Source organism: Beta vulgaris, chromosome 1 (genome assembly GCF_026745355.1).
Source record: "Beta vulgaris subsp. vulgaris cultivar EL10 chromosome 1, EL10.2, whole genome shotgun sequence".
NCBI classification, from domain to species: domain Eukaryota; kingdom Viridiplantae; phylum Streptophyta; class Magnoliopsida; order Caryophyllales; family Amaranthaceae; genus Beta; species Beta vulgaris.
In genome coordinates this window covers 5784220-5856308 of record NC_079202.1, presented here as the reverse complement: position 1 = coordinate 5856308, position 72089 = coordinate 5784220, and the positions used below count along the sequence as shown (strand labels likewise).

At 37.6% G+C, this 72089-nt stretch overlaps 4 protein-coding genes across 6 annotated transcripts; all 4 read left to right on the top strand.

Annotated features, from left to right (window-relative positions):
• Nucleotides 1-36749: 36749 nt before the first annotated feature.
• Nucleotides 36750-42912, top strand: LOC104905096 (uncharacterized). Its single transcript, XM_019252113.3, is given in 14 exon segments — nucleotides 36750-36971; nucleotides 37865-38059; nucleotides 39136-39205; nucleotides 39645-39740; nucleotides 39742-39842; nucleotides 39969-40044; nucleotides 40155-40238; nucleotides 40318-40397; nucleotides 40697-40823; nucleotides 40979-41038; nucleotides 41122-41172; nucleotides 41253-41411; nucleotides 42130-42265; nucleotides 42456-42912. Coding segments are annotated over 13 exon segments (1368 nt in total). The 5' UTR covers nucleotides 36750-36971; nucleotides 37865-37901; the 3' UTR covers nucleotides 42626-42912.
• A 12048-nt stretch (nucleotides 42913-54960) lies between these two features.
• LOC125491538 (uncharacterized) lies at nucleotides 54961-61287 on the top strand. Of its 3 annotated transcripts, XM_048647096.2 has the most exons (13): nucleotides 54961-55548; nucleotides 56444-56638; nucleotides 57715-57784; nucleotides 58223-58419; nucleotides 58546-58621; nucleotides 58732-58815; nucleotides 58895-58974; nucleotides 59275-59401; nucleotides 59557-59616; nucleotides 59700-59750; nucleotides 59831-59989; nucleotides 60707-60842; nucleotides 61033-61287. In XM_048647096.2, the coding sequence occupies exons 2-13, from the start codon at nucleotides 56481-56483 to the stop codon at nucleotides 61200-61202; spliced, it is 1368 nt and encodes a 455-aa protein (XP_048503053.1). In that variant the 5' UTR covers nucleotides 54961-55548; nucleotides 56444-56480; the 3' UTR covers nucleotides 61203-61287. The 3 variants fall into 3 exon arrangements, with proteins under 3 accessions (XP_048503053.1, XP_048503055.1, XP_048503059.1); XM_048647098.2 differs by lacking the exon at nucleotides 54961-55548 and having other exon boundaries at nucleotides 55571-56638; XM_048647102.2 differs by lacking the exon at nucleotides 54961-55548 and having other exon boundaries at nucleotides 56566-56638; nucleotides 58227-58419; nucleotides 61033-61286.
• A 1014-nt stretch (nucleotides 61288-62301) lies between these two features.
• On the top strand, nucleotides 62302-63000 carry LOC130589555 (uncharacterized). The gene has a single exon (XM_057390844.1). The coding sequence runs from the start codon at nucleotides 62302-62304 to the stop codon at nucleotides 62998-63000; it is 699 nt and encodes a 232-aa protein (XP_057246827.1).
• A 1373-nt stretch (nucleotides 63001-64373) lies between these two features.
• Nucleotides 64374-65849, top strand: LOC125494424 (uncharacterized). Its single transcript, XM_057390840.1, has 2 exons — nucleotides 64374-64943; nucleotides 65181-65849. Exons 1-2 carry the CDS (start codon nucleotides 64374-64376, stop codon nucleotides 65847-65849), a joined length of 1239 nt encoding a protein of 412 aa, XP_057246823.1.
• Nucleotides 65850-72089: the final 6240 nt, after the last annotated feature.

Genomic DNA, 72089 nt, shown 5'->3' with positions numbered 1-72089 from the left:
ATGTTATGGAGGGGTTTGTGCGTCGAATTTGGGGTAAATTGGGAGTAGATGAAGTTGCTCTAGCTGGGAAGGGTATTTTTTTTATTCGACTTGCTGCATTTGAATTTGAACTGAAGGTGTTGAATGGTGGTCTTGTGTTTTTTTATTCAAAACCTGTTATAATGAAGCCATGGGATGAAAATGTGAGCATGACTAAGGATCTTGTTAGGAAAATTCCTATTTGGGTGAAATTGATGGGATTGGATGTGAAGTATTAGGGGGGGGGGATCCTACCTAAGACAGTAGTCAATTGAGAACTTTTATTAAAGTTGATCAGGCTACAAATATTAGGGATAAACTATTCTATGCAAGGGTCATGATTGAAGTAAACTTGGACCAAGCTTTTCCTTATTGTATCTGATTTCTCAATGAAAAGGGAGAAATGGTGAATCATGTTGCTGAATTTGATTGGCTACCCATTACATGCTCCATCTGTAAAGCATTGGCCATAGCAGTTAGAAGTGTGTGAAAAAAGCTCCCCCTAGGAAGTAGGTTTGGAAACCCAAAGTTCCCCCCTATCAAGCCTGTTCCTTCACCAGTTGTACCAGCTACTCAGGTGATAACACATACTGAAGAGGCTTATGTTAAGGAGGTTTTTATTCAAGTGTCTAAATTCAGTAAAGATCATGGGCAGCAACTGAAGGCTATATTTACCACAAACAGATTTCAGACCTTAATAAAGGAGGTTGGTGAAGGTAGCACTCTGAACCATGATGGAGTTCCACAGGAAGGTGTCTCATTGGATCAGGAGGTAGCCAAACCTCCTGAGCCCAATGGATAAAGTCCTTTGTTGGAATGTAAGGGGGCTAAACAGGGTGTCCAAGCAAAAAGTGATGAGTCGATTTATACAAACTCACCACATAAGCTGTTTGACCTCCTTGAAACTAAGATGAAAGCTGCTAATATAGGTGAACTTTACCTTAGATTATGCTCAGGGTGGAATTTTACCACTAATATCATTAGTTGTTGCAAGTCTGGAAGGATTATTCTTGCTTGGGATCCTGGTTCTTTCCTAGTGGATATCATTTTTATGAGTGATAAGATCATTCATTGCATGCTCACTGCTATGCTAGCTCCACTAAGTTTACTGCTCTTTTATCTACGGTTCTAATGAGAACAATGTTAGAACTAAGTAGTGGAAGGATCTTAGAGGCATCTCCAGCTCCATAAATGGAACTTGGATTATTATGGGGGACTTCAATGCTATTATGGACATTGAAGACAGGATTGCAGGTGCTCTTATGAGAATGTGTGACATTTAGGATATGAAGAATTGTATGCAAGATTGAAATTTTCTCACTCATAAGATGGTTGACAGACACTACACATGGAATAACAAGCAATAGGGGCAGGTTAAAGTCTTTTCAAGAATTGATAGGGTCTTGTCCAACTTAGCTTGGTAGGATGCTTTTCCTAACTTTGAGGCTAGCTTCCTTGAAGAACGGGACTTTGATCATTGTCCAATGATCTTGAGTTAGTATCATGATCAAATGTTAAGAAGGCCTTTTAGATTCTACAACGTGTGGACTAAGGCTGAAATTTTTTTATCTCTTGTGCAACATAATTGGGATAAGCCTGTGCAGGGTTGCATGATGTATAGAGTGGTGCAGAGATTGAAATGGTTACAAAGTAATACGAATATCCTTAATAAGAACGGCTTCAGTGTAGTGGAAGCTGACAACAAGAAATGTAGGGATGAGAACTCTAGGCTCTTTTCCTAACTTTGCACTAAGATCCTAGCAATTCAAATGCCGCTACTAGAGAGAAGGTAGCTGCAACGGCTTACACAAGTGCTCAGGAGAAGTACACCTATTTCCTTCAACAAACTACTAAGCTTGACTGGCTTAAGTGTAGGGATGAGAACTCTAGGCTCTTTCATCAAAGCATCAAGTAGAGAATAAGGTACAATACCATCCTGTCAATTCAAGACCAACAGGGAAAATGAATGCACACTAGAGATGAAATCAGCAGGCTTTCCTTCAGTTCTATGGCAATCTATTTGGTTCTATCAAACTGAATAGACTTTCTGTTGACTCCACTATTGTTGACAAGGGTGCTAGATTGACTGATGTACATAGGGAGTTGCTTAATTGCAATTTTTCTATAGAAGACATTAAACATGTGATGTAAAGTATTTCAAGAACCAAGGCTCGAGGTATGGATGGAGTCAACCGTCATTTTTTCAAAGCTACATGGCCTGTTGTACAAGCAAATGTGTATGCTGCTATAATGGATTTCTTTAACACCGACAAAGTTATTAAGTCAATGTCACTTCTAGTGCTATTGTGCCTAAGGTTCTTGTTCCTCCCCTAGTTGGAGACTTTAGACCAATTGCTTGTTGTTCAACCATTTACAAATGCATCTTTAAGTTACTCTATGACAGACTTAGTAAGGTTCTTCCTAATATCATCTCTCAAACCCAAGGTGCTTTATTTTGTCTCAGGGAGATCCATTTTGCACAATGTTTTGATCTGTCAAGATTTGATCAAATGTACAATCATGGCAAGAGTCCCCCTTGTTGCTTAATGGATTTGGATCTTAGTAAATACTATGATACTGTTGAGTGGGCATTCATTGAAAAAATTATAACTAAACTTGGCTTTCCTAGTAAGTTCACCCAGCTCATAATGACTTGTCTCTCTACCACCAGATACTCCATTTTGCTGAATGGCAGTCCTACTGATGGGTTGGAGACAGGGAGACCCTCTCTCCCCTCTCTTGTTTACTCTATGTATGGAGTACTTCTATAGGTGTATGGATGGTGTAAGGGACCACCCTCAATTTAAATACCATACCAGATGCAGATAGTTAAAGTTGAACCACTTATGTTTTGCATAAGATCTTCTAATGTTCTATAAACGAGACAAGCAGGTTATTTAAGCCATGATGGAGGGTTTTATGACTTTTTCCTACACAACTAGGCTCACAGTAAATGCAGATAAGTCTTCTATTTTTTACCCTAGCTTATATACTGCTACAAAAGAAGATATTAGAGTTGTCTCTCTGGCTTCAGTTTTGGTGACCTTCCCTTCAAGTACCTAGAGGTCACTATCAGCATTAGGAAAGTTAAAGCTGGTGAATGTGAGCAACTTGTTAATAAGATGATGGCAAGAATTAAAATTTGAAGCACAAAGCATGTGTCTTTTGCAGGCAAAATCCAGTTGGTCAACTCAATGCTCATGAGCATTAGTGTGTATTGGAATCAAAGTTTCATCATGCCTAAAAAAAATAATTAAACACATCTTGCAGAATTTACATTTAGTATGGTACTTACCATGATAATAGGCATGGTCCTATTTCTTAGGAAGGGATTTATTTTCACAAGACTCGGAGAGGGCTTGGCCTAAGGAATCTTGCTCTTTGGAATCAAGCAGTTGTGGCAAAACTTGCCTGGGCCATTGCTCAAAAGCAAGATAACCTATGGGTAAAGTGGGTCCATGCCATTTATATTAAAGAAAAAATTTGGTTGAATCTCCAATCCCCAACGAATGCCAGTTGGGCCATGAAGTATATATGTATAGCAAAAGCAGCCTGTTTCAATTCTTTCCACTCTACCTGCTGGTTAACAAGCAATTCTTTCTCCATCAGTGGCACTTACAAGAGGTTATGTATGGTCAAAGAAAAGGGCCATGGCACACCTATATGTCTGAAATAGGTACACTACTCCTAAATATAGAATCATCCTATGGCTTGCTCTGCAGGATAAACTGAAAACTATAGTTAGACTCCACAAGTTTTGGTTGGGTGATAATTCACTCTGTGATATTTGTGGTTATGCTGCTGAAAATATCCACCATCTTTTTTTTTAATGCTCCTATGGCATGTCTTGCTATAAGAATATGGTTCAATGGCTTGGTCTTAACATTAGGCACACCAGTTTGTTCCCTAGCTTCATCTAAGTCATGAGATACTGCAAGAACAATTTTAAGAGGAAGATTGCCTATGCTATGCTTACTAGCCTTATCTATCATGTTTGGCTTGCCAGGAATTCTGCTATTTAGAACCATGTGGTTCCTACTGTCGATCACACTATATGGATGGTCAAATATACTGTAAAAAATAGGATTACACATATTCTTAGTAATAAAATTCATACTAGAGATGTTGATTGGGTTCCTACTGTTGATCACACTATATAGATGGTCAAATATACTGTAAAAAATAGGATTACACAAATTCTTAGTAATAAAATTCATACTAGAGATGTTGGTTGGATTACTAGTTTGTAATTAGTGGGTCTGTTGGCTCTTGTGAGCTTGTTATTTTGTTTGCCTGGGGTTCCTTGGGGGGCCTTCCTAGAAGGTTCATCATTGGTTCTTTTCTGGCTTAGGTTGTATTTACCTTTTTGCAATATACACTCTCTTACTTGGCAAAAATAATGGCCAAAATTGGCCTGAAATGGCCTTCATTTACGCAAAAGAGGCCTCAATGCATATGAGTGAACTTTTAACTCTTATAGCTATATATGTATCTAATAGATCTATATATGACCTAACATGTGGCTAAATGCGGGAAACTAAGTAAATTGAGCTTCAAAGGCCAAAATAATCTTGAAATGGCCTTCATTTACCAGAAATGGGTATCAAAGCATATGCGTGATCTTTAATTGACTTTAATAGTTATATATGTACTTATCAGAACTACATATGACCTAATATGCGGCCCTAAGTGCAGAAAGAAACAAAAATTAAGTGAATTGAGCTTCAAAGGCCAAAATTGGCCCAAAACGACCTCCATTTACTCAAAATGGGTTTTAAATGATATGAGTGAACTTTAATTGACTCTAATAGTTATATATGTACTTATTAGAACTATATATGACCTAATATGTGGCTAAATACGGAAAGAAAAGGAAATTAAGTGAATTGAGCTTCAAAGGCCAAAAGCGGCCAGAAATGACCTTCATTTACCCAAAATTGGTTTCAAAGCATATGAGTGAACTTTAATTGACTCTAATACTTATATATATTTACCTATTAGATCTATAATTCTATATATGACCTAACATGTCTCTAAATGCGAAAAACTAAGTGAATTGAGTTTCAAAGGCCAAAAACAGCTCGAAATGGCCTTCATTTACCCAAGATGAGTTTCAAAACATATGAGAGAACTTTAATTGACTCTAATAGTTATATGTGTACTTATTGGAACTATATATGACCTATCATGTGGCTAAAAGCGGGAAGAAAAGGAAATTAAGTGAATTGAGCTTCAAAGGCCAAAATCGGCCCGAAAGGACCTTCATTTACCGAAAATGGGTTTCAAGGCATATGAGTGAACTTTAATTGACTCTAATAGTTATATATGTAACTATTAGAACTATAGATGACCTAATGACCCTAAATGCAGGAAATTAAAGCAATTTAGTTAAAAAAATAAACTTACACAAGTGTCTTCCCATAATAATTTCTTCATTTAATCGGGCACATCTTTCCATTTGACCAAAAGGCTGAGTGTGCACACACATAACCGATATGCTTCCCATACTTTAGATGTCATCGACCATAAGGTTGACCCATATCGTCATACTCGAGGGTCATATCGGTGTTTACATTCAATCCCTTGGTCGCACCCCTTCCTTTCCGCTTCTTTGTTTGTAACGAATTACCCATAAGGTGTTACATGAGATGGCAAATAGTGTTACCAATGATGTTACATGAGATAGCAAAAAGTGATACATAAAGTTTAATAAAGTGTTACTATAGGATCATTGTAACACTATAAGATGTTACTAAATATTAAAAAAAGTGTTACGGGTAACACTTGACAAGTGTAACAATAGGTAGTAAAAGTGTTACATAAACGAATATAAAGTAACATTTGTTTAAGTGTTACTATAAGCTTTCAAAAGTGTTATCTAATAGCATAGGTAACACGAGCAGATGTAACACTCAAATAAGTGTTACCTATTATTTATAGTAACAAATTAAGCACTTTAAGTAACACTTTTTGGGTGTTACCTAAGGTTAATTGTGTAGTAGTGTCTGATGATGTGCCATGAGTGATGTACTTTCAAGACATGGATGATGTGCTTTTAATAAAAGCTCAAGAGGGGACTTGTTGCCTTAATAAATTGTTGTCCAAGATATCCAACAAGACAAATTCATAAGCAACCACATTTATTAGGAGCCACTAATATTCTGCCATCGTAAAAGGAGAAAGAATACAAGTATTAAAATACTAATTTATGAGTTTAGAAGAACTCGACTAAATATACAAGTAATTTCACTCAGTAATGTCGCTAGTGAAAATGTTAGTCTCAATAATTTATTACCTTATTGTCTTATTGCAAGTCTTTTTATGAATATAGTTTATTGTACCATTAATGATCTACATTCGCAGGCTACAACTTTTCTAACCTTTTGGCATTAGGTGGTGATCCAAGAGCCGGAAAGATAATCAATTTTGACTTAAAGCTAATCAAAAAGTGTAGGATATTGGAGATCATATGAGCATATTGATATTGTTCATGGTGCTATTTTTGCGATGATGTACTCGGAAATGTTTATGGGAAAAGGAACTTCTTCATAGGATTTTAGCCTAAGAAAAGATCTTTAAGGATGACTTCGGATGATTAAAAAAATTATGTTTCAAGAATGCTAAGGTGATGGTGGGGGAGTGACTGGAACACCTTCATGTATTTAGGAGAAATTTGCCAAATCTTTTGTAAAGAAAGGGAAAACATGTAGACTTTTACAAGTTTAGAATCTCTAGATTATATATACTGAGAATTTCATGTATGTAGGGTGTTTCTTTGGAATTTAGTTGTGCATGAGATTCGAGATCAAATTTCCTTCTTGTAGTTGTATTTATCAAACTTTGTTGTTGCTATTGCTTCATGTGTTTCAGATTCTAGAACAAAAGATTTGTAATTGGTGATGTACTTTTAAGTCATTGGTGATGTACTTTTAAGCCATTGTGATCTACTCTAGGAAACATAATGAGTCATGTCTCTTATGGAGCGTGTGTGCAAGATTCGGAATTTTTACGATGTAGCACCTTTTTCGTATTCAGTTAATTGTTCTTCACCAAACATATAAGGGTATCTCGATCGACACTAGTTCTTGGTTTTCCACTATACATAGTATTATACGTAACCAAATAAATATCATATTTGTGGAGAGGAGGCTTATTCAAACTCTTAATTAGTATTGTTGGGACACTCGATTTGATCTTTAGAGGTTTAGATATATTGTAACAGAGCTCAAATTAGATAATGAAATCATACCCAACAATTTAAGAGAAATAGAGAGAAAATAAGGGAAGGGAGCAAACAAAAGAGAGAGAAAGAGAGAGAAAGGATTTTAATCTTGTCGTAGCTAATGGCTTCAAATAGTATGTTTAATAACTATCCTTCATTTCAAAAATAGTGCTAAGAAAATTTTAATTCATAGTTCTAGTTAGGAAGACAGAAGTCACCACAACTTTGGTCTCCAATGATGCTTTCAATATTGTCAATCCCTGCATAAACATATTATCATATAGTAAATCTACATTAAGATAAACCAAGCTAAAAAAAGATAAAAAAGAACAAAAGACTAACAATTTATTACCTCCTTAAAAAAAGATAACATGCTTTCTGAAATGTTATAATAATTCCTTATAATCTTATGCAGGGAACCCCGCTTCGAAGCTCAAATCTTAGGGGTTGTTTTACGCCAAATACGCCAGATCTTATGCAAAATCCAAACCCAAACTACAACCAAAAGAAAATCTTATTAAAGAATAGATTAAAGTCTCTCACTCTATTAGTCACTGAAGCACTATACATTTCCATCTCATAGTAGTAGACTATCTATAATGTCTTAGTTTCTCCATGTGACAAAGAAAGCAGAAATATATTGACGAGTACAGCTTTACAAGTCATAAGTTAGTGTATCTACACGTTGCACTTTGTGAAATCTTGAGACTATACCCTCTGATGTACATTGAAGCCATCAGTGATGTACATTGAAACCATCTCTGATGTACATTCAAGCCATCGATGATGCCATCAGCCGCTATATCTAAAACTAATTCTCATCTAGCCTTTCACTTCACTAACATGCCCACGATCTGATTTTGGAAACATAGAACCCATATTTATCTTATAAATCAAAATTTCTTGATATACATAACTCAACAGGGCATCTCTATTTCAAAAACATCTCTTGACATACAGCTTAATAGTTCCACAATCGAACATCGATATAACGAGCATACTAAACAATTTTTTTCATCTTTTGGAAGCGAAACTCAAAGATGACCTCTATTAGCATATCTCTCAGCATACATCTATAAAATTTTGCAATATCGCATATCATTATTTTTGAGCTACAATAAGCATGAGCTAAAATAATTACATAAACTAATCCACCAAACAAAATACAAATTTCATTGTTGGTAATATATCATAATAAAACCTCGAAATTGAATAACACATCAATAATCGACATACATTATACAAAAAGCAACATTCAATTCGTCATTTTGCTCAACTACAAGCACAAAAATTGAAAATTAACTAATAATTAGTTCAATTAAAGTGGACAAAATCAACAAGAATTTCAGCCTAGGAGAGAGAAAGAGAGTATCAGCACAAGACATATCAGAGATGGTAGCATAAGTGCCACGATTAGTCATGGCAGAATATTAAGAACAACAAATTTCATTGTTACTAATTAACATATCATAATAAAAATTTCTATCAAACAACTAATTTCGATCAAAATTGTTTAATTTGAGAATTTCGTACCTCATAATTGAAGAAACTAACAATTGAATAGCATCAAAAGTTGTATGAATGGATGATTTAGAGAAACAATTACTGGATGAATTTGGATGAGAGAAAAGCTTTGAATTTTTGGTTGCAATTGATCGATGGTGAGAAACATGAGTTTTCAGATTTTAGTGAGAGATGTGGGGTTTTGTTAAATTAACATTTAGACAAATCACAACCCTTCACTTTTTATGATCTAATGATTGTGATTTATTATTACATATATATCTATTCTCATATAACTTCTTATTCTCACCAGATTCCGACGCTATATATCTCATATATATATATATATACTAGCTTTATATGCACGCTATGCGTGCGAAGCAGTTTATGAAATTAAATTATTGCATACTTACATTTAGCTTTTTCTATATAAGTTTTGAGTTTTATGTATATGTGCGTAAAATCGTGATTGGAATTAAATTAGTTGCGTAATTACATCTAGTATTATTTATAAAAAAATATTTACAAAATTTACCTAAGAAAAAAATATTCATAATGTAACATTATAATAAGTGAAAGTATTGGGTCAGACCGTCTAACGTATTGTTTATTGTCAGAGGGGCTGAGCCCAATACATCTTCTCTCTGCTTCACTTTTTAGGTCACATTCTCTCTCCTCTTTCTTCTTCTTCTCTGAATTTTCATATAATCCACCCAGTTTCGATTCTTGAGCTGCAATAATTTCATAATCTCCTTTTATAATCCAAATTTGTCGTTTCTTTCTTCTTCTTTTTTCTCCTTCTTCAACTTCTATAAGCTTTTTTTTCTCTGTATTTGTGGAATTTATTTTGATCAATTGATATGAACATTGGTCCATCGTTGTGCTTATTATTATGAATTTCACGAGTGTCCGGAAGAACCCAACTCGAAATGTCGAATTGATCTTTAAACTCCAACACATGACCAAGACCAATCTCATTTTGTAATATAGAAACTTCTGATTTTTTTATCAGTGGACTTCACCTTGGGATTATTCTTCAAACCAAGATGATCAGATACATCTTTTATCTCTACTTCCATATGCTCAACTTTTGTCTTGCAAATATTATATTGACGCTTCAAGTCTTAAATCAGCTAAAAGGAATGAAGAAGAAGGAGAAAGTGAGAGAAAGCAGAGGTTAGTGTTTTGTTTTTCAGTTGGACTTTGTTTTGTTTCAGTTGGACTTTGTTTTGTTTCAATTGGACTTTGTTTTGTTTCAGTTGAACTTTGTTTTCTTTCAGTTGGACTTTGTTTTCTTTCAGTTGGACTTTGTTTCGTAAAATGTATACCAACTGAAACAAATAATGGACCAACTGAAACAAAAAATGGACCAACTGAAAGAAAATTAAGACTACCTGAAAAAAAAAATTAAGACTACATGAAAAAAATTGGAACCACCTGAATAATGGACTTTGTTTTCTTTCAGTTGGACTTTGTTTTCTTTCAGTTGGACTTTGTTTCGTAATATGTATACCAACTGAAACAAATAATGGACCAACTGAAACAAAAAATGGACCAACTGAAAGAAATAATGGGCCAACTGAAAGAAATAATGGACTAGCTGAAAAAAAATGAAGACTACCTGAAAAAAAATGAAGACTACCTGAAAAAAAATTAAGACTAACTGAAAAAAAATTGGAACCACCTGAAAGTCGTCCGACCAAAGATTATGGTCGGACGAGTCTGACACAATACGTTCTCTTATAATAATAGTAACTTTTAAAATAATTTCACACGCATAATATGTATATAAAGCTTTTATGAGTTTAAATGAACTTACCCAAAACTTGTTAAACCTTATTAGATCTCATTTAAAATTATTAGACTGGCGACAAAATGAGCGAGTTTATATTATTTTATAATACTGAATTATATTATTGATACATTAGATTTTTCAAATGAGTATAATAGAGATATAAGACCTTTTGACATAACTACTCTCGTATAACATCAGGCATCAATCCATCATACATTCATACCCACAGCCCACGCACATGACAATTCTCAATTCATACCCACAGCCCACTTCATACCCACAACCCACGCACATGACAATTCTCAATTCATACCCACAGCCCACTTCATACCCACAGCCCACTAACCCAATTACACTCATAAGAGTATCCAGTTTCCCAATCTCTCTCTATACCTCATCTCCATTCATACCCAATTTTCTAATCTCTCTCTAAATCTCATCTTATATTTCTATTGTAAATAATCATGAGTTGAATAGTTCTTAATTGATTTGAGATTCCAATAGCCTTATTTTGGTTACACTAGATGTTCTCTTTGAAGATCAAGAAATCACATTACTAATTAAGGGTGGAGGAAGAATTTCTGAAGTTATAATTTGATTTTCTTTTTGGCGGGAATCAAACAACTGATGTAATTGAAGGTGGAGGAACGAAGGAAAAATGGGAGAAGAAAATAAGAATTCTAATTGCAATTGAGGAGGTGAGTTTGAAATATCTTTACTTTCTTATTTGTATGCTAGTAAAATACAAAAAAATTCGTTCTTGCAATTTTTCAGTTTTATTTTCGTTTTTTTTCATATCTGTAAAAATAATTTTGGAAAATGAATGATTTTTTGTAATTTGAAAACCGGAAAAATGTATGCATTGCAAATTGTCAGTGTATGAGGTTTTTTTTACTAAAATAACACTGTAATTATTATATGGACAGATTGGTGTTTTTAGAATTATTAATACATTAGAATACGTAATTTATGTTTTGAGAAATTATAGTCTGCAAAAATAATCTTGGAAAAAAGAATGATTTTTTATAATTGGAAAACGCAAAAAAAACTTATGTATTGCAAATTGTTAGTGTTTTATTTAATTTAGTATGGAGTGATTTGTTTTATCCTATGGAAATATTGGTGTTTTTAGAATTATTAATCCATTAGAAGACTTAATTTATGTTTTGAGAAATTGTAGTGCGATATCATTAAATTTTTTTGATCGTATTTTTTTTTTTTTTTTTTGAAATCTTAGATAAAGTACTTAATTTTTTACATCGAAGAAGACTGGTTAATATTGCTAAGTAGCGATGGAAGATGATCTTTTTGAGTGAAGTAAAACTCTTGAATGGTCTTCTAATTCTTGTTCTTTTGGACGATCTAATATTGCTTAACTTTCACCAACTAACAATGTTGTTCTTGCTAGAATAAATTTTATTTAGAAAATAACATTTTGATTATTCATTACCCAATCGAATTGAAACACTAGGGGAAAAAAAAGGAAGGGCTGCGGAGGAAGGGTTGCGCTTTTGTAAAAAAGCGCAGCCCTTCACCAAAAGCGCAACCCTTCTTACTTCAGAAGGGATGCGCCTTTTCTAAAAGCGCAGTCCTACTAAGTGAATTTCTGCGCTTTTATAAAAGGCGCAGCCCTTCTGACTAAGTAGGGCTGCGCTTTTGAAGAAAAGCGCAGCCCTTCTTAAAAAAATTAGAAATTTCGAAATCGTAGGCTTTCAAATATTGAGCGGGGATTCAGATATATTATCCCTCATTCTCTCTCCTCTCTCACGTCCCTCATTATTCTTTCCTCCTTCTCTCATCCTCTCTTCTCTCTCAAAAACTCCCATAAACATTTGTGACAAAAACCCTGAAATGATTTGCACTAAACATGCCGACGGAGTCCGGTTGCCTATTGTGATACCTTTTCGGAAGCGGAACGGGCCAACGAGTCAAACTCACCGCTATGTTGTGATGTTTAGGCTTTTTAAGCCATTCGAGTTTGTTTAAGCCTCCAAATAGGCATTTTAAGTTTTTCCGAATTTTTTTTTCCCTTAAATTATGTATTAGGGTTTTGTTTTATGTATTTAAACATTAATAGGTTAATGTTGGGAGGTAGTTCTTGTATTTTCAGATCTATAATGTTCTTGTATACTTCTCTTTGTTTATTTTGATTAATGTTCTTGTATACTTCTCTTTGTTTTGATTAATGTTCTTGTATTTTCAGATCTATAATTTCTTCTCTTTGTTTATTTTGATTAATGTTTTTGTTCCTTTTTTTTCATTTTCGTTTCATTCTTTTTTCTGTTTTGGGTTTAGTATTTTCATTTTCATTTCGTTTCTCTTCTCTTCTGTTTAATTTCAGAAAATGTGAGATTATGAGTAAAAAAATATCAAAAAAAAAATATATATTTTTTTTTGGTAGGAAGGGCTGCGCTTTTCTAGCGCAGCCCTACTTAAAAAGTGAAGGGCTGCTACTGAAAGGGCTGCTGTCAAAAAGCGCAGCCCTACAAGCCTTTTTCAGCACAGCCTTCTTCATTTTCCACTAGTGAAAGACTTAAAAATTACCTTTTTTTGAGTGTTATTTTAGTTGAACTTGAGATCAATTGTCCTTTGCAGCTTGAATTTGAGACTGCTCTTGATGATCCTCTTTTGAATTATGTTGTTGGAGTACTTATGAAATCAAACCATAGAGATAATTGTATTAGTTATAAAATTTATATTCTATAAGAATTCTGAAGAACACACCAAATTTTATGAATTATGTAATGAATGTAATGATTTTGCGGGTAAAGGGATGGGAAATTATGAAGAATGGGAGGGAATAGAGAAAGAAGGGAGAAGCAATTGTCGGGAATTTTGGTAACTGTGTAGTGTTAAGGGAGTTGGGGTGGTTTTGTATTTGAGGGTGAATTACAGTTATTTGTGTGATGTGATTTTTTAATAAATATTTATTGTGACTTATTTTATTAGATGTAATTTGTTGTATTTAGTGAGGGTAAAATGAGATTTCCATTATTTTGGTGTCCCCCTGTCTTCTCATATAGAATAGAGATATATACGTATGTATATATATACACGTATGTATATATACGTATGTGTGTGTGTGTGTGTGTGTATATATATATATATATATATATATATACATATGTATACATATGTATACAAATATATACATGTGTATACATATATATCATATATATACATGTGTATACATATATATATACATATGTATGTATGTATACATACATATATATATACTAGAATTTTTTGCACATGATGCGTGCTTGAATTTTTTTCAAAACATAAACTCGATTTTCTTCGGCTTAAGAATCAAAATTTGAACATAAGACATACGAAGTAATGAAGTATAATTGTTTTACGTTGCAAAATTTGATTGATTTAGTTTCTGTCACTTGTCTCTCACCATTCTTTTTGTTTTTATTTTTTTTTTACTTTTCAAAGTTAAATTCTATGAACAAAATACATATTTTATTGAATTTATTTATGATTTCTAATATTATAATTTTTTAGTTGATTTTTGAATTAAGTAGAGGACTTCATAAAATTGTAAAGAAAGTTTACACTTTGATTTCAAGTTAACTTTTTCATAGGTTATAGTTTGTAAGTGAATTTTTTTAAGCTTTTGTAAAGCTTCCTCATTTCAGTGATTTGCATAACGCAATTTATGCAATTTTATGATTTTAGTTGACTTGTGAGTGATTGTTATAATTATCTTTTTTTGGTATTTTAAGCCCCTTTTAGTTTGATTTGTAAGTGAATTTGTAATTTAGAATGGGAAGGGCGTAACATAGTCACTTTATTTGGGGACACCATAGCTCCGCCTTCCCTTATATAATAGAGATATGTTGTACTTTAATTCTTGAATGATATTTTATATGAATCTTTTTACCTTGATAATGAATCTCTATTATATAATAGAAAAAGATAGGTCCAAATATATGTAAAAGTTTCATTATATATAGGAAACACTATAAAAAAAGTAAATAATGTTTTTTCTTGTCTAACTTCTAAATTCTGATTTCACTATAAATACACCTCTAATTTTTATCATGACCCACCATTATGTGAATGGTTCTTGAGAATAATAGTGGTTTGTAAGTAAAGTTTGTAAATGTTTTTGTATGTATTGACGTTCTAGGTTATTAGTTTTAGTTTGTATGTAAATTTTAAGTTTTAATAAAGTTTCCTAATTATTTGAGTGATTTGCGTGATTTTATAACGTAATTTTCTCAATTGTATGGATGATTTGTAAAGTTTCTTCTTTTAAGTGATTTGTGAGTGAGTGTTGTAAATTAATTTTCGGTAGTTTTCTTTGAGTGTCGATTTTGATTTTGACATTCCTTTTGTAATTTAGAAAGGGAAAGGGGGCAAAATAGGCATTTCAAAAGAGGACACCATTGCTCCCCCATTCCCTTATATAATAGAGATATATATACACACATGTACATATATACATATATATACATATTGATGGCTTAGTTCGCGGTTTGGATGCTTCCGTAATCATGAAGGTCAACTATTACATGCCAAAGCTTTCAATCTAGGCGACACTTATGTTCTATTGCGGAAGCCACAACTCTTCATCAAGGTATCAAGTTGGCCTTACTCGCTCCTAGGTATTAAAAACATCATTATTAAAGGTGACAACCTGTTGGTCATCAACGCCCTTAAGAATCTTTGGTCTACTCCATGGAAGGTTGCTAATATTCTTATTGATTGTAAGATCATGGTCACTCAATTTGCCTCTTACTAAATTCGTCATGTATTCAGAGAAGTCAATTGTGCTACTGATTGTTTAGCCAATGTAGGGCACCTAGTGTTTTCTAGTTTTTATGTGTCCCCTTGTAATAATTCTTCTCTTACTTCCATTCTTGTACCCGACACATTAGGTATATATTCCGCTCGAGAGGAGGGTAGTCGCCTAATGTTCTTTCCTTACCTTTATAAAAAAATAAATAAATAAATACACACACACACTCACACTCACACACACAGACACACACACACACACACACACCCACACACACACACACACACACACACACACACACACATATATATATATATATATATATACCAAGGACCCTCGGGTCCAATGGTATGGCTTCCTATCTCCCACTTGGGAGACCAAGGTTCGAATCTTGATGGAAGCAAATTTCAATATTGTTGGGAGGGGGAAGGGGGTTGTGGCTTGTTGGGCCTCTGGGTGAGTGGCCCTGTGCGAGGGCAGCCCGGAGGATATTCATCTTACCACGGGTTCTCGAAAATGGGCCCAAAAATATATATATATATACATATTCATATACATACATATACATATGTGTATTGAAAGAAAAAAGTTTATGATTGAAAAATAAATTAAATTAACGGTTTTTTCACCAAATATCCCCGAGTTTTCACGAATTCCACCGGGTACCCCCGCACTTTTGAAAATACACGGGGTACCCCTCAGTTTCAACATAATACACCAAAATACCCCTAATGACTAACGGCTTTAACTGTCGTTATCTGCTGTTAGTCATTAACCCGTATTTTGTTGTTTTCAACCCTAACTAACCACTAACCTAACCCTAATCCTAACTCTAAACCTTAATCCTAAACCCTAACCACCTTTCACACCACCCCATCCACCTACCACCCTCCCCACCACCCCAGCAGACCCCCTCCCCCAACCACCAATCGCCCCCCTCCCCACCCCACAACCCTTTCCCTAACCCCCTCGCAGCCGCCCACCATAGTGAGCCCCACCATTGGAATTTCGATCCCCTCCCCTCACCTCCGACGAGTTTTACTCCCCTCCTCCCACCCCCGTCGATTTTTGCTCCTTCACTCGTTGCAGCCGTGCACTGAAAACTGAACGGGGGTGGGGGGAGGGGATCGAAACTAAACAAGGGTGGGGTGATTGGAGTGAGACTCGTCGGGGGTGGGGGGTGAAGTGGAGCAAAATTCTAGTGGGGGGATTAGTGGGTTGGGCGGCTGTGAGGGGGTGGGGGAAGCGGCTGCGGAGGGTAGGAGGGCGGGCGGTCACGGGTTGGGGGAGGGGGCTTTGCTGGGGAGGTGGGTAGGGTGGGGTTGGGGAGGGTGGTGGTGGATGGGATGGTGGGGAGGGTGGTTAGGGTTTAGGGTTAGGGTGTAGGGTTAGGGTTTATGGTTAGAAATTAGGGTTAAGTTAGGTTAAATAGGGCTAATTAGAATTTAATTAGGCTTAACACTAACGGTAGTTAACGTCGTTAGTCATTAGGTATTTGGGTGTATTATGTTGAACTGAGGGGTACCCCATGTATTTTCAATAGTGCGGGGGTACCTGGTGAATTTCGTAAAAACTCAAGGGAATTTGGTGAAAAAACCGTAATAATAATCACTAAAATAATTTACACACACATCGCATTAAAAAAAAGCTACTAATTCTATATACCAATCTAATAGTTCGACCAAATCTTTATAATTTCCATATGTTGCAAAATATAATATCCATCATATAATGTTTCCAATTGACCAAGTATAAAAAGCAAGACCCAAGGCGTAGTTGTATCTAGACTAGATTTTAGAGTGGAAAAATATTCATAAAAATGCGTACCCAAAACCGTCAGGTCGTCTATTATATGATTATATACCAATGTCAGAATGTCATCATAAACTCAATCCCAAAGTTGAAGGCACGCATATATCATATATTCCCCGTTACTTTATCTATTCTTTCCTGCCTTTTGTTTTTCCTCTTATTGGATTATCGGCGCTTTTATCCGATCGTCGCCTCCTCACTTTATTATTCGGTTTCAACGCAACTTATCTCGCCATCAATTATCATCTGCTATATTTCTTATTTCTTCAGCCTCAAGAAATTTTCTAAGGTCTGATTTCAATTTTTTAAAGTATTTCAAATTTTAATTGTTATCAGTTTATCCTCCAATTACTCGTAAATCGTGGAATTCAAGTACTATTTTTCAATTTTCGGAAGTTTATTTATTACTCTTTTATCAATTAACTTTTGTATTGAAGTTTTTTTTTTTTTTTTTTTGTTTAATCTATTCTGGGGTCGTTTTTGGAGCAGGGCATATCTAGCAAAAAGAAGGAATCACAGTCTACAGGGCTTCATCATCTGGTGGTGAGTTTCCTTTTGAACAACATTTACACTTCCGAATTCAGGTAATGTGAAAATAATAGCATTGCTTATTTATCTTAGACAACATTTTCTTCTGCTTCTAAAATAATACTTCTTCTGAAGTATTTTAATTCCATTGTTTACGTTGTTTGAAAGTTTTACATTATTTGCAATTTTTTTTTCTCTATATCACGCTCTCTATCTTAAATAATGTTTCACAATACTAGTAGAACACAAGAAGTAGTAGAGTTTTAACAAATGACAAGAAATTTCTTGTATCACAAATCACAATGGTTAGAAGTTATGTGGCATGGGTATTTCTTTTAGGTCATATATTCGTACCTGTATTCGTGTCCGATACTGATACGTATTTTCTATGAGTATGGGTACCCATTCTTAAAATTTCAAAATCTTATCGCTTTTCGTACTTATATCTGAATCCGTCCCATTCTCATATCCGTCTTTGTACAACCTAGGTTAGAACTTTATCTTAAGTAATATTTTGGTATTGTATATACGACGATGAATGTTGTTTATTGAGTGATAAATGGAATGATTTTCCTTGGTTCTGGTTCAGATTGTTAAAAGTAAGAGTTGATTTTTTCATTGGTTTTAATTTGGTCAAACAAAAAAAAAAAAAAAAAAAAGTTGTTTGTTATTGATTTTTTAGTTAGTCGAAGAGCTCGCTTTTAAGTCAAAATGGAAAGACGGTATGGAGTAGTTTTGAATTGGCTTGTTGGCGCACAAACTCTCTAATAAATAAGCCAACAATCACAATTAATTTTGTCAAATACTTTTGCAAAAAGCTGACATAAATAACCAATTTAAAAAGCCAATATATACCGCCAATATTTCTAGTCAATCAAACAAGCAAATTAAAGCAAACCAAAAACCAATAGACAACAATCGATTGTCAAATTAGGAAATAATCAACTCACGTCATCTGAGCCTACCTGGGTGGAGGTTTTGTAATTAAGTTTTGAATTGACAAAAAAGGCAATTCTTTTTGGGTATTATTTACGAAAATCATTTTCATAAGGGGTGTTTGGTTCACTAGTTTTAGGTATGAGGTATGGGTTTGGAATGAACAAAATTCATACCTAGTGTTTGTTTAACTTATTGTAAATTTTAAACTCATACCTCAAATCCATAAGGTATGGGGTTTAGAAACCTATGGGAGGAGGTGGGTATGGCTCATACCTTACCTCTAGGTATCAAATAAAAGAAGATTTTTTATTCCTAAATGAAACCAAATACAAGGTATTAAGTATCAAGGGTATTAAGTATCAAGTTCCAAACCGATACAATCTTGGTTTCATTTCTGATTCCAAACCCATACCATTATATGAACCAAACACCCCCTAAATGTTTTATATGAAATTAGGGTATCAACATCTAGTAGCGAATGAGAGAGAAGGGAAAGAGAGAGAGGCAGTAGAGGGGTTGTACATATTGTACATATTTAGGGTCTGTTCTCCCCAGCTTATTTTCAGTTCAGTTCAATTTAGTTCAGATCAGTTCAGTTTAGTTCAGTTCTTGACAATACTTTTAATCTCACATATCACTATTCATTTCAGTTCAATTCAGTTCAGTTCAATTTAATTCAATTCAGTTCAGTTCAGATCAGTTCTATTCAGTTCAGTTCAGCTCTTGACAATACTTTTACTCTCACATATCACTATTCATTTCAGTTCAATTCAGTTCAATTCGATTCAGTTCAGTTCAGCTGTTTTATGCCGAAGAGAACAAGCCCTAAGACTCACAATGTTTTGAGAAAGAGAGAAAAACTAAGGTAATATTTCAAATAATAGAGAACTTTCTAAAATAGAAAACTTTAAAATGAAATAAATATAACTTTTCAAAAATCCTTTCTTTTCAAGGAAACCTTCAAATGGCTAATGTTACTGTATATAGGAAAATATGACTATGAACTAGTGTGAGCCTCTGGTTAGGGGGTGAAAGTTATTGGATAAAATTCATAATTCAATCCAATTTGAATTAGTAATTCGGATCGAATTCGAACCGTGTTCATATTGGATTCGTATTGATATTTTTTAAAAAATGGATTTTTGTATCGGATTGGATTGAGGGTAATCGGATCCAAAAATCCAATATTTTTTTTCCAGTTCCCTCAATGGGAACCCCTTGGTAAGAAAAAGGACCCTACTAAACTCGCTCAGGTCAGTCAGCTACACAGGTCAATTGAGAGTAGGGGATATAAAGGAATCCTACTCCCAAACACAAGTAGGTAGTGGTGTTCGAACTTGTGACCTTCATGTCCCAAGGTGAGTTTCTCACCACCTCTACCAAGCAAGCTTCGTTCCAAAAATTCAATATAACCGAAAGACCAATCTAGATACATAATACAAGACATATTGCTATTTGGTCCAATATAACCGAATAACAATATGCCTTGTATTATGTATCTAGATTGGCCTTAAGTGCTTAATTAATTTTTTTATAGAAAAGTCTATTCCATAGCCCAATAGACGTAGCACTTCAACCCATCTCCTAAAACCCTAATTACACTTAATTTCTCATTTCCTAGGTTGCTGTTATTTATTTCATCGAAGACTAAATTTTTAAAAAATCGGATTTTCGGATTAAATCCAATCAAGAGTATGAAAATTCGAATTGAATTAGAATAGTTCGGATTCAAACTCTAATTGATTTGGATTCGAATTGAAAAATTGAAATCCAAATTTTTATCCAAAGCGAATTGAATTAGGCTCTAATCTTAACTGTATACCGAACTCTCACCTCTTTATGCGTGGTTACAACTTATGCGTCACAACCAATATACATCCCAAAGTGAGAGGGGTCCATCAACATAGTCCATCAACATCCACATTGTTGGAGCTTGGTCCACAAAGTACAAACAACATACTGTCGAGTAGTTGATTTCCACAAGTTGGTGAAGAACTATCAACTATGGCAAATATCTTACTCTCTAATCTCTAGTTTTCTAATAAATTAGTCCAACTACTCTCCATTTAAAGAATCTCTTGTAAATTGTAATCCAATTCTACCCTTTTTAAGCCCAAAAGTGGAAGGAATCAGTGGCGGATTCTTTATCTGCAGACTGCAAATAATTTTTAAATCACGTAATCCCAATTCCCAAGTTATGACGTGCGACCGACTGAAGTGCAGCTTTTGCCGAGGCAATGGTGCAGGTATGGTCTTGAGCCTCTTGGCCTAGCAGCTTAGCTATACCAAGATTGAGCTTGAGGGCTAGTTTGTTTTATTATATTGGACTCCAAAAACTAAAATCAATTATCGGTTTCTCTTTTTCTTGTTTGATTTAATGTTTCGTCAATTCATTACCATTACTTGCTGGTAATGAATTTTTTGAATTTGTTTCCTTCCCTTCCCCGTAAAGTAACAAAATTCATTACTTGGTGATAATGGTTACCATTCATTTTCATTCTTTGGTTTGAACCAACTCAATAAAAGATAATCATTTTTGTTACCATTTCCATCCTCTATTTGACTTCATTTCCTTTCATTCAATATTTTGATCTAAGCGACCCCTGAATGTGATGTCCTAACAGTATGCATTGCATTTATTCATTGATGATATTCGTTTCATACTTACATTGGAGCTAGTTTAGATTTCTTTTCGTGTTCTCATGTTATACGAGTTAGGAACGCAGTTGTGCATTTAGTGGCTAGTTTCTCTTTAACCGGATAGAATAATTGTTTGTTGATTATTTTCCCCAAATTGTGTTATCCTTGATGGAAGTTGACCCTTGCGAGTAATAAAGTCTTCCTTATTTTCCTGTCAAAAAAAAAATGCTAAATTATGTATGAAATAAAAATTTATTTTTGCATAGAGACACTCTTCCCTTTGTCGACAAAAGGAAAAAACCAACTTCGACTAAACATCTAAATTTATCAATCTAATCTAAATCTAAATCTAAATCTAATCTAAATATTATATCATATAGTTTTTTTTTTTTTTTTTGACATCAAGTTAACTTGCAAAAACAAATTACAAGAAAGCAATCGGGTGAGGAGAAGTCCTAACGATGTGGGCGATATCATGAGCCTGAGAGAGCGCCCCACGACTAACCTTTAGGATGCGACACCACCGAAAAGGTAGCACCCATTACCCTAATCTCGCTGAGGAGATGCAAAACCGAAATGTCCCTAGCGGTAACCGAGCGGAGGAGCTGAACCAACTATGTAGAATCAGTCAGAATCAGAATGTGGGTTAAACCACGGGCACTGGCCCACGATAAGGCCAAATGACATGCTATAATTTCAGTCTGGAGGGCTGTGTGAGAAAACCCACGCCTGCCTTGGAGGTAGGAGTCACCGCCCGCAGCAGGCGCTGCAACCCAAGCACTCGAGCCAAGGCTAGTACGCGAATCCCAGGACCCATCGATACGGATGATGGTGTGAGGGTGCCTCTAAGAAGCCTGACCTAGATCCACTACGAAAAAACCCGGAGGCCCATCGTGATGCCCCGTCACTATGGGTCTAACGACGGAGCCCGGCCCAGAGTAGATCCGATGTTGATCAGTAGCTAGGGTACTCTGCACCTGCAACCCTTCCACTATGGCTCGACGCTGACGGAAAACCTGATGGTTGCGAGTGATCCAGATAGCCCAAAGAGTCCCGACAAATTTAAGTAAACTGGGGCTCACGAGGCCTTCCTTGTCCCGAAAATCCAATACTTTGCAGGTGAGCCAACACCTAAAAGAAGGTAGCAAGTTCGTACTTGCAAAACTCTGACCAAAGCTTCGATCCCAGGCAACAGAGGCAAGAGGACGATGACAGAAAAGATGCAGAAACGTTTCAGAATCATACATGCAGATGGGACACGTATCAGTGTCTCCAATCCCACGCCTAAAGAGATTGGCAGTCGTGGCTAGACTATTATGCCATAGTTTCCAAAGGAAAAGTTTCCATTTGGACATGATGTTCAAGCTCCAGAGGGTGCGGAAGAAACGCCTCTGATCTGGAGTTGTCATGTTATAAATGTCATTTTGCTGTTGTTGAAGAAGAGAGGCATAACCTGTTTTAGTCGAGTAAACACCAGACTTGGTCAGCGGCCAATAGAGGAAATCCGGCTGAGGAGATCTGGTTGGAAGTTCTAACCCCATAATACGCCTAGCAGTAGCCGGTTGAAAAAGTTGATGGACCTTTACCGAATTCCAGCCCGCCGTGGGCCCAATAATAAGATCATTAACACGAAAGGTGGCGGCTTGCCACAGAGGAACATGATCTTTAAAAATCGGCACATGGTCCTGTAACCATCGATCCTTGAGCACACTGACTTGGTGACCATTACCAATTTTCCACATACAAGTATTCTGTAAACTCACAGTTGCACGCCGCAGACCCCTCGAACCCCACGAGCTACTGCAACTCGGAAACGTGAAAGACTGATTAGGAGACTCACGAATGTTGAAAGTTTTGGAGGCTAACAACTGCAGGTTATGGTGAAAACGCCAGACTCGACGCATAAGGAGCACCTCATTGAAGGTACCAATACTTCGAATACCCAGACCTCCAAAGCCACGGGGTAAGTGGAGGATCTCTTTCTTCCTCCAATGAATCCCTTGAGATTGAGCATTAAGCCAAAAAAACCGAATCAACATACTATCAATTTTATTCACAACAGTACCCGGTAAAGGGAATACACTAAGATGATGCATTACTGTCGCAACCAAGATAGAATTTATAATGATCAACTTTGCGGGCTGCGAGATAGTACGATGTTGCCAACCCATGATTTTCGAAGCAATGGAATCCAATAAGGGAGTGAAGTGCTGGACTTTCGGTCCTTAATGTCAACAGAGACCACGAGATAGGTACCAATAGAATCCTTCGCATCCATACTGAGGAGTGTTTTGAGTTCCACTTGTTTTACGGCCAGAACATTAGGGCTGAATTTCACAAAAGACTTCTGGAGGTTGATCATTTGCCCCGAGATCATACAGAAGCGATCAATTATCCCTTTAAGATTAGAGCAAGCAGTCGAGGAAGCCTTAAAGAAGAACATAGTGTCATCGGCAAAAAATAAATGAGATATAGTAGGGCCACCTCGTCGTGTGGAGATGCCCTGGAGCTGCCGAATCGCCACGCCTAAAGAATTCATTCTGGAGAACACATCCATACAAAAAAGGAACAAATACGGTGAAAGAGGGTCCCCCTGGCGGAGCCCACACTACGGGGTAAAGGTCTCTGAAGCAACCCCATTAATCATGATACAATAAGAGACAGTAGTGATACATTGATGAATGAGACGAACCCAGAAAGCCGAAAACCCATAAGCGGTGAGAACTTTCAGAATAAACTGCCAACTGACCCTGTCATATGCTTTGTTCATATCAAGCTTAAGGGCCGCAAGATGTCGGTTTCCATGCCGTTACTTATTAATGACATGGAGTAGTTCATGAGAAATAAGGATACTATCACCCATTTGCCGGCCAGGAATAAAAGCATTTTGGTAATCGTCAATGAGGTGAGGTAATAGAGGTTGCATACGATTAACCAAGCACTTCGCTGCACACTTATAAATAACATTACATAAGCTGATGGGTCGGAGGTGATTTACCTCTTCAGGAGCTGCAATTTTTGGAATAAGAACAAGAAGTGATCTATTCCATTCCTGAAGAATATTGTCGGTAGAAAGGAAAGAAGCAACGGCCTGAATAATAAGATCCCCCACCGTTTCCCAATGCATCTTGAAAAACTCCACCGGAAACCCGTCTAAGCCTGGTGATTTGTGACTAGCCATGGCAAATAAAGCCTGTTTAATTTCAGAACTACCAAAAGGCGTTAACAGGCCCTCCGAGGCCATAGGTGATAAGGTCGGAAGATCAAGCTCTCTCAAAGCTAGGTCAATCGACTCATTCATGTCGACTTGACCGTCAGTTGGATTTGGGATAGGTGTGTAAAGTTGCTGGAAATGACGGAGGATCAGGTTATCAATTTGCGTGGGGGTATCCACCCAGGTATTATCCATATCGCGAAGCAAATACAGGCGGTTGTGAGTTTGTCGCCTCTTTAAACGTTTAAAAAGTAACTTTGAAGGCACATCCCCAAATTTAAGTTGATTATCACGAACCCGTTGCTGCCAGTATGTCGCAGCCAATGCCGCATCCCGTATGAGTCGGTTACACTGGGCCTGGGCTGCAGCCCCTGCGTCAAAGTGGAAATATCCTTGCCCGCTTCCTCTAACTGAACCATAATATTTTTCCAATTTATCCTCCAGAAGAGCCGTTTATCAAGGCACCAAATTTTTATTTTTCGACGAAGGAGATCGAGCTTACGGGAAAGGACGTACTTTGGGGACCCATGAATGTGCATTTGCCAAATATCAGTGAGCAGTAGCTTAATTTTCGGTAAGTGAATACACCAAGATTCAATCTGGTATGACCGATAACGATCCAAAATGGGAGGGGATGTTTGGAGCAAAATGGGCCCATGATCCGAAGTAGTGATTGGAAGGTGTCTGACGAGGGCTGACGGGAACTCGTTAAGCTAGGATTGAGTAGCATAAGCTCGATCAAGTCGTTCCAAAATTAAATCTTGACCTTGTTGCTTATTTGTCCACGTAAACCAGGGCCCCTGGAAAGGAATATCAAACAGTTGAAGAGATTGCTGCCAGTCCACAAAGGAATGCCAGCCCCGGATGGAAGGCACATAATAATTAATATGAACATAATTATGATAAATATCTTAATTAGAATACAGTTAGCATATGCCATTTTTATAGCTATTTCTATATGTATTTAAAGTAAAAAGTGAAAAGAATACATTTTTATTCATCTAATTATTTTCATAAATTGTAAAATTATATTATAAATTGATCATATTTTTTTAGACACTTTTAAATGGTACAAAATAATAATTTTTTGAAATATATATTAAAAGCTATAATGAATTTACTATACTAATTAAGTATTTCATTGTGAACTAAACTCTATTTCTTTTCAGTGAGCAGTAGCTTAATTTCCGGGAAGTGAATACACCAAGATTCAATCTGGTATGGCCGATAACGATCCAAAATGGGAGGGGATGTTTGGAGCAAAATGGGCCCATGATCCGAAGTAGTGATTGGAAGGTGTCTGACGAGGGCTGACGGGAACTCGTCAGCAGGATTGAGTAGCATAAGCTCGATTATGTCGTTCCAAAATTAAATCTTCACCTTGTTGCTTATTTGTCCACGTAAACCGGGACCCCTAGAAAGGAATATCAAACAGTTGAAGAGATTGCTGCCAGTCCACAAAGGAATGCCAGCCCCGGATGGAAGCGGCCCCACCCAGTTTGTCCTCGAACCTGGCGACTTGATTAATGTCGCCAATGATTAAATAGTTAGTATAATTCTGAAGAAGAACATGTAGTTCCATCCAAAGTAGATCACGAAACTGATGTTGCGCTTCACCGTACAAAAACAGAAGGTACCATACTTTCCCATTACTAGCTGAAAGTTTACAGAACACAAAGTGACTGGAACTACAAACTACCGAAACATCAAAAGGTGCCCAACAAAAAACTACTAACCCTCCACGAGCACCATCAGCGTCAACACCAAAAACATACCTAGGGTTAGTATGACGAAGTACCTACCGGGCCGAAAGCCAAAGGTAAGTCTCGTAGGTGGACGTATTGAACCAACATAAGATCTCAGATTGAGATCTTGATATACTAATTTACCATAATAATAATCATTAAACCAACTTGAATCTGAACTACGATTCAGATCAAGTCTTACCGAAATCGGATTTCCTTTTCGTGCCATATATGATATGCTTGCTTATACTTGACTTTGTTCCCCCCTTTATCCCGATTCCATCTTTGCTTTGTCTCGAAGGTCTTCGTTTCGAAAACTCTATCAATTCCTTTCCTCTTTCCTTTCAGAGTTTACCACTCTGAATACCTTCTTGAACTTTTTTACGCCGATCTTTATGTGTTTTGGCCACGTCCTTTTTTTATTTTGGACTATAAGAAATCCACACTTTGACACCTACGATTCCGTAACGAGTAGATACTTCCGCAGAAGCATAATCAATTTTCTGGTGTAATACATTACAAGATGTTTTTCCATACTTTCCGCATTCAGTTCTAGCAATTTGCCCTAGTAGCATAATCTACACTAGACTTTGTTTCCTGAAGAAACACAAAACTTGGTTTGTACATTGACACTAGCCAGCCAAGATGGGAAATTGTAGGGTTATTGCTAGCATTTAAACCCCTACAATTCCAGGACAAAACATTCATTGGGCCTTTGGTGACTGATCTGGGTCAGTAACAGCCCCCGAACCTTCTGTATGTGGCTGAGTAGTCTCCAAACCGGCCTCTGCAACTTGGGTCTCCATTGGTGTGTGAGTAATGAGAGAGGAAGCATCATCCTGAACTGCCATGGGATCCTCAGGAGATAAGCGGCCGCGTTTGAGGGACCAAGGAGAGGTCGAGCATAGTGGCGATGTCGTAGCAGCTCGCTTCTTAGGAGAGGGGACAAAAGTGGTGACATCAGCCCCTACCCCAAAGTTCCTAACCATCGATACATCTGTTAAAGATTTGGCATGGAAAAGTACCCCAGGTTTCTTTCCCCAAATGGTGAAACCACCCTTGGAATCCCATTCCTCAAGACGGCGTTTTTGCCGTGCTTTACGAGCATGTGTGACATCAAGCATGGGACCTAAGTAGCTGGATACGGACTGAGGCTGGTTATGCTGACAATCCCATCGTCGTTTACCCGGAAACTGCCGCCCTGCATGTAAACCCAGAATCTGAGGTGCCCTTACCATGGGAGAGAGTATTGGAGTGTGGGCACTTAACGCCTGAGAACGATCAGTAGGACTTCGATCTGAAGGAAGATCACATAAGTCCAGCGGCGTAGTGGGAGAATAAAGTTCTGGGCCAAATGGGTCCAGTTGAGCTGGTTCGACCCGTGAAGGAACCTGCACTAAAGGGTTAAGAGGATCCGCAAATAACGGGGGCGAAATTCGAAACCTGGAATTAATGAGTGTGGATATATTCTGGAGTTCATGGGGCTCCTGCTCCATCTCCGGTGTCGTTGGCCGAGAATGACGGCCATGAAACCAGTTGTTGGGGTCCGCTTCATCCGACCTCGGTGGTCTTGGAGGTGCCAAACCTTGGCGCACCACATCCTCCAGGGTACCTGAGCCAGCTTGATATTCAGGATGGTGGGACCGCCGACCAAGAGAGAAGTGCAGGTCAGTTTTCAAAGGTGGGGTTTCCTCAGTACTGAAACCAAGACAAAAACTTGTAGCTACCCACTAAGGATGTTGGGCCCACGAACCCAACCGCCTACTAGGACCCTATCCAACTTCATCCCCGATGTGGGCTTCACTCGAAGCCTGACTGGAAGCAAAGCCTGGGAGGGGATCATTAAGGGCCAAGTCTGGAACCACTGCCGTCTCTCGGCTCAAAGTTGATGCCACAGAAGCCCTAGAAGGGAGATCTGACCCATACCTAGATCCAGGAGTAGGAGAAGCATGGAAGCGTTCCCTAAGCTGAGATGGAGACAAATTTCTCATAGAGGAATTGGAGAAATTTGGTGGCGGATTCGTGTGCAATTGGGAGTTATCCGGCAAGTAGCCCGAAAAAACCCTATTCGGTAGCTGTGGTGAAGCTTCATAGTAGCGTTTCGGCGACTCATGGGGGTCATCAGTATGAGGCGACGGAATATGATAGAACTGATAAGGATCATCATGTCGGTTAAACTGATGAGGGAGGATATGACGAAGATTGATCCGGGGATTGCGGTGCAGAAACCGATCTTGGAGCCCACGAATCATATTAGTGTAGAGAGGAATACTATCACTAGTACGGAGGACCGTCATGCCATCTTCTTCAAAAGCCTGAACGCGGCGCCGGATAAGGCGTTGGGCATCATACGCTGATAAGTTGCACCTCCCCGTGTTATGCCCGACGCAGCCGCATTCTTTACAAAACTTGAATATGCCCTCATACCTGAAGTAAATCCAGGTGACACAATTACCTTCAAGAGGGAGGAAACACCCTGTGCACCAGTGGTTATGTGAGGTCAATCGTGACTAATAAGCAATCTCTTCAACTGTTTGATATTCCTTTCTAGGGGTCCCGGTTTACGTGGACAAATAAGCAACAAGGTGAAGATTTAATTTTGGAACGACATGATCGAGCTTATGCTACTCAATCCTGGCTTGACGAGTTCCTGTCAGCCCTCGTCAGACACCTTCCAATCACTACTTCGGATCATGGGCCCATTTTGCTCCAAACATCCCCTCCCATTTTGGATCGTTATCGGCCATACCAGATTGAATCTTGGTGTATTCACTTCCCGGAAATTAAGCTACTGCTCACTGATATTTGGCAAATGCACATCATGGGTCCCCAAAGTACGTCCTTTCCCGTAAGCTCGATCTCCTTCGTCGAAAAATAAAAATTTCGTGCCTTATTAAACGGCTCTTCTGGGGATAAATTGGAAAAATATTATGGTTCAGTTAGAGGAAGCGGGCAAGGATATTTCCACTTTGACGCAGGGGGGCTGCAGCCCAGGCCTAGTGTAACCTATTCATGCGGGATGCGGCATTGGCTGCGACATACTGGCAGCAGCGGGTTCGTGATAATCAGCTTAAATTTGGGGATGTGCCTTCAAAGTTACTTTTTAACCGTTTAAAGATGCGACAAACTCACAACCGCCTGTATTTGCTTTGCGATATGGATAATACCTGGGTGGATACCCCCACGCAAATTGATAACCTGATCCTCCGTCATTTCCAGCAACTTTACACACCTATCCCAAATCCAACTGACGGTCAAGTCGACATGAATGAGTCGATTGACCTAGCTTTGAGAGAGCTTGATCTTCCGACCTTATCACCTATGGCCTCGGAGGGCCTGTTAACGCCTTTTGGTAGTTCTGAAATTAAACAGGCTTTATTTGCCATGGCTAGTCACAAATCACCAGGCTTAGACGGGTTTCCGGTGGAGTTTTTCAAGATGCATTGGGAAACGGTGGGGGATCTTATTATTCAGGCCGTTGCTTCTTTCCTTTCTACCGACAATATTCTTCAAGAATGGAATAGATCACTTCTTGTTCTTATTCCAAAAATTGAAGCTCCTGAAGAGGTAAATCACCTCCGACCCATCAGCTTATGTAATGTTATTTATAAGTGTGCAGCGAAGTGCTTGGTTAATCGTATGCAACCTCTATTACCTCACCTCATTGACGATTACCAAAATGCTTTTGTTCCTGGCCGGCAAATGGGTGATAGTATCCTTATTTCTCATGAACTACTCCATGTCATTAATAAGCAACGGCATGGAAACCGACATCTTGCGGCCCTTAAGCTTGATATGAACAAAGCATATGACAGGGTCAGTTGGCAGTTTATTCTGAAAGTTCTCACCGCTTATGGGTTTCCGGCTTTCTGGGTTCGTCTCATTCACCAATGTATCACTACTGTCTCTTATCGTATCATGAATAATGGGGTTGCTTCATAGACCTTTACCCGCAGTGTGGGCTCCGCCAGGGGGACCCTCTTTCACCGTATTTGTTCCTTTTTTGTATGGATGTGTTCTCGAGAATGACTTCTTTGGGCGTGGCGATTCGGCAGCTCCAGGGCATCTACACACGACGAGATGGCCCTACTATATCTCATTAATTTTTTGCCGATGACGCTATGTTCTTCTTTAAGGCTTCCTCGACTGCTTGCTCTAATCTTAAAGGGATAATTGATCGCTTCTGTATGATCTCGGGGCAAATGATCAACCTCCAGAAGTCTTTTGTGAAATTCAGCCCTAATGTTCCGGCCGTAAAACAAGTGGAACTCAAAACACTCCTCGGTATGGATTCGAAGGATTCTATTGGTACCTATCTCGGGGTCTCTGTTGACATTCAAGGACCGAAAGTCCAGCACTTCACTCCCTTATTGGATTTCATAGCTTCGAAAATCATGGGTTGGCAACATCGTACTATCTCGCAGCCCGCAAAGTTGATCATTATAAATTCTATCTTGGTTGCGACAGTAACGCATCATCTTAGTGTATTCCCTTTACCGGGTACTGTTATGAATAAAATTGGTAGTATGTTGATTCGGTTTTTTGGCTTAATGCTCAATCTCAAGGGATTCATTGGAGGAAGAAAGAGATCCTCCACTTACCCCGTGGCTGTGGAGGTCTGGGTATTCGAAGTATTGGTACCTTCAATGAGGCGCTCCTTATGTGTCGAGTCTGGCGTTTTAACCATAACCCGCAGTTGTTAGCCTCCAAAACTTTCAACATTCGTCAGTCTCCTAATCAGTCTTTCACGTTTTCGAGTCGCAGTAGCTCGTGGGGTTCGAGGGGTCTGCGGCGTGCAACTGTGAGTTTACAGAATACTTGTATGTGGAAAATTGGTAATGGTCACCAAGTCAGTGTGCTCAAAGATCGATGGTTACAGGATCATGTGCCGATTTTTAAAGATCATGTTCCTCTACGGCAAGCCGCCACCCTTCGTGTTAATGATCTTATCCTTAGGCCCACGGCGGGCTGGAATTTGGTAAAGGTCCATCAGCTTTTTCAACCGGCTACTGCTAGGCGTATTCTTGGGTTAGAACTTCCAACCATATCTCATCAGCCGGATTTCCTCTATTGGCCGCTGACCAAGTCTGGTGTTTACTCTCCTAAAACAGGTTATGCCTCTCTTCTTCAACAACAGCAAAATGACATCTATAACATGACAACTCCAGATCAGAGGCGTTTCTTCCGCACCCTCTGGAGCTTGAACATCATGTCCAAATGGAAACTTTTCCTTTGGAAACTATGGCATAATAGTCTAGCCACGACTGCCAATCTCTTTAGGCGTGGGATTGGAGACACTGATACGTGTCCCATCTGCATGTATGATTCTGAAACGTGATAGCATCTTTTCTGTCATTGTCCTCTTGCCTCTGCTGCCCGGGATCGGAGCTTTGGTCAGAGTTTTGCAAGTACGGACTTACTACCTTCTTTTAGGTGTTGGCTCACCTGCAAAGTATTGGATTTTCAGGACAAGGAAGGCCTCGAGAGCCCCAGTTTGCTTAAATTTGTCGGGACTCTTTGTGCTATCTGGATCACTCGCAACCATCAGGTTTTCCGTCAGCGTCGAGCCACAGTGGAAGGTTGCAGGTGCAGATTACCCTAGCTACTGATCAGCATCGGATCTACTCTGGGCCGGGCTCCGTCGTTAGACCCATAGTGACGGGGCATAACGATGGGCCTCCGGGTTTTTTGGTAGTGGATCTGGGTCAGGCTTCTTAGAGGCACCCTCACACCATCATCCGTATCGATGGGTCCTGGGATGCGCGTACTAGCCTTGGCTCGAGTGCTTGGGTTGCAGTGCCTGCTGCGGGCGGTGAAACGTACCTCCAAGGCAGGCGTGGGTTTGCTCACACAGCCCTCCAGACTGAAATTATAGCATGTCATTTGGCCTTATCGTGGGCCAGTGCCCGTGGTTTAACCTACATTCTGATTCTGACTGATTCTGCACTGTTGGTTCAGCTCCTTGATATATAAAATAAGAGTTCAAAAGTCAGCGCATGATATCAATTTAAAAATAAATAGAGTTTTAAATTAATAAAAATTCATATTATAAGTTTAGGATGAAAAGAAATAGAGTTTAGTTCACAATGAAATACTTAATTAGTATAGTAACTTCATTATAGCTTTTAATATATATTTCAAAAAATTATTATTTTGTACCATTTAAAAGTGTCTAAAAAAATATGATCAATTTATAATATAATTTTACAATTTATGAAAATAATTAGATGAATAAAAATGTATTCTTTTTCACTTTTTACTTTAAATACATATAGAAATAGCTATAAAAATGGCATATGCTAACTGTATTCTAATTAAGATATTTATCATAATTATGTTCATATTAATTATTACATAATTATGTCATGTCATTATTTTAAAAAAGTGCATTTTTAAAGACATAATTAGTGATGGCCACTGGTGCGGGTTGGGCGAGCTGGACCGTGGGTTGTAGTGGGCTGGGCTGAGATTTCACGGCCCAGGATCGGACCGTGAAATTCATGGCTTGGACAGGCTGGTCCGCGGGCTGAAAATTCTTGGCCCACAACGGTTTGTTACCGGTTTTCACGGTTCGGGAAGCGGTTCTCGCAGCTCGTGGGTTTAGTGGGCTGGACTGGGCTGGCGGGCCGACATGAGAATTTTTTTAAAAAAATTATTTAATCATTGAAATTATTCATTATTGTTACATATAATCTTTAAAATGAATTAAAATATATACAATTGTTAATATTAATGAATAATTTTATTATTTTAAAATTTGATTGAATTATAATATATGCAATTTGATTAAAATATATAGAACTTGATTAAAATATACACAATTTGGTTCAATATTTTCTTGGACTGGGTTGGTCCAGTTCATGGGTCGGGCTGGACCGATTTCGTGGTTCAGGCGGGACGATTTTAGTAGCGGGCTTTAGTGGGTTGGGTTCAAGAAACTTGGCCCACGACCCACCCACCAATTTCACGGTTCGAGCTGGACTAGATCGGACTTTTTTCGGTCCCGGCCCAAACGGCCCATGAAATGGGCTGGGCTGGATGGCGGGATTGGCCCGCACTATTTGTCATCTTTAGATAGAATTATGCAGAAATAAAAATGCATATCTATGATTTAGATTAAAAAGTTAAAGTTTGATTTTTTACTAAACAACCTAAAGAAATTATACAATATAAATTATGACATTAGATTAAAAAGTTAAAGTTTGATTTTTACTAAACAACCTAAAGAAATTATACAATATAAATTATCAGACATAATGTCATATGAATATAATTCTACTTACGGTTCTACCACATAAAAACAATAACATGTGCATGGCACGAGCTTTAAAACTAGTTACATAATAAAATGAATAAATCCATTCAACAATTGACAGTTAGTGCGTGTTTTAAATGACAAATTAGTTACATGAATTATATGAACCCGAGGTTAGGGAATCAAAGCCTATAATATGCAATTTTTAATTTTTTTATTGTACATGTTTTACATGAAGTAAAACACTAGTAGGGAGAGTGCCACGTGGTGTTGTTCTTTGTTGAAGAACGCCTTTTAATATATCTACTAGTTATTAGGTACGGGATATGTCCCGGGCAAGGGAAATTTTCATTTATTAATATTATACTTTAAAATGATTATACTAAATACCATTTGGTTTAGTGTTTAAAACTTTAGTATATGAACTTGAGGTTAGGGGATCAAAGCCTATACTATAGAAGTTGCAGAGAAATGAGAGTAGAAGAGAGAGAAAAAGAAAAAGGGAAAGAACGAGAGAGGGTTAATAAAAGGGATTAGGTTTTGGGTTAATTTATTGTTTTATTTATCATTAATAGGTAGGAAGATGACAAAAGTAAAGGTGAGATTGTAAATAAATTGTAGGACCCATATACTATATGTAGTAATATTTGTAAATGTAGCAAACATTCCTAAATGGCAAAAATGTAAGACGGAAGGGAGTATATATAGGTCAACAATAACAAGTAACTTTATCAATTTAAGATATTTGAAAAAATACAAGGTCCAAAATAAACTTCTATCTTTTGATTATCTCCTTTTCTTTTTTTATTGTGTTTATTATCTTTTTAAATATCTCAACCTTTTTTAACAAAAAAATTATATCCGGTTCATTTAAAAACAAGCTAGTGTTTTTGTTTTTACATTGTGAATCACAAGAAGCATGCAAATTTTTCTTCATGTGGTTTTTTTTGGAATTTGAGTAACAATGTTGACTTTTCGGATAATAGAATTATTGAAAAATATGTAGAATTATGACTATAAACTTACTAATTATTTTCAATTGTTTGCTTGTTTAATAAGGTCAATTCCTATTTAATCGGCTAAAGGATATAATTATCTGTGGTAAGTTTTTTTTAAATATTATCTTTAAAAAATTTAAGATAAAAAAATGTCAATAATAAGATAACTTTACCTGAGAGTATAAACTAAATGAATTTTTAGAAATTTCTAAATAAATATTCTTATATCCAACTTTTTGAATTTAGCAATTTGAGATCAATCCTCCCTTTAAAAGTTCTGGCAACCAAACACATGAGTAAGTTGATTCAAGTGGTCAAACCTTTAAATATAGCATAAACCAATCCGCCGAAAAACTTCATAATACTATCTAACTTTGGAGTACTAAACAGGGACATAATAAAAGTTGGTGATTGACTTCGGAATTTATTCACGTTGGACCCTCCACCAATAGTGCCTGGCAATTTCACACGATAGATATTCAAGTTGGTATAATTTGGATATTTAAGTTTGATATCACGTTATAATACTACCTCTGCTTTTATTTAGTTGCAACGTTTTGACTTTCACGCTTGCCAATGTACAATTTCAAATTGTTTTATCTCTAATTGTATGTAAGTAAAAATTATAAAAAATTTGATATTATGAAAGCTTACATCGAAACGAATCAAACAAGACCCCACATGACTATATTTTGTTTAACATATAAATCAATAAATGTGGTCAAATAAGAGAACATGAATAGTGCAATTTGTCAAACGTTGCAACTAAAAAAAACGGAGATAGTATGATATTAAATAGAGTTAAATTCCCCTTCAGAAAAAAAATAAAGTTAAATTGGTATCAAATAGACTCAACTGATAAGGATGAGGAGCTAGCTCATGTGGTAGAGCACTCCCCTCTGATCTCTACGGTCAGGGGTTCAATCCTTACCCCCAGCATTATACTAGGATATTTCCTTGGCATGCTTTGCATGCTTTACCAGCCAATGCACTGGTAGTTCCTACAAGGCTAGTAGCCTTGGTAGGGGTTAGTCCTTGGGCTGACTTAATTTCCCAATCAAAAAAAAAAAAGACTCAACTGATATTAACTCAAGTTTGTTTTGTTCAACTTATTTTGTCTTATCTTATAAGATCTTATAAAATTTTATTATCTTATCTAATCTGATCTTATCTTATATGAGCTTATAAGATCTTATATAATGTAAAATAAGTTGAACAAAATGGACCCTCAAATACAATCAATTTGATATCAATTAGATTCAAGTTTGTACCAACTTACTCTCCAACACGTGAAATTACTACCTTGTAAGTTATTTCATCCCTAACAAAATAAATGTTACACTTTCAAAATTACATTTTTCCGCAATTTTTCGAAGAGGAGAGAAGGAAAATAAGGGGACCCATGTGTAGGGATGGCAATTGGGCTGGGCGGGGCGGGTGCGGAGGATGGTACCCCCACACCCGCACCCGCATTAAATTCTCATCCCCATCCCGCCCCACTACCCATTGCGAGGAAAATTTCCATCCCCATCCCCCCCACCACCCATTGCGGGGGAAAATTCTAGACCCACCCCCGCACCCGCGTCATCCCTGCAAAAAATCCACCAAAAAATCTGCCATAAGCCCATTATAATTGTCTACTTCATAAAATCACAATATAATATAGTAAAAGAAAAGTTAAAATACATTAACAAAGGCAAATGTTTTATTAAATCCACACCCGCTCCACCACCCATTGCGGGTACAATTTTAATCCCCATCCCCGCCAAACCTAGACCCATCTCCGCCCCAATTGGGCGGGGATGGGGCGTGTCTCCTACTTGACCCGCCCCACTGCCATCCCTACCCATGTAATAGGATAGAGATATAAAAAAATTCTTAATTCTTTTTTTTTTTGACTAGAAATTCTTAATTCTTATATAACATTTATTTTGTTACGACTTTATTTAAAAAATATAACATCTATTTATTACTATATTCATTTTTGTACCACATTGTCATAAGAGCTCCACGCCTCCATGACCTCCTTGCAAATAAGAGTAGTCAAAATTTTGCACATCATCTGAGTCTTTCCTCAATATTTCCTTTTTTTGAATCTTCTGTTTCCACATAAACTACTCCATTTAGAAAATATGATTTTACAATTTCGCACTCCACAAGTTTCAAAGGACCATACACCATTTGTCGCAATCTCACATTCTCTCTCCTCTGCCTTCTGGCTTCTGCTCCATCACATAACTGATAACTGATAACTCCCATGCCTTGAAAGTCGAAGCTCACTTTCTATCTTTTTTTTTACCTCGGAATCTTTTCTTTTTCAATAAAAAAATGTCAATTTCAGTCGTCATCTTTCTCTCTCCTCTTCAACCCACTTTCTCTTTCTCGCTTGCTTGCTCTACTACCTCACGTTACGCTTTCTCCCTATCAATTTCGTCGCTTTTTATTCCAGATTTTTTCGGGTTTTGAATTAATTGAACCTTAGGATTCCATATACTTCAAGAATTACAACTACCCAGATTATAAAGATTCAGTTTTTCCGACCATTGTTTCAAGTATGATTCTTTTATCTTCTCTCGTTCATCTTTCTCTAACTTTTTATGTAATCTTTCATCAATACATTATTGGGTTTTTTTTACTGCTCCATTTGACAACTTAATTCAGCAATTCGTTGTAGAATATGAAGAGGGCAAGCTTTAATTTTTAATATTTTTGGATATAATTTGATGGTTACAGGACCTTTAATTGTACTTTTTAAGTTTGTATTGCTTTTGATTATGTATGTATGTATGTGATTATAAATGTCATATAACTAAGTACTCATGCTTTGTCGAGCAATTCGTGGAAAAGTACGGAAATTTTGAACTTTTTTGGTGGACAGGGGAGGGATGATATGATGTGAACAGTTAACTGATTAGTAGTTCCTAATTTTTCTTTCCTTTTTGTTATTTCAAATAGTTTGTGAACATGGCTTAATTTCTTATTAGTTGAGTTTTCAGAATATTTCAAGAAAACACACTACACACACAATTTTTTTAGTAACTATAAGCAGAAATAAAGGATCCCTGAATTCCCAAGACAGCTTCAATTATGATGCAATGAATAAAATGTATTTCTTTACTCTTTTCATTGCTATTGTCTGCAAATTTTGAAAATTTTGGGTCTTTTATGTGAGCTTGAAGGTTTTTTTTTGAGTTTTCCTCGAACAATACTAGCAAGACTGCAAGAGAATTATATATGTTTAATATGTTTAATAATGCAATGAATAATCAATGGAACCCGTTGTTGCTGAAATTGTATTGCACCTAATTGTTAGAATTGCATTCATAGCGCTCTGAAGAATCATTAGAATATGTTGTTATTAAGGGTGTGCTCAATCTAATTGATAATCCTAACTTCATGTGCTTGCTTTAGTTTTTTGACTGGACTGAAATATATATTTTGACAGGCATTGAGTCCTAGCTTGAGTTATCTCTCACAAAATTATGACCAATGTTGTGGAGGATGAAGAATCATTTAACAGACCGATTGGACGATGGCCTGTTTTCGTCTATGGTGTAGGTCACATGCTCAATGACATTACATCAGCCTGTTGGTTTACTTACTTGTTGGTGTTCCTCACAGATATTGGACTTTCCCCAGGGTATGCGCTTGCTAGTACCTTTTTTATATAGCTATTGTATCTTAAGTTTACTTTTCTACCTCTTAAAATGGATTACATGTTAAGGTTCAAAGAACACATGTCCATACAAATTTAATTTACATAATTTAAAGCCGATGTCGTTGTGGAAGAATCAAGAATGCTTGAGAAAGCTATATATTTGCACTAGTATGGTTGTATTCATATTTCACCTATTTAGTTGGTAAGTTACTTATGCTGCAGAAAATATGATTTAGTCTTAGCTCTTTATTATCTGACTGATGTGCTCTTCTGAAATATGGCTAATTTAGTTATTTTGGATAGGCTTTAGGACCGGCGGAAGGGGTCTAATGTAGGTTTCCATATGCATGTGAGTAGATAGAGAACTTTTTTATTAGAGCCTTGCCTGTTAAGGAAACTGCCCGGCGAAAGAAGATAAGTGTGGAGGACACTTACAGTTACATAATATAACATAACATAACATTTAATTTAGTTGAGTGATTGTAACTTATAAGCTGCTCTATGATGGCTTATCCAAGTTTGTTGAAATTGGGAAATCTCCAATCGACTTCATCTTTGATGCTAGTTAATATATACTATATCTTTCATATGTTCTGAAATTCTGAGATAAAGCATGCTAATAGCTCCCCAACTAAGGAGTTGCTTAGATTTTAGAATTATTTCCAATTTGGACAATGCTGCAACTTAGGCTATGTTCTTTTGGGCACAATTTGAGTTGAATTGAGTTTAGGTCAATTTAGTTCTGTTCAGCTACTTTCCCTCGCAGTTTCACTTGGGTTCAGTTCAATATGGCCCAAAAGAACATGGCAACAAGTTAAGGCTTTGTGTCCAGTATAAGGATACCGAGGATTTTACATAGTACTTTTGATCGAAAAATCAATCGGATTTATTTCGTACCCTTCGCTTAATATGAAGATGTCACTTTGATTGTGTAAAACTCAAAGGCTGGTTGATTACTTGATTTTTATATTTCCTTATTTTCAGCATATGCACCCGTCTGATATTGTGTAGTGTACTGTCTTTCAGTCTTTGACTTGCTTAATGTCCCATATTGATAGGGATGCTGCAATTGTGATGCTTAGTGGACAGGTCGCAGATGGTTTTATGACTGCCTTTTCTGGCGAGCTGGTAACTTGTTTTCTGGTTTTTAAGTTACATCAGTCATCCTATATATGCCTTGTTCAGTAGAATTGCTATGAAGTTTTTGTTTTTGGCCTTTGGTGAAATTGATGTAATGTTAAGTGGAATTGCTATGAAATTTTAATAGGTCTTTTTCTGTCCCTGATACAGAGAAGAAATTTTGCAGCTTTTATAAATGATGTTCATATCTCAGTTTTTATTCATATCTTAGTCATTATTCATATCTTGTGACAAATTTATCATTGATGATGATGCACCTATACCAACTTTTGTTGAGTGACTGAATCAGGAAGGTGCTGTAATGACTTCAGTTGATTCTTGTCTTTGCTGCTTGATGTGCCTTGAAGATAGCTTTTAATAGTATTACTTGTTCCTCTGTGCCACAAGTGAACCTTTTTTTGTTGTTGTTAATTTCACTGTGTGCTAGATAGACCGGTTTGGACGCTTCAAAGTATGGCATGGTGCTGGATCCCTGCTAGTTGCTGTTTCATTTTCTTCAGTGTTTGGTGGTTGTATACCATGCCAAAATAATGGGAACAGATTCATCGACTCTACAGACAATTGGATACAGCATTTTTGCGGCTATTTTCAATATTGGCTGGGCTGCCACTCAAGTGTCACACATGTAAATTTATTCACTCTTTGGATCATCTGCAAACTTGCTAGTATTATGTAATGCTTCTTTTTCGTGTATATGGTAGAATTGTGTGGGGTTTTCCAACATAGTTAATGTTTATTTTCTTGATAAAAGGTCTATGGTCAACTGTATGACACTGAATCCGACGAGCAGAGTTGTGCTAGCCAGCTGCCGGAATGCATTTACTATGGTGAAGCTCTTAGTACTTTTCATGTAGATTTGTGTTATGGTTTCTTGATATTATTGAACGCAGCCTACTTCATCCCACTTATTTCTTTGTGTCCAAAATTTTGTTTGCAGGTTGCAAACCTGAGCTTGTATGCCGTGGCTTTTGCTGTCTTTGGTCTTAGTAAATCAAGGACTCATGCTGATATAGAATACCAGGTATGCCCATGCAAGGATTATTCTTCTTTTAATCAATGCATCTTTGTGGAATTTAGTGCTTATGTTTTGACTTATGCAGTATCGTTGGATTGCTTATTCATCAATTTTTATCGGATGCTGCTTTGTTTGCATCTTTCTTATTGGAACTAAAGAGCCCAGGTGTGTATCTATTCCTGCGTTCTTCTTCCTGTGTCTGAAATAATATACTTTATGGCATGTTGCTTTTATCCATTTCGAAACCCTTAGTCTCAATAAAGTCAAAGCTGCAAGCTGTTACTAACTTAATATAAATATCACATACTGTGAACCCTGTTTGGAAAAGTCGTGCATGAAGAATAATGCTTTCAACTTGCTAGAATTTTGGCTTCGTCACAATATAGATAATAGCAGGATATCTTGATGTTTACCCTTTTTGATCAAAGGCTTCCCCCTGTTTTCCCTTATACTTTTTTTTGTAGATTGAAAGATTGCTTTCCGGGAAAAGTTTATGCTAGAATTGAATGGACCTACTGGTTCCATAAAGTCCTCTACTACCAGGTCGCTCTTGTATATGTACTGACTAGACTAGTGACTAATGTCTCACAGGTGAGTAGACATCTCCATTTTGTGTCTTATTACAGATACTCTAGTTTTGCTTCATAAATTTGAGAGGGGGGGAGGGGTTCTTTTTCAAATTTAGTTTTAGCTAGTAGTTAATTTTGCTATATGTTTCTTACTTATTGGTTATTATTTGCTCTCAGTCATTTCTTGCCTTTTACGTCATCAATGATCTACAAATGGCTCAATCTTCAAAAGCTCTGGTAATATACAGCTATTCCCATTTTTGTTTTTACGCGTTTCTGCTATATAATCTCATAATAGATTTGTCAAATTGTGAGTGTAGGTGCCTGCTATCATATACATTTGCAGCTTCATTATATCCCTTATTCTACAGGTGCCATCAGTAGCTCATGTTCTAATTTCAAAACCATGTTGTTACTATGTTACGTGAAAATAATATGGACTTGTTTGTAGGAGATGCCATGGCCTGGCCACCGCCTGAAATTATTCTACTCTATTGGAGGTGTTCTTTGGATATTTTGCGGTGCTGCAGTTCTTTTTTTGCCTCAAGCCATGAGTGGATATATGTATATCATCTCTATTGTTATTGGCATTGCAAATGCCCTAATGATGGTATGTTGAAACCTTTTTTCTCTTTTTGTTTTTAAATGTTTGGTTTTACAGATTCATAGAGGTTGTTAGGAAATAGGAATTATATTCTTTAACTTAACCTCATTCATGGTTCAAAAGTGGGTATAGAGGAACACAATTTTCTATTTAGTTTTGTTAAATTGGCCCAAAATTTTCCACATTCATCCACCAATTTGCCTTTCCAGATTGCAATTTGCAGGGGTTTCAGCGAATTAGGTATACTAAACTTAGCATTTTGCAATTTTTGGAAGATTGTCTGATTCAGAATGACTTCATAACGAAAAATTGGGAAGCATAGTCTGAAACTTGAGAGGATAGAGATCATCCAAGTCCTCTTGAGATTTCTTTTCCTGCTATATATTTTATAAATCTCAAGTGGTTTTCCTTATGCGATTTGCATTACGGCATTACCTTAAATTCAAGTTCAGGGGTGGCTACTCAATCTCAAAATGTTCTCCCATCTCACAACTCATTCTAATAAAAGTAAAGAAAAGAAAAGAAGAGAAAGGAATTAGAAGATAAGAAAAAGGTTATTAGAGAACATATTTGCTATAGAACTAGTGAGAAGAGGATGATGGAACCCACTATATATTGAAATTACAGAACTATTTCTCTCAATATGTTCTGCAGAGTAAATTCTCGAAATAGTTTAACTCGAAAAATAAGTCCACCTTATCTTTACTTTGGACTTTCGCCACAGGTCACTGGAGTAGGCATGCAGAGTGCCCTTGTTGGGCAAGACTTGAATGGATGTGCTTTCGTCTATGGATCACTGAGCTTTATGGATAAAATGGCATGTGGGGTTGTGTTGTACTTTCTGGAATCATTTCAAAGTAGTAAGTAACTTTTATTTCTATTTCATCCTGCTTCCCTTTGATGCATCTAGTTAATATTCTTATGGCTATTGTATATTATGTTCATGACCATTAATATATTGTTCATGATATTCTCTCTATCCATGGACACTTGATTTTTACACAACACATTTATTGTATTCTACACTTAAGTAACGTGCATTGTTTGCAGATGTCTCTTCAAATACCACTGTGCTTCATTCGTCTACACTGAGTTTCTCAATCACAAGATATGCTCTGGGTTTTGTTCCAGCAATTAGCGCTCTCATTGGTGTAGCAGTAACATACAGTATGAACCTTGAAACTCCTTTAACGCCTTTAGCACAGCCCCTTCTGGCCTAACAAGATTCACGAGGCTACTTTGACATCATATCTAGAGAGATTTTTGCACTGCATTTTTTCCACATATTGAGAGTCATGTTCTCACACTTGTAAATCCTTTGCTATATCATTTTGTTAGCACATTTACCTCACCCCTAGAAAAAAACACGGGGATAAAAGAAAGAAATCAATTATAGCGCGTAGTTATGTCAATGTTCACAGCACTTCGATTTCCTTTTTTTTCTATAGGCAAGAACAAAATTCTAATTTCACTATGTATAAATTCCCCCTTTCTTTTGTTTTTGTAATTTGTGGCTGCTGATTGTATGTAATTGTTGTTGCCTATTTGTGACTTGCGATACGTGCCTCCTACAAAAAAAAGTTCCCCTAATACTGTAGTGAACCACGTGATGCGACGATGGTATGAATAATCTTCTGCTAGCTCTTGTTGTGTGTATTGAGGATCCAGGAATGTAGGGGTTTAATGTAAGATATGCTCGTGGTGGGCGTCTAGGAGAATACATGTAGGAGCTGGAAAGAGGGTGCTCCTTGGCTAGGTGGTCCAGTGTTGGACTTCAACATTAGACTTGTTCAAGGGACCCCCTTTCACAGATTGGAACAGTATCGAATCATGTAGGTCATCGTGGGTTTGACTTTATCTTTACTAGATACTAACTTTAAAGCCTGTAGTACAATTTCAACAACTAACTGCCTATGCGGTTGGGACTTTCTCTCTAGAATTCTCTCTCTCTAGAATTCTCTCTCTCGCTAAATACTATCAATCTCTAGCCTCATCGCTTGAGTCCGGGTCATCAGAGACTCCTTTGTACCTGTGGTGCAGAGGCGCTGGGAACCTGTTCTTCAGGTGGTGCTATGGAAATGGAAATAGAAACAGATAATGAAGAGGGCCATCTAATGAGAGCCAGTGTCAAACATAAAGAAAGACCGAAGTCTACCCAGGGTGAGGATGAGTTAGTCTTAATGGAAGAAGGGGAGACGGAGAAGGAACGAAGATCAGAAGACGACAATCCGTTGCAAAGACAAGAGGTACGTTTCACTTGGGTGCCACATCAACCGGTGAAGGTCAGTTCCTTTAGAGATGTGGTGGCAGGTTCAACGCAATGGTTCCAGCAAGCGAAGCAATTGGTCCAAGCAACCATGGAATGGGATGAGGAGGAGTTGGAGATACCTGACTCTAGTTTGGATGTTAGCTTCTCGAAAGAAAAGCTCCAAAGACTAAGAGAGCCATGGAGAAATACGTTGATGGCAAAAGTGCTAGGGATGTCTATCAACCGGAATTTCTTGGTAGATAGGGTCAACAGGATGTGGAAGACAAAAGACAGACTTGAAGTGATTGACCTTGGTCAAGACATTTTCCTTCTTAAGTTCCACAATGGGGATGATATGGAAAGGGCGTTGTATGGAGGTCCATGGTTCATTTTGAATCAATATCTGATGCTGACCAAATGGAAACCGGATTTTCGTCCTTCATCATCAACTTTTGACAAAATTATGGTTTGGATCAGATTACCTGAACTCCCTCTAGATTATTACGAAAAGGATGCCCTGTTTGCTATAGCGGAGAAAGTTGGAAAACCCATAAAGGTGGATTATGCAACGGATACAGTGGCAAGGGGTAGATATGCGAGAGTTTGTATTGAACTGGAATTATCAAAAGCCCTTGTGACAAAGGTCTGGGTGGCAAAAGAATGGCAAGCAGTGGAGTATGAGAACCTCAATATGGTGTGTTTTAACTGTGGTCTAATTGGCCACAGGAAGGATCAATGTTCGACGCATTACGGAAAGATTAAAGATCCGGTGACGGTTGCTCAAGATCTTCATAGGGAGGCTGAGAAGAATGTCCATAAGGTCAACAGAGATGGTGAGGTGGTGATTGAAACGCCATTAGTGGAGCCCGGAAAGGAGAAGGAGGAAGCTAATGGGGAAACTCATAAAATATTGGGGCAAAGTATACCTGACTATATGGAAATCAAAATGCAGGAAAAAAATTGAACCAGAAATGATGATAATAATGGTAATTATGGGCCATGGATAATGGTCACAAACTCCGGGAAGAAGGGATATAAATCCAAGGAAGGAAATCAGGAAGGTCAGAGAAAAAATCTGGAGGGAGGGAATAAAACAAGAGGAAAGAATACTAAGGAGTATAGGGGTGGGACCCAGAGGAGAAGTTTAGAAGGAAATAAAAATACTAAATGGGATGTTTTGGAAGGTAATGAAGAGGAGAGAGAAGAAAGAGACAAAAGTGAACGGGGTAATGATAACCTATCTGCAAGAAAGAGGGTGGATATTAAAAATGGGAAAAAAGCAACAGTGGGAGTTGGAGAATGTGAAAAAACGGCGCTGGTGATAGGGCAAAAAGAAAGTGAGTTTTCGTCGTACGAGGAGCGGCATCTGCATGGCAATTTAGTGTCTCTTCATATCCCTTCGACTATTAATACTCCTATTTCTCAAGAGAATGATCAAACTCCTTCTACAGAAAATATTCAGCAGGAAGCTCCTCAAAATGGTAAGACCTCCAATCCCATCTCCAACATCTCAGCCTACAACTCAATCCCTGAAAAAGTTTCCCATGAACCCTTCCCCCCTCTTCTTCCAGCTCCCAACCAAATAACTCTCAACCTCTTCCCCACTTTCCCTACACCTCTGCTGTGGAAGGCCATGGCAAAACCGATGACCATGGAACAAGCCTTCGAACTGCATTTCCACATAACCCATCTCATGATGTTTCAACATCACAGAAAATCCGAACCATGGATTTACGACTTCGGACCGGAACAAAGACTGCAAGCCCCTCTAAAAAACCCTCCGATATTCTTCTTAAAATCCGAAAACCTAGAAGTGGAGGTTTCAAAACCTCGAAACCTAGCAGCAGTGTTCATTATAGAGGAAAAGACGGAAAACCTCCAGATAGAAGTGGAGTATTACAGGGCACCGGGCACTCCGCCGGAGATTTGGGTGTTGATGGTCCCGACGAAGGAAATGAAGGCAAAGGAAAAAGAAATACAAGGGGGTCTACCACCGAAGAAACGATCGAAGCTGGAGAAAATGGTGCTAGAGTTGATGGAACAACCACCATCAACAACAAATCCGGTTAGAATGAAGGCGGTTATTTGGAATGTCAGGGGAGCAAATAGTAAGGCTTTCCTTTGCATGCTTTAGACCTAGTGAAAATGCATCACCCTGATATTATGATCATTTTGGAGACAAAATGTTCCAGCTTACGTGCGGACCAAGCTACCAAGAGACTAGAATATAGCAATTTTAGAATTATCCCCTCGTTTGGGAAGAGAGGTGGAATCTGGCTAATGTGGAAGGCTGAAATAACATTGATGAATTATGCTGATTCTAAACCAAATCACTTTCATGCGCTCTTCAAAATGAAGCCCAACCTGCCGGAGGTGCTACTTACGGGCATGCATGCTCCAAGTGTAGCGGTTGATCGTAATCAGTACTGGATTGATCTCACGGAGGACTTGCCTCCTACTGGGACTCCCTGGCTTGTGGCTGGGGACCTCAATGAGGTGCTCAGTAGTACGGAGAAAATGGGTGGGAGACAGGTGGGGAGGGAGCAAGGGAAGAGATGTAAGGACTGGATTGCGGCGAATCTCTCATTGACTTGGGTTTTCAAGGTCCTCAGTTTACTTGGACGAACGGGAGAGATGGAAGCGCTCTTATTAAGGAAAGGCTGGATCGTGCACTAGCTAACGCCGAATGGCTGGAGATTTTTCCAGATTCTAAGGTAATCCACCTTCCTAGAACATACTTTGATCATTGCCCTCTTCTCATTCTTTTCGATGATAATCTCAAAATCCTTTCCTTTTAGATGTAAAGAGGCGTGGATTTTGCATGAGGACTTTGTTAAAGTTGTCGATAATTCCTGGGGTAGGTATTCTGGGGATTTTGATATGGCTAGGACTACTTTCCTGTAACAAGTAAAAATGTGGAATAGACATGTCTTTGGGAGTTTGGAGTCTAGAAAAAAAGAGTCTTGGCTAGGCTTAGTGGTATCCAAAAATCTCTTTCTGTGCGTCATTCTACTTTTCTGGCTAAGCTTGAGGTGGACCTTTTACATGAACTAAATAACGTGATGAAGCAGGAAAGGTGTGTGTGGGCTCAAAAAGCGGGTCTGGATAGGGCTAAGCTAAGAGACATGAATACTAAGTACTTTCATACTTTAGCAAAGATTAAAAAATGTAGGAAAAAGATTGTGTGCCTTAAGGACTCTGATGATAATTGGGTGTCAGATGATGCGGTTTTGAAAGGAATAATGACGGATTATTTCCAATGTATTTTCTCTTCCTCTCACGACTCTCATGCCAGAATAAATACATTCCGCAGTGTGTCTGCTGTGTCTGATGATTGGAGTGAAAGACTGGAAGCCCAGGTTAGTGATCTGGAGGTTAGGGAGGCTTTGACCCAGATGGCCTCTATGAAGTGCCCTGGCCCAGATGGGATCCAGGCTGTGTTTTATAAAAATTTCTGGAATCAGATGGGCCCAAGCCTCCTTAATCTTGTCAAGAAAGCCTTCAAAGAAAGGAATATCCCTGTTGGACTTAGTGACTCATTTAGCGCTTATTCCCAAGTCGGACCTCCCGGTGAGGTGTACGGACTTCCGCCCTATTGGTCTTTGCAATACAGCTTATAAATTACTCACTAAAGTAATAGCGAATAGGATTAAAAACGTCCTTAGTGAGTTGATTCACCCAACCCAAACCAGCTTTGTTCCAGGTCGTAACATTCAGGAAAATGTCATAATTGCCAAAGAAATGGCCTTCTTCTTCAAGAAAAGCTCCCCTAAAAGGAATATCATGGCTTTAAAAATTGACTTGTCAAAAGCTTATGATAGCCTGGAGTGGGGCTTTATTAAAGACACTTTACAGGGTTTCAACTTTCCTCAGTCTTTGATCGATCTCATTATGAACTGTATCTGTTCCCCCTCTATTTCTGTGTTGTGGAATGGTGAGATTACTGATTCCTTTAAGCCGTCGAGAGGTATTCGTCAGGGAGATCCTTTGTCACCATACATTTTTGTGTTGTGTATGGAAAGACTGTCCATTCTGATAGGTGAACAGGTGGTTTCCGGGTGTTGGAAACCTATTAAAATGGGGAGAGACTTCGATATATTCCATATTTTTTATGCGGATGATGTGCTGCTCTTTGGTCAGGCTTCTCAGGAGAATGGTGAGGTCATTCAGGGAGTCCTTAATAGGTTTGGGGAAGAGTCGGGCCTGAGAGTTAACCTTTCTAAGTCCTCGCTTATTTTTCCTCCAAAAATGCATCACCAAAGAAGGCGAATTTTGGCGGAGTCTTTAGGCATGAGAGGTTCAACTAGCTTCGGTAAGTACTTGGGTTGTAGTATCCTTCCTAACAAATTAAAGAGAATGGATTACTTTGGTCTGTTAGAGAAGGTCAAGTTGTGTATAGGTGGTTGGCAGTCGAAATTCCTTAATATGGCGGGTAGATGTACGCTTATCAAGTCAGTAGTGTCTTCTTTCCCGGTGAATGGTATGCAAACTGCCATCCTACCGAAGTCAGTTTGCAGGGATACTGAGAAAGATTGTCGTAAGTTCCTTTGGAATAAAGTTGATCAAACCCACTATTTGGCCAGATTGGATTGAGACAGTATTTGTAGACCGTTTAATTTGGGTGGGCTTGGCTTTAGGAGACTTCATAATTGGAATTTGGCCTTCATGGCTAAACTGGGTTGGCGTATCATAAAAGAAGAAGACAAGATGTGGGTGAGAATGCTTAAAGCGAGATACTGGGAGGGTCGGTCTTTCATGAATGCTTCGGCTAAATCCCATCACTCCCCCCTTTGGAAAGACATTGTTCAAGGGAGAGAGATTTTGGAAAAGGGTCTTCGTAGGCGTATTGGGAATGGGAAGGATACTTCATTGTGGTATCATTGGTGGGTAGGAGAGGGCCCCCTCATTGGGTCGTTGATAACGGAGATTCCTGAGTCTATCTCTCATTGGTTGGTGGGGGACATTATAAGAGAGGGCAGGTGGACCACGAATAAAATCTCGAGGTATGTTAGGCCGCAGCTGGTGCAGCAAATTCAAGCAATTCCTTTGACCACCATTGCGGAGGTTGATGATGATTTCATATGGCATTATGATAAGAAGGGTAAGTTCAATGTCAAATCAGCGTACTATGTGGCTACCAGTTTAGGAACAAGTGATGAGAAGGGGGGATTATGGAATAAGCTCTGGAAGATGAAAGTGCCTTTCAAATATAGATTGCTTCTGTGGAATGCTGGTCATAAAATCCTCCCTTCGGCTTCCTTTTTGGCTAGTCGAATCCCAAACTTTGACCCTACTTGCCCTCAATGTGAGAGACATCCAGAAAGTTTGTTACACATGATCCGTGATTGCCATGTGGCTAAGGGTGTTTGGGGAAAAATTTTGCATTATCACCAACCAAAAAATGTCTCGTTTTCTTTAGCCTTGGGTGGGATGATTGGATCCACTTTAATTGTTCACAAAATGAGTTCTGGCAAGTGAAATTCTATACGGCCTTCTAGCATCTTTGGTGCTCAAGGAATAAAGCAGTTTTTGAGAGGGCGGTTAATCATCCCAGATTTCTTTATAGCAGGGTGATGGCCGATTTTTTCACTAACATAAAAGCTTTTCAGGTTAATGAAGAGAAAATCAACAGAGCTGGGGGCGGAATGAGGTGGAAACCTCCAAAAAATGGCTTCCTGAAATTGAATACAGATGGTGCGTGGAAGGAGGAAAACGTCAAAACTGGCATTGGAGGGGTCTTTAGGGACGCAAGAGGAAGATGGGAATTCGGATTCTCGAAAAAGATCGAGGCGGCGTCGCTGGAGGCAGCGGAATTACTGGCCATCAGAGAGGAGCTTCAAATTGCGTGGGACTGTAATTATCACCAGTTGGAGGTGGAATGTGATGCGCTAGGGGTTGTGCAGCTCTTGTCAAAGCCTCTGGAAGCGGAACATCATCCTTTGGGGGTGGTGGTAATGGACATCTGTATCCTGCTTTCTAGGAATTGGAAAGTGGAATTTATGCACACTAAGCGTGAAGCTAACAAGGTGGCTCATACCCCGGCAGCTGTAGCGGCGGAGCAAATTGAGGAGAGGGTGGTGTATATCACAAGCCCAAACCATGTGAAGGAGGTTCTCGCAAAAGATATGGAGTTTGTCGCTGGTTCTTCGGGAGTTGGGGCTGATGTCCAAAGTGCTGTCGAAAAAGTTTAATGGGTTGTTTGTTTTGTTGCTGTACTGGTCTAAGTTCTCTATGAGAAAGAGAGATGCTGGGTTGTTTTTCTTTCTAGCAATAGTTGTAATCTTTTTTCTGCTGATGTAAGAACTCTATCTACTTTAATATAGTTGGCTTTCCTTCGCGTTTAAAAAAAAAAAACTTTAAAGCATGTATAATGCATGGCTTGGTTTCAGCCCTTGTGTGGGACTAGCATTTTAGTTTATAGAGGTTAGATAAAGCCACTAAGGACATTCGTCCCCCATCAGAAGGAAGTTGCCAACAAGTCTTTAAGGATGACCCATAAACCTAATTGAATAATGAAAAATCATAGAGATAAATAAGGAACTTTTCCAATGTAAATTTTCCTGTCATGACTCTATAAATGATCATTGAACCAAGATTGAGTTCAACAGTGAGGGTACGAATAAGATCATGAATCAAATTCGTCATTTCTAGCCTCTACTTAATATCGATTCATGTCATGTTTTATGCAAATAACCAAATAATATGTTAATACAATCTAAAATTAATCTATGTCAGTTCATTAAACAATCAAAAGACTAATTTTTGGTGACATGTTATTAAAGCAATCAAATTACTGGGATCTTAATCACATTGTCAAATTATCTTATTAGGCATTATAAGAGTTGTCCAAGTGTGATCTTGATTAGCATACATGTGCAGTGATGAAAGTATTAAACATAAAATCATGCATATGAATATGAATAATAGAAAAGAAATAAAAAGAATAGTAGATATTAAAGAAGAAGAGAACGTATTGTGTCGGACTCGTCCGACACAAACTCTCATCGGACGAAACGCGCGCGACTTATTAAAGACCGAAAAAGTAAAAAAAAACAAAAAAAACACTTTCATCCCCTTCATCCGCTTCATCCGCCATTGTTCAAGAGCAAAAACATATCCAACAGATCCACTTTCTCACTACAAATCTAGTTCCACTACTGAAATCTAGTTTGTTACAAATTGAACAAGAATGTCAGCCGAAGATTCGAATTCACAAATCGCAAGTTCGTTACAAATTGATCTGAGCAATGAGAATACTCACAGAGATCTCACATTACAAATCGAACTAAATAATAAAAGTGAAAGTATTAACACAGATATCACATCAGAAAAAAAAAGAAAATTATTACATGAAGAATCAGCTGGAATACAAGACAAAGCAACAGGTGTATGTCTTAAATTAATTTTCAATTGCATTTACTCATTTTCAGTTAGAATTTTGATTGTATAACTTAGTATGTATAAAATTAGCATTTACATTGCAACAAAAGTCTATTTTTCACTCATTAACTTCTTTTTCAGTTAGACTTATTTAGTTTTCAGTTAGACTTATTAAGTGTTCAGTTAGAGTACTTTAGTTTTCAGTTAATATAGTTTTCAGTTAGACTTATTTAGTTTTCAGTTAGACTTATTTAGTGTTCAGTTAGACTTATTAAGTGTTCAGTTAGAGTAATTTAGTTTTCAGTTGGACTTAAAATTTTCATTGCAAATTTACATTGCTTCAGTTAGACTTGTTCGTTTATCAGCTAGTCAATATAGTGCTTCAGATAGACTTGTTCGTTTTTCAGCTAGTATATAAAGTGCTTCAGATAGACTTGTTCGTTTTTCAGCTAGTCTATATAGTGCTTCAGATAGACTTGTTTGTTTTTCAGATAGACTTCTCCCTTTGTCAGCTAGTCTATATAGTGCTTCAGTTAGACTTATTTAGTTTTCAATTAGACTTATTAAATGTTCAGTTAGAGTAATTTAGTTTTCAGTTGGACTTATTAACTCTTCAGTTAGACTTATTTACCCTTCAGTTAGACTTATTTACTCTTCAGTTAGACTGATTCAGTTAGACTTATTAAATGTTCAGTTAGAGTAATTTAGATTTCAGTTAGAGTTATTAACTCTTCAGTTACACTTATTTACTCTTCAGTTAGACTGATTGAGTTAAACTAATTTAGTTGTCAGTTAGACTTATTTAGTTTTCAGTTAGACTTATTAACTCTTCAGTTAGACTTATTTGCTCTTCAGTTAGACAGATTCAGTTAGACTAATTTAGTTTGCAGTTAGACTGATTCAGTATTCAGTTAGACTTATTTAGTTTTCAGTTAGACTTATTTTGTTTTCAGTTGGTCCTTAATTTATTTCATTTAGTATAATTATTCTTTCATTTGATACTATTACAATCACTTTCATCTACACTTGTTTAGTTTTCAGTTAGTGCTTTTGTTCTTTAAGTTAGTGTCCTTATTTTTTGTCAATGAACTCAACAGCTGAACATGAATATCTCAAGTACATCAATGACGAAAATATCAGTAGCAGTTTAATAGGGAGACATGTTACAGATCACAAAGATGGTTACAACTTGTATCAAGCACACTCAAGAGCATTAGGATTTAGTATAAGGAAACAAACTCTAAGGAGGAGGAGAATTGATAATTCAATATATGAATTCTACTTGGTTTGCTCAAAGGAAGGAGGCTCAAAATCAAGAAACAAAATAACAGAACCAAAAGAAAAAGACACACAACAAGAAAAACTGTTCAGATACCAGATGTTGAGCAGCCAACCAAGGAAAGAAAGGAAAGAGTAGTCAATGAAACAAGAACAGCATGCAAAGCCATGGTCAGATTTAAGCAAGAAAAACCTGGTCAAGACTTTGTTGTAGTAGCTCATGAGTTACAGCACAACCATGAGTTGGTAATACAACAAGAAATACATCATCTGAAATCAGAAAGGAAGATAACTGAACAAAAAGGACAACTAATACAAACAATGGTTGAATCTGGAATAAAGCCAATGCATGCATACAACTTTTTGTGTCATGAGGCTGGATCAGAAGAAGTAGTGGGCCACACAAAAAGGGACCATCTAAACTATATCACACAGTACAGAACAAGATTGGTTGAAGGAAAGGATATGCAGAGCGTGTTGGACTTACTTCAGCAAAGAGCGGATGATGATCCTGCATTCTTCTACAGGCTGAAATTTGGGGAACATAACAACATTGTCAGCTACTTTTGGCGAGATTCAATGATGTTGGAGGACTTCAAAGCATATGGAGATGTTATGATATTTGACACAACATATAGGACAAACAAATATGGACTTATATGTGCACCATTTGTTGGCATAAACTGCCATTGGAAAACAACAATGTTTGCATGTGCTTTCATAACTAATGAAAAGGAAGAGAGCTTTGAATGGCTACTAGAAACATTCAAGAGAGCAATGTGCCAACAAGAGCCAAAGACAATTTTCACTGATCAAGATAAGGCAATGGGAAATGCAATTGAAAAGGTATTTTTCAGTTAGAATTATTTAGTTTTCAGTTAGAATTATTCAGTCTTCAGTTTGAGTTAATTATTTATAATTCAGTTAGACTTATTTATAATTCAGTTAGACCTATTTAGTTTTCATTTAGACTCATTAATTTTTCAGTTAGCCTTATTTACTTTTTAGTTAGACTAATTTTCTTCTCAGTTAGACTAATTTACTTTTCAGTTAGACTCATTGAGTTTTCAGTTAGACTCGTTTACTATCAGTTAGACTCATTAGTTTTCAGTTAGACTGACTTATTTAGTTTTCAGTTAGACTCATTTAGTTGTCAGTTACACTCATTGAATTTTCAGTTAGACTTATTTAGTTTTCAGTTAGACTCATTTATTTCCACTATTTCAGTTAGACTTCTTTCTTTTTCGGTTAGACTTATTGATTATTCACGTAGACTTAGTTAATTTTCAGTTAGACTTACTTGTTGTCAGCTACACCTTATTTACTTTTCAGTTAGACAAATTTACTTTTCAGTTAGACTCATTTAGTTTTCATTTGGGTTCATATTACTTTTTTTGTCTAATGAAATTTTCAGTTAGCATTTACACTGTTTTTCGGTCCCGGCCCAAACGGCCCATGAAATGGGCTGGGTGGATGGCGGGGATTGGCCCGCACTATTTGTCATCTTTAGATAGAATTATGCAGAAATAAAAATGCATATCTATGATTTAGATTAAAAAGTTAAAGTTTGATTTTTTACTAAACAACCTAAAGAAATTATACAATATAAATTATGACATTAGATTAAAAAGTTAAAGTTTGATTTTTACTAAACAACCTAAAGAAATTATACAATATAAATTATCAGACATAATGTCATATGAATATAATTCTACTTACGGTTCTACCACATAAAAACAATAACATGTGCATGGCACGAGCTTTAAAACTAGTTTGTTTTGTTCAACTTATTTTGTCTTATCTTATAAGATCTTATAAAATTTTATTATCTTATCTAATCTGATCTTATCTTATATGAGCTTATAAGATCTTATATAATGTAAAATAAGTTGAACAAAATGGACCCTCAAATACAATCAATTTGATATCAATTAGATTCAAGTTTGTACCAACTTACTCTCCAACACGTGAAATTACTACCTTGTAAGTTATTTCATCCCTAACAAAATAAATGTTACACTTTCAAAATTACATTTTTCCGCAATTTTTCGAAGAGGAGAGAAGGAAAATAAGGGGACCCATGTGTAGGGATGGCAATTGGGCTGGGCGGGGCGGGTGCGGAGGATGGTACCCCCACACCCGCACCCGCATTAAATTCTCATCCCCATCCCCGCCCCACTACCCATTGCGAGGAAAATTTCCATCCCCATCCCCGCCCCACCACCCATTGCGGGGGAAAATTCTAGACCCACCCCCGCACCCGCGTCATCCCTGCAAAAAATCCACCAAAAAATCTGCCATAAGCCCATTATAATTGTCTACTTCATAAAATCACAATATAATATAGTAAAAGAAAAGTTAAAATACATTAACAAAGGCAAATGTTTTATTAAATCCACACCCGCTCCACCACCCATTGCGGGTACAATTTTAATCCCCATCCCCGCCAAACCTAGACCCATCTCCGCCCCAATTGGGCGGGATGGGGCGTGTCTCCTACTTGACCCGCCCCACTGCCATCCCTACCCATGTAATAGGATAGAGATATAAAAAAATTCTTAATTCTTTTTTTTTTTGACTAGAAATTCTTAATTCTTATATAACATTTATTTTGTTACGACTTTATTTAAAAAATATAACATCTATTTTATTACTATATTCATTTTTGTACCACATTGTCATAAGAGCTCCACGCCTCCATGACCTCCTTGCAAATAAGAGTAGTCAAAATTTTGCACATCATCTGAGTCTTTCCTCAATATTTCCTTTTTTTGAATCTTCTGTTTCCACATAAACTACTCCATTTAGAAAATATGATTTTACAATTTCGCACTCCACAAGTTTCAAAGGACCATACACCATTTGTCGCAATCTCACATTCTCTCTCCTCTGCCTTCTGGCTTCTGCTCCATCACATAACTGATAACTGATAACTCCCATGCCTTGAAAGTCGAAGCTCACTTTCTATCTTTGTTTTTTTACCTCGGAATCTTCTTCTTTTTCAATAAAAAAATGTCAATTTCAGTCGTCATCTTTCTCTCTCCTCTTCAACCCACTTTCTCTTTCTCGCTTGCTTGCTCTACTACCTCACGTTACGCTTTCTCCCTATCAATTTCGTCGCTTTTTATTCCAGATTTTTTCTGGGTTTTGAATTAATTGAACCTTAGGATTCCATATACTTCAAGAATTACAACTACCCAGATTATAAAGATTCAGTTTTTCCGACCATTGTTTCAAGTATGATTCTTTTATCTTCTCTCGTTCATCTTTCTCTAACTTTTTATGTAATCTTTCATCAATACATTATTGGGTTTTTTTTACTGCTCCATTTGACAACTTAATTCAGCAATTCGTTGTAGAATATGAAGAGGGCAAGCTTTAATTTTTAATATTTTTGGATATAATTTGATGGTTACAGGACCTTTAATTGTACTTTTTAAGTTTGTATTGCTTTTGATTATGTATGTATGTATGTGATTATAAATGTCATATAACTAAGTACTCATGCTTTGTCGAGCAAATTCGTGGAAAAGTACGGAAATTTTGAACTTTTTCTGGTGGACAGGGGAGGGATGATATGATGTGAACAGTTAACTGATTAGTAGTTCCTAATTTTTCTTTCCTTTTTGTTATTTCAAATAGTTTGTGAACATGGCTTAATTTCTTATTAGTTGAGTTTTCAGAATATTTCAAGAAAACACACATACACACACAATTTTTTTAGTAACTATAAGCAGAAATAAAGGATCCCTGAATTCCCAAGACAGCTTCAATTATGATGCAATGAATAAAATGTATTTCTTTACTCTTTTCATTGCTATTGTCTGCAAATTTTGAAAATTTTGGTCTTTTATGTGAGCTTGAAGGTTTTTTTTTGAGTTTTCCTCGAACAATACTAGCAAGACTGCAAGAGAATTATATATGTTTAATATGTTTAATAATGCAATGAATAATCAATGGAACCCGTTGTTGCTGAAATTGTATTGCACCTAATTGTTAGAATTGCATTCATAGCGCTCTGAAGAATCATTAGAATATGTTGTTATTAAGGGTGTGCTCAATCTAATTGATAATCCTAACTTCATGTGCTTGCTTTAGTTTTTTGACTGGACTGAAATATATATTTTGACAGGCATTGAGTCCTAGCTTGAGTTATCTCTCACAAAATTATGACCAATGTTGTGGAGGATGAAGAATCATTTAACAGACCGATTGGACGATGGCCTGTTTTCGTCTATGGTGTAGGTCACATGCTCAATGACATTACATCAGCCTGTTGGTTTACTTACTTGTTGGTGTTCCTCACAGATATTGGACTTTCCCCAGGGTATGCGCTTGCTAGTACCTTTTTTATATAGCTATTGTATCTTAAGTTTACTTTTCTACCTCTTAAAATGGATTACATGTTAAGGTTCAAAGAACACATGTCCATACAAATTTAATTTACATAATTTAAAGCCGATGTCGTTGTGGAAGAATCAAGAATGCTTGAGAAAGCTATATATTTGCACTAGTATGGTTGTATTCATATTTCACCTATTTAGTTGGTAAGTTACTTATGCTGCAGAAAATATGATTTAGTCTTAGCTCTTTATTATCTGACTGATGTGCTCTTCTGAAATATGGCTAATTTAGTTATTTTGGATAGGCTTTAGGACCGGCGGAAGGGGTCTAATGTAGGTTTCCATATGCATGTGAGTAGATAGAGAACTTTTTTATTAGAGCCTTGCCTGTTAAGGAAACTGCCCGGCGAAAGAAGATAAGTGTGGAGGACACTTACAGTTACATAATATAACATAACATAACATTTAATTTAGTTGAGTGATTGTAACTTATAAGCTGCTCTATGATGGCTTATCCAAGTTTGTTGAAATTGGGAAATCTCCAATCGACTTCATCTTTGATGCTAGTTAATATATACTATATCTTTCATATGTTCTGAAATTCTGAGATAAAGCATGCTAATAGCTCCCCAACTAAGGAGTTGCTTAGATTTTAGAATTATTTCCAATTTGGACAATGCTGCAACTTAGGCTATGTTCTTTTGGGCACAATTTGAGTTGAATTGAGTTTAGGTCAATTTAGTTCTGTTCAGCTACTTTCCCTCGCAGTTTCACTTGGGTTCAGTTCAATATGGCCCAAAAGAACATGGCAACAAGTTAAGGCTTTGTGTCCAGTATAAGGATACCGAGGATTTTACATAGTACTTTTGATCGAAAAATCAATCGGATTTATTTCGTACCCTTCGCTTAATATGAAGATGTCACTTTGATTGTGTAAAACTCAAAGGCTGGTTGATTACTTGATTTTTATATTTCCTTATTTTCAGCATATGCACCCGTCTGATATTGTGTAGTGTACTGTCTTTCAGTCTTTGACTTGCTTAATGTCCCATATTGATAGGGATGCTGCAATTGTGATGCTTAGTGGACAGGTCGCAGATGGTTTTATGACTGCCTTTTCTGGCGAGCTGGTAACTTGTTTTCTGGTTTTTAAGTTACATCAGTCATCCTATATATGCCTTGTTCAGTAGAATTGCTATGAAGTTTTTGTTTTTGGCCTTTGGTGAAATTGATGTAATGTTAAGTGGAATTGCTATGAAATTTTAATAGGTCTTTTTCTGTCCCTGATACAGAGAAGAAATTTTGCAGCTTTTATAAATGATGTTCATATCTCAGTTTTATTCATATCTTAGTCATTATTCATATCTTGTGACAAATTTATCATTGATGATGATGCACCTATACCAACTTTTGTTGAGTGACTGAATCAGGAAGGTGCTGTAATGACTTCAGTTGATTCTTGTCTTTGCTGCTTGATGTGCCTTGAAGATAGCTTTTAATAGTATTACTTGTTCCTCTGTGCCACAAGTGAACCTTTTTTTGTTGTTGTTAATTTCACTGTGTGCTAGATAGACCGGTTTGGACGCTTCAAAGTATGGCATGGTGCTGGATCCCTGCTAGTTGCTGTTTCATTTTCTTCAGTGTTTGGTGGTTGTATACCATGCAAAATAATGGGAACAGATTCATCGACTCTACAGACAATTGGATACAGCATTTTTGCGGCTATTTTCAATATTGGCTGGGCTGCCACTCAAGTGTCACACATGTAAATTTATTCACTCTTTGGATCATCTGCAAACTTGCTAGTATTATGTAATGCTTCTTTTTCGTGTATATGGTAGAATTGTGTGGGGTTTTCCAACATAGTTAATGTTTATTTTCTTGATAAAAGGTCTATGGTCAACTGTATGACACTGAATCCGACGAGCAGAGTTGTGCTAGCCAGCTGCCGGAATGCATTTACTATGGTGAAGCTCTTAGTACTTTTCATGTAGATTTGTGTTATGGTTTCTTGATATTATTGAACGCAGCCTACTTCATCCCACTTATTTCTTTGTGTCCAAAATTTTGTTTGCAGGTTGCAAACCTGAGCTTGTATGCCGTGGCTTTTGCTGTCTTTGGTCTTAGTAAATCAAGGACTCATGCTGATATAGAATACCAGGTATGCCCATGCAAGGATTATTCTTCTTTTAATCAATGCATCTTTGTGGAATTTAGTGCTTATGTTTTGACTTATGCAGTATCGTTGGATTGCTTATTCATCAATTTTTATCGGATGCTGCTTTGTTTGCATCTTTCTTATTGGAACTAAAGAGCCCAGGTGTGTATCTATTCCTGCGTTCTTCTTCCTGTGTCTGAAATAATATACTTTATGGCATGTTGCTTTTATCCATTTCGAAACCCTTAGTCTCAATAAAGTCAAAGCTGCAAGCTGTTACTAACTTAATATAAAATATCACATACTGTGAACCCTGTTTGGAAAAGTCGTGCATGAAGAATAATGCTTTCAACTTGCTAGAATTTTGGCTTCGTCACAATATAGATAATAGCAGGATATCTTGATGTTTACCCTTTTTGATCAAAGGCTTCCCCCTGTTTTCCCTTATACTTTTTTTTGTAGATTGAAAGATTGCTTTCCGGGAAAAGTTTATGCTAGAATTGAATGGACCTACTGGTTCCATAAAGTCCTCTACTACCAGGTCGCTCTTGTATATGTACTGACTAGACTAGTGACTAATGTCTCACAGGTGAGTAGACATCTCCATTTTGTGTCTTATTACAGATACTCTAGTTTTGCTTCATAAATTTGAGAGGGGGGGAGGGGTTCTTTTTCAAATTTAGTTTTAGCTAGTAGTTAATTTTGCTATATGTTTCTTACTTATTGGTTATTATTTGCTCTCAGTCATTTCTTGCCTTTTACGTCATCAATGATCTACAAATGGCTCAATCTTCAAAAGCTCTGGTAATATACAGCTATTCCCATTTTTGTTTTTACGCGTTTCTGCTATATAATCTCATAATAGATTTGTCAAATTGTGAGTGTAGGTGCCTGCTATCATATACATTTGCAGCTTCATTATATCCCTTATTCTACAGGTGCCATCAGTAGCTCATGTTCTAATTTCAAAACCATGTTGTTACTATGTTACGTGAAAATAATATGGACTTGTTTGTAGGAGATGCCATGGCCTGGCCACCGCCTGAAATTATTCTACTCTATTGGAGGTGTTCTTTGGATATTTTGCGGTGCTGCAGTTCTTTTTTTGCCTCAAGCCATGAGTGGATATATGTATATCATCTCTATTGTTATTGGCATTGCAAATGCCCTAATGATGGTATGTTGAAACCTTTTTTCTCTTTTTGTTTTTAAATGTTTGGTTTTACAGATTCATAGAGGTTGTTAGGAAATAGGAATTATATTCTTTAACTTAACCTCATTCATGGTTCAAAAGTGGGTATAGAGGAACACAATTTTCTATTTAGTTTTGTTAAATTGGCCCAAAATTTTCCACATTCATCCACCAATTTGCCTTTCCAGATTGCAATTTGCAGGGGTTTCAGCGAATTAGGTATACTAAACTTAGCATTTTGCAATTTTTGGAAGATTGTCTGATTCAGAATGACTTCATAACGAAAAATTGGGAAGCATAGTCTGAAACTTGAGAGGATAGAGATCATCCAAGTCCTCTTGAGATTTCTTTTCCTGCTATATATTTTATAAATCTCAAGTGGTTTTCCTTATGCGATTTGCATTACGGCATTACCTTAAATTCAAGTTCAGGGTGGCTACTCAATCTCAAAATGTTCTCCCATCTCACAACTCATTCTAATAAAAGTAAAGAAAAGAAAAGAAGAGAAAGGAATTAGAAGATAAGAAAAAGGTTATTAGAGAACATATTTGCTATAGAACTAGTGAGAAGAGGATGATGGAACCCACTATATATTGAAATTACAGAACTATTTCTCTCAATATGTTCTGCAGAGTAAATTCTCGAAATAGTTTAACTCGAAAAATAAGTCCACCTTATCTTTACTTTGGACTTTCGCCACAGGTCACTGGAGTAGGCATGCAGAGTGCCCTTGTTGGGCAAGACTTGAATGGATGTGCTTTCGTCTATGGATCACTGAGCTTTATGGATAAAATGGCATGTGGGGTTGTGTTGTACTTTCTGGAATCATTTCAAAGTAGTAAGTAACTTTTATTTCTATTTCATCCTGCTTCCCTTTGATGCATCTAGTTAATATTCTTATGGCTATTGTATATTATGTTCATGACCATTAATATATTGTTCATGATATTCTCTCTATCCATGGACACTTGATTTTTACACAACACATTTATTGTATTCTACACTTAAGTAACGTGCATTGTTTGCAGATGTCTCTTCAAATACCACTGTGCTTCATTCGTCTACACTGAGTTTCTCAATCACAAGATATGCTCTGGGTTTTGTTCCAGCAATTAGCGCTCTCATTGGTGTAGCAGTAACATACAGTATGAACCTTGAAACTCCTTTAACGCCTTTAGCACAGCCCCTTCTGGCCTAACAAGATTCACGAGGCTACTTTGACATCATATCTAGAGAGATTTTTGCACTGCATTTTTCCACATATTGAGAGTCATGTTCTCACACTTGTAAATCCTTTGCTATATCATTTTGTTAGCACATTTACCTCACCCCTAGAAAAAAACACGGGATAAAGAAAGAAATCATATTATAGCGCGTAGTTATGTCAATGTTCACAGCACTTCGATTTCCTTTTTTTTCTATAGGCAAGAACAAAATTCTAATTTCACTATGTATAAATTCCCCCTTTCTTTTGTTTTTGTAATTTGTGGCTGCTGATTGTATGTAATTGTTGTTGCCTATTTGTGACTTGCGATACGTGCCTCCTACAAAAAAAAGTTCCCCTAATACTGTAGTGAACCACGTGATGCGACGATGGTATGAATAATCTTCTGCTAGCTCTTGTTGTGTGTATTGAGGATCCAGGAATGTAGGGGGTTTAATGTAAGATATGCTCGTGTGTGGGCGTCTAGGAGAATACATGTAGGAGCTGGAAAGAGGGTGCTCCTTGGCTAGGTGGTCCAGTGTTGGACTTCAACATTAGACTTGTTCAAGGGACCCCCTTTCACAGATTGGAACAGTATCGAATCATGTAGGTCATCGTGGGTTTGACTTTATCTTTACTAGATACTAACTTTAAAGCCTGTAGTACAATTTCAACAACTAACTGCCTATGCGGTTGGGACTTTCTCTCTAGAATTCTCTCTCTCTAGAATTCTCTCTCTCGCTAAATACTATCAATCTCTAGCCTCATCGCTTGAGTCCGGGTCATCAGAGACTCCTTTGTACCTGTGGTGCAGAGGCGCTGGGAACCTGTTCTTCAGGTGGTGCTATGGAAATGGAAATAGAAACAGATAATGAAGAGGGCCATCTAATGAGAGCCAGTGTCAAACATAAAGAAAGACCGAAGTCTACCCAGGGTGAGGATGAGTTAGTCTTAATGGAAGAAGGGAGACGGAGAAGGAACGAAGATCAGAAGACGACAATCCGTTGCAAAGACAAGAGGTACGTTTCACTTGGGTGCCACATCAACCGGTGAAGGTCAGTTCCTTTAGAGATGTGGTGGCAGGTTCAACGCAATGGTTCCAGCAAGCGAAGCATTGGTCCAAGCAACCATGGAATGGGATGAGGAGGAGTTGGAGATACCTGACTCTAGTTTGGATGTTAGCTTCTCGAAAGAAAAGCTCCAAAGACTAAGAGAGCCATGGAGAAATACGTTGATGGCAAAAGTGCTAGGGATGTCTATCAACCGGAATTTCTTGGTAGATAGGGTCAACAGGATGTGGAAGACAAAAGACAGACTTGAAGTGATTGACCTTGGTCAAGACATTTTCCTTCTTAAGTTCCACAATGGGGATGATATGGAAAGGGCGTTGTATGGAGGTCCATGGTTCATTTTGAATCAATATCTGATGCTGACCAAATGGAAACCGGATTTTCGTCCTTCATCATCAACTTTTGACAAAATTATGGTTTGGATCAGATTACCTGAACTCCCTCTAGATTATTACGAAAAGGATGCCCTGTTTGCTATAGCGGAGAAAGTTGGAAAACCCATAAAGGTGGATTATGCAACGGATACAGTGGCAAGGGGTAGATATGCGAGAGTTTGTATTGAACTGGAATTATCAAAAGCCCTTGTGACAAAGGTCTGGGTGGCAAAAGAATGGCAAGCAGTGGAGTATGAGAACCTCAATATGGTGTGTTTTAACTGTGGTCTAATTGGCCACAGGAAGGATCAATGTTCGACGCATTACGGAAAGATTAAAGATCGGTGACGGTTGCTCAAGATCTTCATAGGGAGGCTGAGAAGAATGTCCATAAGGTCAACAGAGATGGTGAGGTGGTGATTGAAACGCCATTAGTGGAGCCCGGAAAGGAGAAGGAGGAAGCTAATGGGGAAACTCATAAAATATTGGGGCAAAGTATACCTGACTATATGGAAATCAAAATGCAGGAAAAAAATTGAACCAGAAATGATGATAATAATGGTAATTATGGGCCATGGATAATGGTCACAAACTCCGGGAAGAAGGGATATAAATCCAAGGAAGGAAATCAGGAAGGTCAGAGAAAAAATCTGGAGGGAGGGAATAAAACAAGAGGAAAGAATACTAAGGAGTATAGGGGTGGGACCCAGAGGAGAAGTTTAGAAGGAAATAAAAATACTAAATGGGATGTTTTGGAAGGTAATGAAGAGGAGAGAGAAGAAAGAGACAAAAGTGAACGGGGTAATGATAACCTATCTGCAAGAAAGAGGGTGGATATTAAAAATGGGAAAAAAGCAACAGTGGGAGTTGGAGAATGTGAAAAAACGGCGCTGGTGATAGGGCAAAAAGAAAGTGAGTTTTCGTCGTACGAGGAGCGGCATCTGCATGGCAATTTAGTGTCTCTTCATATCCCTTCGACTATTAATACTCCTATTTCTCAAGAGAATGATCAAACTCCTTCTACAGAAAATATTCAGCAGGAAGCTCCTCAAAATGGTAAGACCTCCAATCCCATCTCCAACATCTCAGCCTACAACTCAATCCCTGAAAAAGTTTCCCATGAACCCTTCCCCCCCTCTTCTTCCAGCTCCCAACCAAATAACTCTCAACCTCTTCCCCACTTTCCCTACACCTCTGCTGTGGAAGGCCATGGCAAAACCGATGACCATGGAACAAGCCTTCGAACTGCATTTCCACATAACCCATCTCATGATGTTTCAACATCACAGAAAATCCGAACCATGGATTTACGACTTCGGACCGGAACAAAGACTGCAAGCCCCTCTAAAAAACCCTCCGATATTCTTCTTAAAATCCGAAAACCTAGAAGTGGAGGTTTCAAAACCTCGAAACCTAGCAGCAGTGTTCATTATAGAGGAAAAGACGGAAAACCTCCAGATAGAAGTGGAGTATTACAGGGCACCGGGCACTCCGCCGGAGATTTGGGTGTTGATGGTCCCGACGAAGGAAATGAAGGCAAAGGAAAAAGAAATACAAGGGGGTCTACCACCGAAGAAACGATCGAAGCTGGAGAAAATGGTGCTAGAGTTGATGGAACAACCACCATCAACAACAAATCCGGTTAGAATGAAGGCGGTTATTTGGAATGTCAGGGGAGCAAATAGTAAGGCTTTCCTTTGCATGCTTTAGACCTAGTGAAAATGCATCACCCTGATATTATGATCATTTTGGAGACAAAATGTTCCAGCTTACGTGCGGACCAAGCTACCAAGAGACTAGAATATAGCAATTTTAGAATTATCCCCTCGTTTGGGAAGAGAGGTGGAATCTGGCTAATGTGGAAGGCTGAAATAACATTGATGAATTATGCTGATTCTAAACCAAATCACTTTCATGCGCTCTTCAAAATGAAGCCCAACCTGCCGGAGGTGCTACTTACGGGCATGCATGCTCCAAGTGTAGCGGTTGATCGTAATCAGTACTGGATTGATCTCACGGAGGACTTGCCTCCTACTGGGACTCCCTGGCTTGTGGCTGGGGACCTCAATGAGGTGCTCAGTAGTACGGAGAAAATGGGTGGGAGACAGGTGGGGAGGGAGCAAGGGAAGAGATGTAAGGACTGGATTGCGGCGAATGCTCTCATTGACTTGGGTTTTCAAGGTCCTCAGTTTACTTGGACGAACGGGAGAGATGGAAGCGCTCTTATTAAGGAAAGGCTGGATCGTGCACTAGCTAACGCCGAATGGCTGGAGATTTTTCCAGATTCTAAGGTAATCCACCTTCCTAGAACATACTTTGATCATTGCCCTCTTCTCATTCTTTTCGATGATAATCTCAAAATCCTTTCCTTTTAGATGTAAAGAGGCGTGGATTTTGCATGAGGACTTTGTTAAAGTTGTCGATAATTCCTGGGGTAGGTATTCTGGGGATTTTGATATGGCTAGGACTACTTTCCTGTAACAAGTAAAAATGTGGAATAGACATGTCTTTGGGAGTTTGGAGTCTAGAAAAAAAGAGTCTTGGCTAGGCTTAGTGGTATCCAAAAATCTCTTTCTGTGCGTCATTCTACTTTTCTGGCTAAGCTTGAGGTGGACCTTTTACATGAACTAAATAACGTGATGAAGCAGGAAAGGTGTGTGTGGGCTCAAAAAGCGGGTCTGGATAGGGCTAAGCTAAGAGACATGAATACTAAGTACTTTCATACTTTAGCAAAGATTAAAAAATGTAGGAAAAAGATTGTGTGCCTTAAGGACTCTGATGATAATTGGGTGTCAGATGATGCGGTTTTGAAAGGAATAATGACGGATTATTTCCAATGTATTTTCTCTTCCTCTCACGACTCTCATGCCAGAATAAATACATTCCGCAGTGTGTCTGCTGTGTCTGATGATTGGAGTGAAAGACTGGAAGCCCAGGTTAGTGATCTGGAGGTTAGGGAGGCTTTGACCCAGATGGCCTCTATGAAGTGCCCTGGCCCAGATGGGATCCAGGCTGTGTTTTATAAAAATTTCTGGAATCAGATGGGCCCAAGCCTCCTTAATCTTGTCAAGAAAGCCTTCAAAGAAAGGAATATCCCTGTTGGACTTAGTGACTCATTTAGCGCTTATTCCCAAGTCGGACCTCCCGGTGAGGTGTACGGACTTCCGCCCTATTGGTCTTTGCAATACAGCTTATAAATTACTCACTAAAGTAATAGCGAATAGGATTAAAAACGTCCTTAGTGAGTTGATTCACCCAACCCAAACCAGCTTTGTTCCAGGTCGTAACATTCAGGAAAATGTCATAATTGCCAAAGAAATGGCCTTCTTCTTCAAGAAAAGCTCCCCTAAAAGGAATATCATGGCTTTAAAAATTGACTTGTCAAAAGCTTATGATAGCCTGGAGTGGGGCTTTATTAAAGACACTTTACAGGGTTTCAACTTTCCTCAGTCTTTGATCGATCTCATTATGAACTGTATCTGTTCCCCCTCTATTTCTGTGTTGTGGAATGGTGAGATTACTGATTCCTTTAAGCCGTCGAGAGGTATTCGTCAGGGAGATCCTTTGTCACCATACATTTTTGTGTTGTGTATGGAAAGACTGTCCATTCTGATAGGTGAACAGGTGGTTTCCGGGTGTTGGAAACCTATTAAAATGGGGAGAGACTTCGATATATTCCATATTTTTTTGCGGATGATGTGCTGCTCTTTGGTCAGGCTTCTCAGGAGAATGGTGAGGTCATTCAGGGAGTCCTTAATAGGTTTGGGGAAGAGTCGGGCCTGAGAGTTAACCTTTCTAAGTCCTCGCTTATTTTTCCTCCAAAAATGCATCACCAAAGAAGGCGAATTTTGGCGGAGTCTTTAGGCATGAGAGGTTCAACTAGCTTCGGTAAGTACTTGGGTTGTAGTATCCTTCCTAACAAATTAAAGAGAATGGATTACTTTGGTCTGTTAGAGAAGGTCAAGTTGTGTATAGGTGGTTGGCAGTCGAAATTCCTTAATATGGCGGGTAGATGTACGCTTATCAAGTCAGTAGTGTCTTCTTTCCCGGTGAATGGTATGCAAACTGCCATCCTACCGAAGTCAGTTTGCAGGGATACTGAGAAAGATTGTCGTAAGTTCCTTTGGAATAAAGTTGATCAAACCCACTATTTGGCCAGATTGGATTGAGACAGTATTTGTAGACCGTTTAATTTGGGTGGGCTTGGCTTTAGGAGACTTCATAATTGGAATTTGGCCTTCATGGCTAAACTGGGTTGGCGTATCATAAAAGAAGAAGACAAGATGTGGGTGAGAATGCTTAAAGCGAGATACTGGGAGGGTCGGTCTTTCATGAATGCTTCGGCTAAATCCCATCACTCCCCCTTTGGAAAGACATTGTTCAAGGGAGAGAGATTTTGGAAAAGGGTCTTCGTAGGCGTATTGGGAATGGGAAGGATACTTCATTGTGGTATCATTGGTGGTAGGAGAGGGCCCCCTCATTGGGTCGTTGATAACGGAGATTCCTGAGTCTATCTCTCATTGGTTGGTGGGGGACATTATAAGAGAGGGCAGGTGGACCACGAATAAAATCTCGAGGTATGTTAGGCCGCAGCTGGTGCAGCAAATTCAAGCAATTCCTTTGACCACCATTGCGGAGGTTGATGATGATTTCATATGGCATTATGATAAGAAGGGTAAGTTCAATGTCAAATCAGCGTACTATGTGGCTACCAGTTTAGGAACAAGTGATGAGAAGGGGGGATTATGGAATAAGCTCTGGAAGATGAAAGTGCCTTTCAAATATAGATTGCTTCTGTGGAATGCTGGTCATAAAATCCTCCCTTCGGCTTCCTTTTTGGCTAGTCGAATCCCAAACTTTGACCCTACTTGCCCTCAATGTGAGAGACATCCAGAAAGTTTGTTACACATGATCCGTGATTGCCATGTGGCTAAGGGTGTTTGGGGAAAAATTTTGCATTATCACCAACCAAAAAATGTCTCTGTTTTCTTTAGCCTTGGGTGGGATGATTGGATCCACTTTAATTGTTCACAAAATGAGTTCTGGCAAGTGAAATTCTATACGGCCTTCTAGCATCTTTGGTGCTCAAGGAATAAAGCAGTTTTTGAGAGGGCGGTTAATCATCCCAGATTTCTTTATAGCAGGGTGATGGCCGATTTTTTCACTAACATAAAAGCTTTTCAGGTTAATGAAGAGAAAATCAACAGAGCTGGGGGCGGAATGAGGTGGAAACCTCCAAAAAATGGCTTCCTGAAATTGAATACAGATGGTGCGTGGAAGGAGGAAAACGTCAAAACTGGCATTGGAGGGGTCTTTAGGGACGCAAGAGGAAGATGGGAATTCGGATTCTCGAAAAAGATCGAGGCGGCGTCGCTGGAGGCAGCGGAATTACTGGCCATCAGAGAGGAGCTTCAAATTGCGTGGGACTGTAATTATCACCAGTTGGAGGTGGAATGTGATGCGCTAGGGGTTGTGCAGCTCTTGTCAAAGCCTCTGGAAGCGGAACATCATCCTTTGGGGGTGTGGTAATGGACATCTGTATCCTGCTTTCTAGGAATTGGAAAGTGGAATTTATGCACACTAAGCGTGAAGCTAACAAGGTGGCTCATACCCCGGCAGCTGTAGCGGCGGAGCAAATTGAGGAGAGGGTGGTGTATATCACAAGCCCAAACCATGTGAAGGAGGTTCTCGCAAAAGATATGGAGTTTGTCGCTGGTTCTTCGGGAGTTGGGGCTGATGTCCAAAGTGCTGTCGAAAAAGTTTAATGGGTTGTTTGTTTTGTTGCTGTACTGGTCTAAGTTCTCTATGAGAAAGAGAGATGCTGGGTTGTTTTTTCTTTCTAGCAATAGTTGTAATCTTTTTTCTGCTGATGTAAGAACTCTATCTACTTTAATATAGTTGGCTTTCCTTCGCGTTTAAAAAAAAAAAACTTTAAAGCATGTATAATGCATGGCTTGGTTTCAGCCCTTGTGTGGGACTAGCATTTTAGTTTATAGAGGTTAGATAAAGCCACTAAGGACATTCGTCCCCCATCAGAAGGAAGTTGCCAACAAGTCTTTAAAGGATGACCCATAAACCTAATTGAATAATGAAAAATCATAGAGATAAATAAGGAACTTTTCCAATGTAAATTTTCCTGTCATGACTCTATAAATGATCATTGAACCAAGATTGAGTTCAACAGTGAGGGTACGAATAAGATCATGAATCAAATTCGTCATTTCTAGCCTCTACTTAATATCGATTCATGTCATGTTTTATGCAAATAACCAAATAATATGTTAATACAATCTAAAATTAATCTATGTCAGTTCATTAAACAATCAAAAGACTAATTTTTGGTGACATGTTATTAAAGCAATCAAATTACTGGGATCTTAATCACATTGTCAAATTATCTTATTAGGCATTATAAGAGTTGTCCAAGTGTGATCTTGATTAGCATACATGTGCAGTGATGAAAGTATTAAACATAAAATCATGCATATGAATATGAATAATAGAAAAGAAATAAAAAGAATAGTAGATATTAAAGAAGAAGAGAACGTATTGTGTCGGACTCGTCCGACACAACACTCTCATCGGACGAAACGCGCGCGACTTATTAAAGACCGAAAAAGTAAAAAAAAACAAAAAAAACACTTTCATCCCCTTCATCCGCTTCATCCGCCATTGTTCAAGAGCAAAAACATATCCAACAGATCCACTTTCTCACTACAAATCTAGTTCCACTACTGAAATCTAGTTTGTTACAAATTGAACAAGAATGTCAGCCGAAGATTCGAATTCACAAATCGCAAGTTCGTTACAAATTGATCTGAGCAATGAGAATACTCACAGAGATCTCACATTACAAATCGAACTAAATAATAAAAGTGAAAGTATTAACACAGATATCACATCAGAAAAAAAAAGAAAATTATTACATGAAGAATCAGCTGGAATACAAGACAAAGCAACAGGTGTATGTCTTAAATTAATTTTCAATTGCATTTACTCATTTTCAGTTAGAATTTTGATTGTATAACTTAGTATGTATAAAATTAGCATTTACATTGCAACAAAAGTCTATTTTTCACTCATTAACTTCTTTTTCAGTTAGACTTATTTAGTTTTCAGTTAGACTTATTAAGTGTTCAGTTAGAGTACTTTAGTTTTCAGTTAATATAGTTTTCAGTTAGACTTATTTAGTTTTCAGTTAGACTTATTTAGTGTTCAGTTAGACTTATTAAGTGTTCAGTTAGAGTAATTTAGTTTTCAGTTGGACTTAAAATTTTCATTGCAAATTTACATTGCTTCAGTTAGACTTGTTCGTTTATCAGCTAGTCAATATAGTGCTTCAGATAGACTTGTTCGTTTTTCAGCTAGTATATAAAGTGCTTCAGATAGACTTGTTCGTTTTTCAGCTAGTCTATATAGTGCTTCAGATAGACTTGTTTGTTTTTCAGATAGACTTCTCCCTTTGTCAGCTAGTCTATATAGTGCTTCAGTTAGACTTATTTAGTTTTCAATTAGACTTATTAAATGTTCAGTTAGAGTAATTTAGTTTTCAGTTGGACTTATTAACTCTTCAGTTAGACTTATTTACCCTTCAGTTAGACTTATTTACTCTTCAGTTAGACTGATTCAGTTAGACTTATTAAATGTTCAGTTAGAGTAATTTAGATTTCAGTTAGAGTTATTAACTCTTCAGTTACACTTATTTACTCTTCAGTTAGACTGATTGAGTTAAACTAATTTAGTTGTCAGTTAGACTTATTTAGTTTTCAGTTAGACTTATTAACTCTTCAGTTAGACTTATTTGCTCTTCAGTTAGACAGATTCAGTTAGACTAATTTAGTTTGCAGTTAGACTGATTCAGTATTCAGTTAGACTTATTTAGTTTTCAGTTAGACTTATTTTTGTTTCAGTTGGTCCTTAATTTATTTCATTTAGTATAATTATTCTTTCATTTGATACTATTACAATCACTTTCATCTACACTTGTTTAGTTTTCAGTTAGTGCTTTTGTTCTTTAAGTTAGTGTCCTTATTTTTTGTCAATGAACTCAACAGCTGAACATGAATATCTCAAGTACATCAATGACGAAAATATCAGTAGCAGTTTAATAGGGAGACATGTTACAGATCACAAAGATGGTTACAACTTGTATCAAGCACACTCAAGAGCATTAGGATTTAGTATAAGGAAACAAACTCTAAGGAGGAGGAGAATTGATAATTCAATATATGAATTCTACTTGGTTTGCTCAAAGGAAGGAGGCTCAAAATCAAGAAACAAAATAACAGAACCAAAAGAAAAAGACACACAACAAGAAAAAGCTGTTCAGATACCAGATGTTGAGCAGCCAACCAAGGAAAGAAAGGAAAGAGTAGTCAATGAAACAAGAACAGCATGCAAAGCCATGGTCAGATTTAAGCAAGAAAAACCTGGTCAAGACTTTGTTGTAGTAGCTCATGAGTTACAGCACAACCATGAGTTGGTAATACAACAAGAAATACATCATCTGAAATCAGAAAGGAAGATAACTGAACAAAAAGGACAACTAATACAAACAATGGTTGAATCTGGAATAAAGCCAATGCATGCATACAACTTTTTGTGTCATGAGGCTGGATCAGAAGAAGTAGTGGGCCACACAAAAAGGGACCATCTAAACTATATCACACAGTACAGAACAAGATTGGTTGAAGGAAAGGATATGCAGAGCGTGTTGGACTTACTTCAGCAAAGAGCGATGATGATCCTGCATTCTTCTACAGGCTGAAATTTGGGGAACATAACAACATTGTCAGCTACTTTTGGCGAGATTCAATGATGTTGGAGGACTTCAAAGCATATGGAGATGTTATGATATTTGACACAACATATAGGACAAACAAATATGGACTTATATGTGCACCATTTGTTGGCATAAACTGCCATTGGAAAACAACAATGTTTGCATGTGCTTTCATAACTAATGAAAAGGAAGAGAGCTTTGAATGGCTACTAGAAACATTCAAGAGAGCAATGTGCCAACAAGAGCCAAAGACAATTTTCACTGATCAAGATAAGGCAATGGGAAATGCAATTGAAAAGGTATTTTTCAGTTAGAATTATTTAGTTTTCAGTTAGAATTATTCAGTCTTCAGTTTGAGTTAATTATTTATAATTCAGTTAGACTTATTTATAATTCAGTTAGACCTATTTAGTTTTCATTTAGACTCATTAATTTTTCAGTTAGCCTTATTTACTTTTTAGTTAGACTAATTTTACTTCTCAGTTAGACTAATTTACTTTTCAGTTAGACTCATTGAGTTTTCAGTTAGACTCGTTTACTTATCAGTTAGACTCATTGAGTTTTCAGTTAGACTGACTTATTTAGTTTTCAGTTAGACTCATTTAGTTGTCAGTTACACTCATTGAATTTTCAGTTAGACTTATTTAGTTTTCAG

Excerpts from the sequence above, each read along its gene's own strand:
- LOC125491538 (XM_048647096.2), top strand. The coding sequence starts at position 56,481 with ATGACCAATGTTGTGGAGGATGAAGAATCATTTAACAGACCGATTGGA. Across the intron at positions 57,785-58,222 it reads CTGCCTTTTCTGGCGAGCTG|ATAGACCGGTTTGGACGCTT; the intron begins GTAACTTGTTTT and ends ACTGTGTGCTAG. Across the intron at positions 58,420-58,545 it reads GCCACTCAAGTGTCACACAT|GTCTATGGTCAACTGTATGA; the intron begins GTAAATTTATTC and ends TCTTGATAAAAG.
- LOC130589555 (XM_057390844.1), top strand. The coding sequence starts at position 62,302 with ATGGTTCCAGCAAGCGAAGCATTGGTCCAAGCAACCATGGAATGGGAT.
- LOC125494424 (XM_057390840.1), top strand. The coding sequence starts at position 64,374 with ATGCATCACCCTGATATTATGATCATTTTGGAGACAAAATGTTCCAGC. Across the intron at positions 64,944-65,180 it reads AGATTTTTCCAGATTCTAAG|AAAAAAAGAGTCTTGGCTAG; the intron begins GTAATCCACCTT and ends TTTGGAGTCTAG.